The sequence below is a fragment of the Heteronotia binoei genome, chromosome 7, assembly GCF_032191835.1.
Source record: "Heteronotia binoei isolate CCM8104 ecotype False Entrance Well chromosome 7, APGP_CSIRO_Hbin_v1, whole genome shotgun sequence".
NCBI lineage: Eukaryota > Metazoa > Chordata > Lepidosauria > Squamata > Gekkonidae > Heteronotia > Heteronotia binoei.
This window is the reverse complement of record NC_083229.1, coordinates 5757623-5828920: the sequence shown is the minus strand read 5'-3', so window position 1 is coordinate 5828920 and position 71298 is coordinate 5757623. Positions and strand designations below refer to the sequence as shown.

General features: G+C 48.6%; 1 protein-coding gene and 1 non-coding gene across 2 annotated transcripts; both read right to left on the bottom strand.

The window, feature by feature from the left end:
- Positions 1-30578: 30578 nt before the first annotated feature.
- On the bottom strand, positions 30579-61319 carry LOC132574827 (lymphocyte antigen 6E-like). Its single transcript, XM_060243057.1, has 3 exons — positions 61211-61319; positions 36687-36797; positions 30579-30830 (listed from the first exon to the last, which is right to left on the bottom strand). Exons 1-3 carry the CDS (start codon positions 61263-61265, stop codon positions 30634-30636), a joined length of 363 nt encoding a protein of 120 aa, XP_060099040.1. The 5' UTR covers positions 61266-61319; the 3' UTR covers positions 30579-30633.
- TRNAR-GCG (transfer RNA arginine (anticodon GCG)) lies at positions 48547-48613 on the bottom strand. The gene has a single exon. It is a non-coding gene; the product is annotated as a tRNA-Arg (tRNA).
- Positions 61320-71298: the final 9979 nt, after the last annotated feature.

Sequence of the window (71298 nt, the reverse complement as noted above, 5' to 3'; positions counted from 1 at the left end):
TCCCTGTTCCTGCCTCCGTCTCTCCTCCTGCCTGTTCCAAATACGTAATAGCTTTGTCTTCATTCCTACCAGCACTCCAAGTGTACCCATAGGCTCCAAAAAGAGAGCCAGTTTGGTGTAGTGGTTAAGTGTGTAAACTCTTATCTGGGAGAACCGGGTTTGATTCCCCACTCTTCCACTTGCACCTGCTGGAATGGCCTTGGGTCAGCCATAGAGCTCTTATCTGGGAGAACCAGGTTTGATTCCCCACTCCTCCACTTGCAGCTGCTGGAATGGCCTTGGGTCAGCCAGAGCTCTCTTAGCTGGGAGAACCGGGGTTGATTCCCGCCTCCTCCACTTGCAGCTGCTGGAATGGTCTTGGGTGAGCCAGAGCTCTCTTAGCTGGGAGAACCGGTTTGATTCCCCACTCCTCCACTTGCAGCTGCTGGAATGGCCTTGGGCCAGCCATTGCTCTCGCAGGAGTTGTCCTTGAAAGGGCAGCTGCTGTGAGAGCTCTCTCAGCTCCACCCACCTCACAGGGTGTCTGTTGTGGGGGAAGAAGATAAAGGAGATTGTAAGCCACTCTGAGTCTCTGATTCAGAGAGAAGGATGGGGTATAAATCTGCGGTCTTCTTCTTTCTCTCCCTCTCCTTCCAGAGAGCCAGTTTGGTGTAGTGGTTAGGTGCGTGGACTCTTATCTGGAAGAACCGGGTTTGATTCCCCACTCCTCCACTTGCAGCTGCTGGAATGGCCTTGGGTCAGCCATTGCTCTCATAGGAGTTGTCCTTGAAAGGGCAGCTTCTGTCAGAGCCCTCTCAACCTCACCCACCTCACAGGGTATCTGTTGTTGGGGGAGAAGACATAGGAGATTGTAAGCCGCTTTGAGTCTCTGATTCAGAGAGAAGGGCGGGGTATGAATCTGCAATTCTTCTCCTTCATGCACCAAACTGTCTCCTTTCGGCTGGGAGGGGTCACCTGCCCTCCTTCAAGAAGGAAGCTATCTGGAGAACATCTAGAAATTTGTTCCTATTGAGAGAGGTTGGCATTCCTTTCGCAACTGTCCGGGCTGCAACCAAGTGCATTACCATAGGCCAAACGCCTTCTGCAGGACTCAGAGCAGCAGTTTCTCAAGCATTTTATTTGCTCTTAGTCAGAGCAGGAGAAAAAAAAAATTAGCACAAGATGGTTTTATGCAAAGCTGAAGCCAGAGTTTCTGGGGGAAAGAATATTCCCATTGTCTGCCTACACGACCTTGTCAGCGTTGACTTCGGATGTAGGGTTGCCAAGTCCAATTCAAGAAATATCTGGGGACTTTGGGGGTGGAGCCAGGAGACTTTGGGGGTGGAGCCAAGATCAAGGCTGTGACAAGCATAATTGAACTCCAAAGGGAGTTTTGGTCATCACATTTAAAGGGACGGCACATCTTTTCAATGCCTTCCTTCCGTAGGAAATAATGAAAGATAGGGGCACCTTCTTTGGGGGCTCATAGAATTGGACCCCATGGTCCAATCTTTTTGAAACTTAGGGAGTATTTTGAGGAGAGCCACTGGATACTATACTGAAAATCTGGTGCCTTTACCTCAAAAAACAGGGCCCCCAGAGCCCCAGATACCCATGGATAAATTCTCCATTATTTTCTATGGGAATAAGTCTCCATAGGCAATCATGAGTACCCAGCAGACATTTCCCTCCCCTCCCCCGCTTTCTGATGACCCTGAAGCAGGGGGAGGGCCTCCAAACCGGGGGATCCCCTGCCCCCACCTGGGGATTGGCAACCCTTTTTGGATGGGAATAAAGGATGCTAAAGAGGGCATGCACGGGGCAAAGGCCTTGAGACTGGATTGTTCTTCCTACCGATGATCAGGGGGGTTTTTGGTAGGAAAAGCCCAGAAGGAACTCATTTAGCCTATTAGGCCGCACCTCATGATATCACCGTTGTCTCACATCAGGCTTTTTGTCGAAAAAGCTGAGCAGGAACTCATTTGCATATTAAACCACACCCCTTGACGCCAAGCCAGTCGGAACTGCATTCCTTTATGCTCCTGCTCGTAAGAGCCCCGTGGCACAGAGTGGTAAAGCTGCAATACTGCAGTCCTAAGCTCTGCTCACGACCTGGGAGAGGCAGTTTGGTGCAGTGGTGAAGTGTGCGGACTCTTATCTGGGAGAACCGGTTTGATTCCCCACGCCTCCACTTGCAGCTGCTAGCACGGCCTTGGGTCAGCCAGAGCTCTGGCAGAGGTTGTCCTTGGAAGGGCAGCTTTTGTCAGAGCTCTCTCAGCCCCACCCGCCTCACAGGGTGTCTGTTGTGGGGGAGGAAGGGAAAGGAGATTGTGAGCCTCTCTGAGACTCTTCGGAGTGGAGGGCGGGATATAAATCCAATATCTTCATCTACCTCACAGGGTGTCTGTAGTGGGGGAGGAAGGTAAAGGAGATTGTGAGCCGCTCTGAGACTCTTCAGAGTGGAAGGCGGGATATAAATCCAATATCTTCTTCTTCTTCTTCTGAGTTCGATCCCCGGTGGAAGCTGGGTTCAGGTAGCCAGCTCGAGGTTGAATCAGCCTTCCATCCTTCCGAATCAGAGACTCAGAGCGGCCTACAATCTCCTATATCTTCTCCCCCCCACAACAGACACCTTGTGAGGTGGGTGGGGCTGAGAGAGGTCTCCCAGAAGCTGCCCTTTCAAGGACAGAGACTCAGAGCGGCTTACAATCTCCTCTCAGTCAAAGCGATGGTATTCCCAGTAGTAATGTATGGCTATGAGAGCTGGACCATAAGGAAGGCCAAGCGCAGAAGAATAGATGCTTCTGAGCTGTGGTGCTGGAGAAGACTCTTGAGAGTTCCTTGAATTGCAAGAAGATCCAATCAGTCAGTCCTAAGGGAAATCAACCCAGACTGTTCCCTGGAAGGTCAGATGTTGAAGCTGAAGCTCAAAGACTTTGGCCACCCAATGAGAAGGGAGCACTCCCTGGAGAAGACCCTGATGCCGGGAAAGACAGAAGGCAAAAGAAGAAAGGGACGGTAAAAGATGCGATGGCTGGACAGTGTTACTGATGTAACTAGGGTTGCCAATCCCCAGGTGGGGGCAGGGGATCCGCCAGTTTGGAGGCCCTCCCCCCCACTTTAGGGTCATCAGAAAGCAGGGAGAGGGGAGGGAAATGTCTGCTGGGAACTCTATTATTCCCTATGTAGACTTATTCCCATAGGAAATAATGGAGAATTGATCCATGGGTATCTGGGGCTCTGGGGTGGCTGTTTTTTTTTTTAGATAGAGACACCAAAGTTTCAGTATAGCATTCTGTGCCTCTCCCCAAAATAACCCCCAAGTTTCAAAAAGTTTGGACGAGGGAGTCCAAGTCTCTCAGTTGGATGGTTCAAGACTGAACAGATGAAAGAATGAATACTGAAGTCTGCCACGTCTGAGGAAAAACTGAAAACAGTGTTTACCAGAATGTCTCAAAAGAAGGTGCTCCTATCCTCCATTATTTCCTATGGAAGGAAGGCATTTAACAGGCGTGCGATCCCTTTAAATGCGATGGCCAGCACTCCCTTTGGAGTTCAATTATGCTTGTTGCACCCCCAAAGTCTCCTGGCTCCGCCCCCAATGTCCCCAGATATTTCTTGAATTGGACTCGGCAACCCTAGATGTAACTAACCCGAGTTTGAGCAGATTTTGGAGGACAGTGGAAGACAGGAGGGCCTGGCGTGACTTGGCCCGTGGGGTTGCAGAGAGTCAGACTCGACTGTGCGACTGAACAACAAAAAATGAATAAAATAAATTTTAAAGGTGCATGAACTAGTTCAGAAAACCATGAAGACACAGATTCAATTCAAACCAGATTTGTTTTTATCGAATATATTTCCTGGTGAATATTCCAAAGAAATGAAACATTTATTGGCGCCTTTCAATACAGCAGCCAGGATGCTTCTGGCGCAGAGATGGAAATCTCAGGAAACGCCCACGAGAAGGGACTTGGTGGGGAAAATTCTGGAAACAGCAGAGCTGGATTTTTTGTCTAAGGAAGAAGCAAAAAAGAAATCTAAGGAAGAAGCAAAAAAATACTGGATGAAATTTTATCCCTGGCTAGACGCTCAAGACTTTTAAGATTCTCTGGTGTGAACTTATATCTCCTTTTTCCATACATGCTGTACTATATGATTGCCCATATTAGACCTGTCAAAATTAACAGACATTATAGCTAAAAGATTTATAACATAAAATATTATAGTGTTGATGAGGCTTAGTTTAAATGTAATGTTAGAATGTTTCGTTTAAACATAATCATAATGGACAATTTATGTATTTTAAGAAAATATTGTCGATGCAGGCTTGTATTCTTTGAAAGTATTTTCTATATAGAAAAAGATTAATATTAATAAAGATTAATAAAGGGGAGGGATGGTGGCTCAGTGGTAGGGCATCTGCTTGGGAAGCAGAAGGTCCCAGGTTCAATCCCCGGCATCTCCAACTAAAAAGGGTCCAGGCAAGTAGGCGTGAAAAACCTCAGCTTGAGACCCTGGAGAGCCGCTGCCAGCCTGAGTAGACAAGACTGACTTTGATGGACCCAGGGTCTGATTCAGTATAAGGCAGCTTCATATGTTCATAATATGTACTTTTATTTTCTATCCCCCTTTATTCCCAATCTCTTGAAACTAATAAAACTTTTGAAACCAGTCAAATCAATTTTAAAATAAAACATTTGTGTTCTTCGGAAGACTGAGCCTTGCCTAACTGACCTCCTTAGGAAGGGCTGCCGTATCTCATACTGGGAGGTGGGGTTCCATTATAACCCACGGAAATAATCTAAGCCCGGCAGCGAACCCCAAGCGTTCATTAAGTTTTGGCGTCTGTGAATTGCTAGCGTCAGAAACGAGTCAGAGGTTATTTTTTAAGTTCAGAAGGTTTTGCCAGGACATAATGAACACCTTCCCTGAACGTTTCCCTCCTGATCCCCTTTCTTCCTTTTGAGCCAAGCCCTCCTGCAGTACAGCCCGGGGGCTTGTTTCTGTTACTTAAAATGTTTACAGGCCCAAAAGAGGTTAAGGAAACACCAGGAAATGGTTATTAAGCTTCTCGTCAGTAAATAAAATCCACCCACCGCCAAGGGAAGTATCTGCACGATCACATCAAGTATGATAAAGGTGAGAACCATCTTGAGAAAAATGCCGCTCAGCTGGGAGGAATCTTGCATGGGCCAAAACTGCAGAGGCGGGGGGGGGTGTTGCCAACCTCCAGGGGGACAGAAAAAACCAGGGACCGCAAAAGCCAAAGGACGCAATCATTGCCTCAATAACACAACACTCCATTTGGTATAACAAATGGTGTGTTTGAGATTATTAATAAATATATAAAGTATACCATAAGGTGTGAGGTTCTTTCTGTTAATGGAAAAATTAGGGGTGCCAATCAGTTTGGAGGCCCTCCCCCCATTTCAGGGTCATCGGAAAGAGGGGGGAGGGAAATGTCTGCCGGGCACTCCATTATTCCCTATGGAGACCAATTCCCATAGGGTATAATGGAGAATTGATCCATGGGTATCTGGGGGGGGGGTTGTTTTGAGGTAGAGGCACCAAATTTTCAGCATAGCATCCCGTGGCTCTCCTCAAAACGCCCTCCAAGTTTCAAAAAGATTGAACCAGGGGGTCCAATTCTACGAGCCCCAAAAGAAGGTACCCCTATCCTTCATTATTTCCAATGGAGGGAAGGCATTTAAAAGGTGTGCCGTCCCTTTATATCTGATGTATCCCAAAGTCCCCAGATATTTCTTGAATTGGACTTGGCAACCCTAACAAAAATATATAGCAAGTCAAAAACGCCAGTTCATAAATATCATAACCATGCTGGGAGAACCATCACAGAAAGGACTGGTAACTGCAAGATCAGTCCAAAGTCAAGTAAAACCAAAGAACCAGAAACACAATTGCAGATGACATAATAGACATTCTGGCAAACGCTGTTTCCAGTTCTTCCTCAGACGTGGCGGACTTAAGTATTCATTCTTTCATCTGTTCAGTCTTGAACCATCTAACTGAGAGACTTAAACTACACTGCAAATTCTTCTGCAGCGTATATGGTTGCCAAGTCCAAGTCAAGAAATACCTGGGGACTTTGGGGGTGGAGCCAGGATTCTTTGGGGGTGGAGCCAGGAGACATTGGGGGTGGAGCCAGGAGCAAGGTTGCTGAACTCCGTCACATTTAAAGGGACCACACACCTTATACATGCCTCCCCTCCATTGGAAATAATGAAAGATAGGGGCACCTTCTTTTGGGGCTCTCAGAAATGGACCCCCTGGTCTAATCTTTTTGAAATTTGGAGGGTATTTTGAGGAGAGGCACTGAATGTGATGCTGAAAATTTGACACCTCTATCTCAAAAAAAAAAAAACAACCCAGAGCTCCAGATACCCACAGATCAATTCTCCATTATACCCTATGGCAATTGGTCACCATAGGGAATAATAGTGTGGCCAGCATAAGAACATAAGAGAAGCCATGCTGGATCAGGCCAATGGCCCACCCAGTCCAACACTTCGTGTCACACAGTGCCCCAAAAAAACAGGTGCCATCAGGAGGTCCACCAGTGGGGCCAGGACACTAGAAGCCCTCCCACTGTGCCCCCCGCAAGCACCAAGGATACAGAGCAGCACTACCCCAGACAGAGAAGAAGAAGATGTTGATGATATTGGATTTATATCTCACCCTCCACTCCAAATCTCAAAGTCTCAGAGCAGCTTACAATCTCTTTTACCTTCCTCCCCCACAACAGGCACCCTGTGAGGTGGGTGGGGCTGAGAGAGTTCTGACAGAAACTGCCCTTTCAAGGACAGCTCTGCAAGAACTATGGCTGACCCAAGACCATTCCAGCAGCTGCAAGTGGAGAAGTGGGGAATCAAACCCGGTTCTCCCAGATAAGAGTCCGTGCACTTAACCACTCCACCAAACTGGCTCTCACAACAATTCCAACAATACGCTGTGGCTGATGGACCTCTGCTCCATATGTTGACCCCATCCTCTCTTGAAGCTGTCTACGCTGGCAGCTGTCATTTCCCTTCCCACCCACCCCCGCTTTCTAATGACCCTGAAGCGGGGGGAGGGCCTCCAAATGGGGGGATTCCCCGCCCACCCCACCCTCCCGTGATATGCCCTGTGAAGGTTACTGCTTGTGCGTGTATGAATTGCTGTATATTTATGTGATGCAAAAAGGTTTGGAAGATCTTCAAATACTCCCTCTTTGACAAAGAGCACCGGCACCAAGCTGTGTCAGAAGTGGTTTGGGTGGAATCTTCTGTCATAAGAACAACTGGATGAACTTTTAACATGGAAACCTTTTGGGATACAAGCCCTTTCTGGCACTTTGCACTTTATTGGAAGTAAAATTCTTACGAGTCTTTTTGTGTGTGCTTAGATGCATAGGTTAAGTCGGTACAAATATTTCTTACCCACTGTTGAAGTGATGTAAGAACATAAGAGAAGCCATGTTAGATCAGGCCAATGGCCCATCCAGTCCAACACTCTGTGTCACAGAAGAACATAAGAGAAGCCATGTTGGATCAGGCCAATGGCACATCCAGTCCAACACTCTGGGTCACACATAAGAACCTAAGAGAAGCCCTGTTGGATCAGGCCAATGGCCCAACCAGTCCAACACTCTGTGTCACACAGTGGTGAAAAAAAATTATATATATATATATATATATATACACACACACACACACTGTGGCTTATAGCCACTGATGGACCTCTGCCCCATATTTTTATCTAAACCCCTCTTGATAAGAACATAAGAGAAGAAATTGTACAAATGTACAAATTGTTTGTTGATTTCACTTTATTTAAAATGATATATTTAGTATAATTTGGTGTTAGTATTTTTGTTATTGCATCACGGTATTTTCCTGCTCTCAGCCTCCTCATGATTCTCCCTTCTGAGAGGCAGTTCGGTATAGTGGTGAAGTGTGGGGACTCTTATCTGGGAGAACCGGGTTTGATTCCCCACTCCTCCACTTGCACCTGCTGGAATGGCCTTGGGTCAGCCAGAGCTCTGGCAGAGGTTGTCCTTGAAGGGAAGGGAAAAGAGATTGTAGGCCGCTCTGAGCTCTGAGCCTCTGTCCTTGAAAGGGCAGCTGCTGTGAGAGCCCTCTCAGCCCCACCTACCTCACAGAGGGTGTCTGTTGTGGGGGGAGAAGATAGAGGAGATTGTAAGCCACTCTGAATCTCTGATCCAGAGAGATGGGCGGGGTATAAATCTGCAATTCTTCTTCTTCTTCTTCTTCTTCTTCTTCTTCTTCTTCTTCTTCTTCTTCTTCTTCTTCTTCTTCTTCTTCTTCTTCCCTTCTAGCTTCTTCTTACCACTTCCAAGTAAATGAAACCCTTGAGATGAGTAGACTGGTTTGTTTTTTTTCCAACAGGCAAAAAAAACCCCAAAGTGGACTGTGATTGTGCCACATATCAGGAAGCCAGAAAATTACCTAAAGGCAAAGCAGGTAAGCCAAGGACTAGGCTTCCCAAACCCCAGGTCCCAAAGGGGGATCCCCCGGTTTTACAGGCTTCCCCCCCTCCCCCAGCCAGCTGGCCAGCGGGGGAAGCCCCTCCCCCAGAGCCATTATGCCCCTCCATGAACAATTCCCATAGGGAATGATGGGGAATTGATCTGCGGGTATCGGGGGCTCTGGGGGGGGCTGTTTTCTGAGATAGAGGCACCAAATTTTCAGTATAGCATCTAGTGCCTCTCCCCAAAATACCTCCCAAGTTTCAAAAAGATTGGACCAGGGGGTCCAATTCTATGAGCCCCAAAAGAAGGTGCCCCTATCCTTCATTATTTCCTATGGAAGGAAGGCATTTAAAAATTTGTGCAGTCCCCTTAAATGTGATGGCCAGAACTCCCCTTGGAGTTCAATTATGCTTGTCACACCCTTGCTCTTGGCTCCACCCCCAATGTCTCCTGGCTCCACCCCCAAAGTCCCCAGATATTTCTTAAATTGGACTTGGCAACCCTACCAAGGACACAGCTGTATTTGCATGGAAGAAGAAAGGAAGGGGCTCGCCAGCGTAGGGTTTCCCAAAAGATGCATAACATTAGACCGCTCCTAGAGATCCCGCGGCAGAGAATTCAATACCCATGCGGAGCAGATTGCTCAAGAAGAAGATATTGAAGAAGATATTGGATTTATATCCCGCCCTCCACTCCGAAGAGTCTCAGAGCGGCTCACAATCTCCTTTCCCTTCCTCCCCCACAACAGACACCCTGTGAGGTAGATGAAAATATTGGATTTATATCCCGCCCTCCACTCCGAAGAGTCTCAGAGCGGCTCACAATCTCCTTTACCTTCCTCCCCCACAACAGACACCCTGTGAGGTAGATGAAGATATTGGATTTATATCCCGCCCTCCACTCCGAAGAGTCTCAGAGCAGCTCACAATCTCCTTTACCTTCCTCCCCCACAACAGACACCCTGTGAGGTGGGTGGGGCTGAGAGAGTGCTCCCAGAAGCTGCCCTTTCAAGGACAACCTCTGCCAGAGCTGTGGCGGACCCAAGGCCATTCCAGCAGGTGCAAGTGGAGGAGTGGGGAATCAGACTTGGTTCTCCCAGATAAGAGTCCGCACACTTAACCACTACACCAAACTGGCTCTCCAAGAACATGAGCCAGGCTCAGGGCCGTAGCCAGGATTTTAAAAGTCAGGGGGCACCCTTTCCCATTCACTTGCTGCTTCTCAGACATTTTCTGGGGTTGCGGCAAAAGCTGGAGGCTCTGAAAGTGGCTACATTGAGGCAGCCAACCCTGAAACTTTGGAGTCAGAAAGGGATGCACCTTCTGTGCAAGTGGGGGGGGGGTGTCCTTTCACCTCCCTCGCCCCCACCCCAGCACTTTGCAGCCAAAAGCTCCACCCTTCCCCCCTCCCATTCCACACAGCTTCCTCAGCCTCTGTCTCCTCCACTTCCCTCCTCTTCCTCTCTCTTATGTTCTTATGTGACACAGAGTGTTGGACTGGATGGGCCATTGGCCTGATCCAACATGGCTTCTCTTATGTTCTTATGTGACTCAGAGTGTTGGACTGGATGGGCCATTGGCCTGATCCAACATGGCTTCTCTTATGTTCTTATGTGACTCAGAGTGTTGGAGTGGATGGGCCATTGTCCTGATCCAGCATGGCTTCTCTTATGTTCTTATGTGACACAGAGTGTTGGACTGGAGGGGCCATTGGCCTGATCCAACATGGCTTCTCTTATGTTCTTATGTGACACAGAGTGTTGGACTGGATGGGCCATTGGCGTGATCCAACATGGCTTCTCTTATGTTCTTCTGTGCCATCACATCTGGGAAGCTAAGCAGGGTCAGCTACACAGAGGCCGGCAAGGGCAAACCACCTCTGAACATCTCTTGCTTTGAAAGGCTTCTGGGGTCACCCTAAATCAGCAGACACTTGAGGACACTTTCGAGGTGCACACCCTTCTGCTTCCCCAGGGCCATTTTATGTCTTCCCGCTTTATAGTTTGTTTAAATATTATATTATTTTAATATTATATATGGTGATGACAATGCAATAGTTATTGTTTGACCTTGTTAGTAACGTTGAGCAAGTCTCTAGAGGAGAGACATGTTGTCTGAACAAACAAAGCTCCACCAGGGAAGACAAGCTGATCATCTGCAATAATAATAATAATAATAATAAATTTTATTTATATCCCGCCCTCCCCGCCTAGGCGGCTCAGGGCGGCTAACAACAATCCTTACATTAACATAAATGGATAAAACTTTAAATTTAACAATTAAAAAAATTAAACATATAAAAACCAGTTAGTTAAGTTAAAATACATAATTCAAATCACATTAAATGTGTCTGGCAGCAATAACTGTTCTGGCGCTGGTTCTGCCAGTTTAAATAGTTCCATGATCGTATTATAGATGGCGTATTATAGATCTGCAATGTATTGAAGAAAAGCAGAGAGGTCCCTGAAAAACAGGAAGCAGCTAATGAGGCTAATGAACAACAACCACATAAGAGTAATAGGAAGCAGAGAGTGAGTATAAATGGGCAGTCTTCGCAGTGGAGGACGGTAAGCAGTGGGGTGCCGCAGGGCTCGGTACTGGGTCCCATGCTCTTTAACTTGTTCATAAATGATTTAGAGTTGGGAAGTGAGCAGTGAAGTGGCCAAGTTTGCGGATGACACTAAATTGTTCAGGGTGGTGAGAACCAGAGAGGATTGTGAGGAACTCCAAAGGGATCTGTTGAGGCTGGGTGAGTGGGCGTCAACGTGGCAGATGCGGTTCAATGTGGCCAAGTGCAAAGTAATGCACATTGGGGCTAAGAATCCCAGCTACAAATACAAGTTGATGGGGTGTGAACTGGCAGAGACTGATCAAGAGAGAGATCTTGGGGTCATGATAGATAACTCACTGAAAGTGTCAAGACAGTGTGCGTTTGCAATAAAAAAGGCCAATGCCATGCTGGGAATTATTAGGAAGGGAATTGAAAACAAATCAGCCAGTATCATAATGCCCCTGTATAAATCGATGGTGCGGTCTCAGTTGGAGTACTGTGTGCAGTTCTGGTCGCCGCACCTCAAAAAGGATATTATAGCTTTAGAGAAGGTGCAGAGAAGGGCAACTAGAATGATTAAAGGGCTGGAGCACTTTCCCTATGAAGAAAGGTTGAAACGCTTGGGACTCTTTAGCTTGGAGAAACGTCGACTGCGGGGTGACATGATAGAGGTTTACAAGATAATGCATGGAATGGAGAAAGTAGAGAAAGAAGTACTTTTCTCCCTTTCTCACAATACAAGAACTCGTGGGCATTCGATGAAATTGCTGAGCAGACAGGTTAAGACGGATAAAAGGAAGTACTTCTTCACCCAAAGGGTGATTAACATGTGGAATTCACTGCCACAGGAGGTGGTGGCGGCCACAAGTATAGCCACCTTCAAGAGGGGTTTAGATAAAAATATGGAGCACAGGTCCATCAGTGGCTATTAGCCACAGTGTATGTGTGTATATAACATTTTTTGCCACTGTGTGACACAGAGTGTTGGACTTGATGGGCCGTTGGCCTGATCCAACATGGCTTCTCTTATGTTCTTATGTTCTTAAGAGAAGCCATGTTGGATCAGGCCAGTGGCCCATCCAGTCCAACACTCTGTGTCACACATAAGAACATAAGAGAAGCCATGTTGGATCAGGCCAATGGTCCATACAGTCCAACACTCTGTGTCACACATAAGAACCTAAGAGAAGCCTTGTTGGATCAAGCCAGTGGCCCCTCCAGTCCAACACTCTGTGTCACATAAGAACAGAAGAGAAGCCATGTTGGATCAGGTCAATGGCCCCACCAGTCCAACACTCTGTGTCACACAGAAGAACATAAGAGAAGCCCTGTTGGTTCAAGCCATCCAGTCCAACACTCTGTGTCACACATAAGAACATAAGAGAAGCCATGTTGGATCAGGCCAATGGTCCATACAGTCCAACACTCTGTGTCACACATAAGAACCTAAGAGAAGCCTTGTTGGATCAAGCCAGTGGCCCCTCCAGTCCAACACTCTGTGTCACATAAGAACAGAAGAGAAGCCATGTTGGATCAGGTCAATGGCCCCTCCAATCCAACATTCTGTGTCACATAAGAACATAAGAGAAGCCATGTTGGATCAGGCCAGTGGCCCCTCCAGTCCAACATTCTGTGTCACATAAGAACATAAGAGAAGCCCTGTTGGATCAGGCCAATGGCCCCTCCAGTCCAACACTCTGTGTCACACAGAAGAACATAAGAGAAGCCATGTTGTGTCAGGCCAGTCTTATGTGACACTCTGTGTCACACGTAAGAACCTAAGAGAAGCCATGTTGGATCAGGCCAATGGCCCCTCCAGTCCAACACTCTGTGTCATACAGTGGTCAAATACCCAGTTGCCATCAGGAGGTCCCGCAATGCTGCCAGGACACAAGGGTGCCAGGACACTAGGGGTGCCAATCCCCAGGTGGGGGGAGGGAATCCCCGAATTGGAGGCTCTCCCCCCCACTTTAGGGTCATCAGAAAGCGGGGGAGGGGGAAGGGAAATGTCTGCTGGACACTCCACTGTTCCTTATAGAGACTTATTCCCATAGGAAATAATGGGGAATTGATCTGCGAGTTTCTGGAGCTCTGGGGGGGGGGGGGCTGTTTTTTCAGGTATTTATTTATTTATTTATTTACTTTAAATTTCTATCCCGCCCTCTCCGCAAGCGGACTCAGGGCAGCTAACAACATACATTTTTACAATTTAACCAATAAAAACTACATTTTAAAATTATTTAAAACACTTAAACATTAAAACATTCCATTGCATTTTTGGTGCTGTATCACTGTGATATAATTTAACATAAATATAAATGTAAATGGTGATCATGGTACTCTGTAATGGTGTAGAGCGGCAGCGCTCTCCCAAATTAGGTTAGATCTCAAAGGCCTGTCGAAACAGTTCGGTCTTACAGGCCCTGCGGAAGGTGGAAAGATCCCGCAGGGCCCTTATGGCCTCTGGGAGAGGTAGAGGCACCAACCTTTCAGCATAGCATCCAGTGCCTCTTCCCAAATTACCCCCCAAGTTTCAAAAAGATTGGACCAGGGGGTCCAATTCTGTGACCCCCAAAAGAAGGTGCCCCTATCCATTATTTCCTATGGGAGGAAGTCATTTAAAAGGTGTGCGGTCCCATTTATATGTGATAGCCAGAACTCCCTTTGGAGTTCAGTTATGCTTGTCACACCCTTGCTCCTGGCTCCACCCCAATGTCTCCTGGCTCCACCCCCAAATGCCCCAGATATTTCTTGAATTGTATTTGGCAACACTACCTCCTACTGCACCCCCCAAGCACCAGATATACAGAGCATCACTTGCCCCAGACAGAGAGTTCCATCTATACCCTGTGGCTTATAGCCCCTGATGGACCTCTGCTCCATACGTTGATCCAATCCCCTCTTGAAGCTGTCTATACTTGCAGCTGCTGCCACCTCCTGTGGCAGTGAATCCCATGTGTTAATTATCCAAGAAGCAATTCTCTTTATCCGTTCTAACCCGACTGCTCAGCAATTTCATGGAGTGCTCACAAGTTCTCGTATCGTGCGAAAGGGAGAAAAGGACTTCTTTCTCCACCTTCTCTATCCCATGCATCATCTTGTAAACGTCTATCACGTCATCCCTCAGTCGACGTTTCTCCAAGCTAAAGAGCCCCAAGCGTTGTAACCTTTCTTCATAGGGAAAGTTCTAACCCTTGAATCATTCCAGTTGCCCTTTTCTGCACTTTTCCTGGTGCTATGATATCTTTTTTGAGGTGTGATTACCTGAATTGTACACAGTATTCCAAACGAGGCCGCACCGTCGATTTATACAAGGGCATTATGATACTGCATAACATACAAATCGCACAATGTCCTATTCCCGCTGTACAATGCATTGGTCAGATTGGTAGCTATTGTCATGTTCCCTACTATTTTCTGTATCTCTTTGACTACTTTTTGTAACTCTTTGATGTAGCCGGTGGAATGTATGGTTAGAATGCTTAGACTACTGCGGAAACAAAAGGTAACTCTCTTGCCTCCTAGGATTTGGGAATCTACTTGGTACCAAGGTCATATAACTCCCTTCCTGGAATGTTTTGTAGAAAGCTGGTGGAATGTATGGCTAGAATGCTTAGACTACTGCGGAAACTCTTGCCTCCTAGGATTTGGGAATCTACTTGCTAACAAGGTCATATAACTCCCTTCCTGGAATGTTTTGAAGAAAGTTGGTGGAATGTATGGCTAGAATGCTTAGACTACTGTGGAAACTCTGCCTCCTAGGATTTGGGAATCTACTTGGTACCAAGGTCATATAACTCCCTTCCTGGAATGTTTTGTAGAAAGCCGGTGGGATGTATGGCTAGAATGCTTAGACTACTGCGGAAACTCTTGCCTCCTAGGATTTGGGAATCTACTTGGTACCAAGGTCTTATAACTCCCTTCCTGGAATGTTTTGTAGAAAGCCGGTGGGATGTATGGCTAGAATGCTTAGACTACTGCGGAAACTCTTGCCTCCTAGGATTTGGGAGTCTACTTGGTACCAAGGTCATATAACTCCCTTCCTGGAATGTTTTGAAGAAAGTTGGTGGAATGTATGGCTAGAATGCTTAGACTACTGTGGAAACTCTGCCTCCTAGGATTTGGGAATCTACTTGGTACCAAGGTCATATAACTCCCTTCCTGGAATGTTTTGTAGAAAGCTGGTGGAATGTATGGCTAGAATGCTTAGACTACTCCGGAAACTCTGCCTCCTAGGAGTTGGGAATCTACTTGGTACCAAGGTCATATAACTCCCTTCCTGGAATGTTTTGTAGAAAGCCGGTGGGATGTATGGCTAGAATGCTTAGACTACTGCGGAAACTCTTGCCTCCTAGGATTTGGGAATCTACTTGGTACCAAGGTCATATAACTCCCTTCCTGGAATGTTTTGAAGAAAGTTGGTGGAAAGTATGGCTAGAATGCTTAGACTACTGTGGAAACTCTTGCCTCCTAGGATTTGGGAATCTACTTGGTACCAAGGTCATATAACTCCCTTCCTGGAATGTTTTGAAGAAAGTTGGTGGAATGTATGGCTAGAATTCTTAGACTACTGTGGAAACTCTTGCCTCCTAGGATTTGGGAATCTACTTGGTACCAAGGTCATATAACTCCCTTCCTGGAATGTTTTGAAGAAAGCTGGTGGAATGTATGGCTAGAATGCTTAGACTACTCCGGAAACTTTTGCCTCCTAGGATTTGGGAATCTACTTGGTACCAAGGGCATATAACTCCCTTCCTGGAATGTTTTGTAGAAAGCTTGGTAGTGTGTATGACTGGTAGCCACTAAATTTGAACTGTCTGTGAGCACTAAATTAAGGTGTGCTTCTACTTTACTTTCCTTTATTTGATTTATATCCCGCCCTCCCCGAAGCAGGCTCAGGGTGGCTCACAACCACAACACCGCAACGAACAATTAAAATCCACAACAATCTTATAAAATTTAATATTGCCTAATTAAAACAATCAAAACAACGTGCTGCTAGCATCCTCGATGTTATATCATTTCAGCGGCAACCGTATTTCTTAAATTTTCCCAACCGTACAATACAAGGCTCAGCGTCAATTAAAGGCCAACCAGAAGAGAAGAAGATGAAGATGTTGGATTTATATCCCGCCCTCCACTCTGAAGAGTCTCAGAGCGGCTCACAATCTCCTTTACCTTCCTCCCCCTCAACACACACCCTTTGAGGTAAATGAAGATATTGGATTTATATCCCGCCCTCCACTCCGAAGAGTCTCAGAGGGGCTCACAATCTCCTTTGCCTTCCTCCCCCACAACAGACACCCTGTGAGGTAGATGAAGATATTGGATTTATATCCCGCCCTCCACTCCGAAGAGTCTCAGAGCGGCTCACAATCTCCTTTACCTTCCTCCCCCACAACAGACACCCTGTGAGGTAGATGAAGATATTGGATTTATATCCCACCCTCCACTCCGAAGAGTCTCAGAGCGGCTCACAATCTCCTTTACCTTCCTCCCCCACAACAGACACCCTGTGAGGTAGATGAAGATATTGGATTTATATCCCACCCTCCACTCCGAAGAGTCTCAGAGCGGCTCACAATCTCCTTTACCTTCCTCCCCCACAACAGACACCCTGTGAGGTAGATGAAGATATTGGATTTATATCCCACCCTCCACTCCAAAGAGTCCCAGAGCGGCTCACAATCTCCTTTACCTTCCTCCCCCACAACAGACACCCTGTGAGGTAGATGAAGATATTGGATTTATATCCCGCCCTCCACTCCAAAGAGTCTCAGAGCGGCTCACAATCTCCTTTACCTTCCTCCCCCACAACAGACACCCTGTGAGGTAGATGAAGATATTGGATTTATATCCCGCCCTCCACTCTGAAGATTCTCAGAGCGGCTCACAATCTCCTTTCGCTTCCTCCCCCACAACAGACACCCTGTGAGGTAGATGAAGATATTGGATTTATATCCCGCCCTCCACTCCGAAGAGTCTCAGAGCGGCTCACAAGAAGAGAGTGATCTTACAGGCCTTGTGGGATTGGGCGGGATCCCACAAGGCCCTCACTTCCTCCAGCAGTTGGTTCCGCCAGTAGGGGGCCGCTATCGAGAAGGCTCTCTCTCTGGTGGTCTTTAGTTTGGCTCTCTCTCTGGTGGTCCGCCCCCTCTTAAAAAAACCAACACTGGATCCGGCCGAATTGGCACACTATCGGCCGGTCTCGAATTTACCCTTTTTGGGTAAACTCATTGAGAGGGCAGTGGCGTTGCAACTACAGAGTTTCCTGGAGGATGCTTCTGTCCTTGACTCCCATCAGTCGGGCTTCCGCCTGGGTCATGGGACGGAGACAGTGCTGGTCGCCCTGGTGGATGATCTCCAGCGGCATCTGGACCGAGGCGGCTCGGCGGTACTGATGCTGTTAGACCTGTCGGCAGCGTTTGACACGGTCGACCATCGGTTGCTGACTTGCCGTCTTGCCGACGTGGGGATTCAGGGGTTGGCTTTACAATGGCTTACCTCTTTCCTCAAAGGTCGGGGACAAAGAGTGGCGATTGGGGGTGAATTGTCCCAGAGATACCCGCTGGATTGCGGGGTCCCTCAGGGAGCAGTTCTATCCCCGATGTTGTTTAACATCTATATGCGCCCTCTTACCCAGATTGCCCGGAGATATGGGCTGGGCTGCCACCAGTACACTGATGACACCCAGCTCTATCTACTTATGGACGGACGGCCTGCCTGTGTCCCAGAAAACCTGGACCTGGCATTGCAGGCCGTGTCTAGATGGCTCAGGCTGAGCAGGCTGAAGCTAAATCCGACGAAGACAGAGGTCCTTTGCCTGGGTCGCCGTGGTCCGGGGAGGGAGATTCCCTTACCGGCCCTCGACGGTGTGCCTCTGTCAGCAGCGCACAGGGTTAGGAGCCTGGGGGTGCTACTGGAGCCTACCCTAACTATGGAGGCCCAGATAGCAGCCACTGCCAAGTCCGCATTTTTTCATCTTAGGCGGGCAAGGCAGTTGGCCCCTTTCCTGGAGGGCGACGACCTGGCAACAGTGATCCATGCAACGGTCACCTCGAGGCTGGATTACTGCAATGCCCTCTACATGGGGCTGCCCTTGTGCCGAACCCGGAAGTTGCAGCTAGTGCAGAATGCCGCTGCCCGCCTGTTGTTAGGGCTCCCTAGACGGGAGCACATCCAGCCGGGGCTTCGGGGACTGCACTGGCTGCCGATAACATACCGAGTTCGGTACAAGGTGCTGGTTATGACCTTTAAAGCCCTTTATGGTCTGGGACCTGCCTACCTTAGGGACCGTCTCTCCCCACATGTCCCCCAGAGAGTGCTGAGATCGGGGTCTCAGAACCTCCTTACAATCCCTGGGCCAAAGGAGGCCCGTCTGAAAGCGACCAGGGACAGGGCCTTCTCGATTGCAGCTCCCTGTTGGTGGAATCAGCTCCCGGAGGAGGTGAGGGCCCTGCGGAACCTTGAACAGTTCCGCAGGGCCTGTAAAACAACCCTCTTCCGGTTGGCATATAATTAACTGTGAGCAGAATGCCTGAATATTAAATCTTAAACATCAGATTACTGAATATTGGAAATTTGAAGGACTGATTAAAGGAATAGTAGCATAGTGTATATCGATGTGAGTTTTATGTATTTTTAGGTTTTTATGTATTTTATTGTATAATTTTAATCGTATTTAAATCGACCTCTGTTAGCTTTTATTGTTGTGAGCCGCCCTGAGCCCACCTCGGTGGGGTAGGGCGGGATATAAATCGAATAAAGTAAGTAAGTAGTTTGGCCTCCCTCGGCCGGGGGATTGCTAATAGGTTTTGGAATCCTGATCTAAGTACCCTCTGGGGAACGTGTGGGGAGAAACGGTCCCTAAGGTAGGCAGGTCCTAGACCATATAGGGTTGATATGACCATAACGACCCTGATAAAAGCATATCGCCTGAGACTGTGTTGCTGTGTACCACTTCCGACGCTGAGTATCGGTGTCAAGGTATCCTGCCTTACAATAAATGCTTCCCCCCGCATACGGAGAGCCGTCTTTATTGAAGGGAAATTGGGAATTTGACAGCCATGTTGATATGAAGCAATAAAACAAAGTCGCAGCTCAGTGGCTCCTTTGAGACCAAAGTTTAATTCCTGGTATAGAAGAAGAAGATGATGAAGAAGAAGAAGATGAAGAAGAAGATGAAGAAGATATAGAAGAAGAAGAAGATGATGAAGAAGAAGAAGATGATGATGAAGAAGATGATGATGATGAAGAAGAAGAAGATGAAGAAGAAGATGATGAAGAAGAAGATGATGATGAAGAAGAAGATGATGAAGAAGAAGTTATAGAAGAAGAAGATATAGAAGAAGATGAAGAAAAAGAAGATGAAGACGAAGATGAAGAAGATGAAGATGAAGAAGAATTGTAGATTTATACCCTGCCCTCCCTGAATCAGAGATTCAAAGCAGCTTACAATCTTCTTTACCTTATTCCCCCACAACAGACACCCTGTGAGGTGGGTGGGGCTGAGAGGGCTCTCACAGCAGCTGCCCTTTCAAGGACAACTCCTACGAGAGCTACGGCTGACCCAAGGCCATTCCAGCAGCTGCAGATGGAGGAGTGGGGAATCAAACCCGGTTCTCCCAGATAAGAGGCCGCGCACTTAACCACTACACCAAACTGGCTCTCCTAAGCTTTTGTTGCACACGCGCACTTCTTCAGAAGAAGCGTATCTGACGAAGTGTGCAAGCATACGAAAGCTTATACCAGGAATTAAAATTCGTTGGTCTCAAAGGGGCCACTGGGTGCACAAGGGAATTATTCAGGAGAGAATTCTTGCAAAGTGAATAGGACTTCATTTTATAAGGGAATGACTCAGGAAAAAATGCTATAACAAAGCGGAAGAGGCTGGACTACGGAATACAGAATGTGCTGCCTGCCGTAATATCCTACTATGTAATCTCTGCATCACTGAATAGGCTGTGCTAATAACTATGCTTTGTTTCAGCTCTGTTCCTTCCAGATTGTGACTTGGTTTTCATTTCCGCATCCTAATCCTAATACATTGCTTACTGGGCACCCCATTTTATTGACTGCATAATTCGTCAGTCTCAGCAAGGAAGGTAAAGTAATGTCAAGTAATGTCAATCAACCTGAGGGACTGCCTTTCCTCATATACGCCCCAGAGGTCCTTGCGATCGGCTACGCAACACCTCCTGACAACCTCTGGCCCTAAGGACGTCCGACTTGCCTCAACCAGAGCAGGGCTTTTTCAGCCCTGGCCCCTGCCTGGTGGAATCAGCTCCCTGTGGAGATCCGGGCCCTACCTGAATTACTGCCATTCCGTAGGGCCTGCAAAACGGAGCTGTTCCACCGGGCCTATGGTTGAAGCAGTGGGTGCCCTGTTATTAGGGTTGCCAAGTCCAATTCAAGAAATATCTGGAGACTTTGGGGGGTGGGGCCAGGAGACTTTGGGGGTGGAGCCAGGAGACATTGGGGGCGGAGCCAGGAGCACAGGTGTGCGCGCACACCCCTACCTTCCCCCCCAAAAAAGGTGTCCCTGGCTGGCCTTCAGACATTATGGCCACCCTAGTTTCAACCTTTCTTCATAGGGAAAGTGTTCCAGCCCTTTAATCATTCTAGTTGCCCTTTTCTGGACTTTCTCCAATGCTATAATATCCTTTTTGAGGTGCGGCGACCAGAACTGCGCACAGTATTCCAAATGAGACTGCACCATCGATTTATACAGGGGCATTATGATACTGGCTGGTTTGTTTTCAATTCCCTTCCTAATAATTCCCAGCATGACATGTTCCGGCATGCAAGCACGAATGCTCTACAGTAATGAGGAACTGTTTAATATTTGACATAGGCTGAGATGGTTTGATAGGCTGTTTAATATTTGACATAGGCTGAGATAAGCTCCCAAAAACCTGGGTAGAGCATACTCTCCATATTCATATAACTACCTCCAGAAGCCCTCCCACTGTTGCCCCAGACAGAGAGTTCCATCCAGACCTTGTGGCTAATAGCCACTGATGGACCTCTGCTCCAGATGTAGATCCATTCGCCTCTTGAAGCTGTCGATGTTTATAGCCATGAGAACACAATCGGGTTGCCAAGTCCAATTTAAGAACTATCTGGGGACTTTGGGGGTGGAGCTAGGAAACTTTGGGGGTGGAGCCAGGAGACATTAGGGGTGGAGCCAAGATCAAGGCTGGGACAAACATCATTGAACTCCAAAGGGAGTTCTGGCCACCACATTTAAAAGGGACGGCACACCTTTTCAATGCCTTCCTTCCATAGGAAATAACGAAGGATAGGGGCACCTTCTTTGGGGGCTCATAGAATTGGACCCCCTGGTCCAATCTTTTTGAAACTTGGGGGGTATTTTGGGGAGAGGCACTAGATGCTGTACTGAATATGTGGTGCCTCTACCTCAAAAAACAGCCCCCCCCCAGAGCCCCAGATACCCACGGATCAATTCTCCATTATTTCCTATGGGAATAAATCTCCACAGGGAATAACAGAGTTCCCAGCAGACATTCCCCTCCCCTCCCCCCGCTTTCTGACGACCCTGAAGCGGGGGGAGGGCCTCCAAACCGGGGGATCCCCTGCCCCCACCTGGGGATTGGCAACCGTAGAACACAACAAACAACTTTTAAGGGGGGGGGGAGAGAACTTTGGGGTTTGCTATTTTATGTTTGGTTTTAGCTGGGGATATTTTAACTATCTGCCCTGAACCATGAGAAAAGGCCGGATAGAAATGTTATTGCTGGTTTCATCGCCTCATCTCAGCCGATGCTGGGACTTTCTTTCACTCTTTTCTCCCCATCTTTTCGCTACCATTCTTTCTCGCTCTCTTTCTTTCAGCCTGTTTGTCTATCTTCCTTCCTTTCTGCCACCTACGCATTCATCACCCCCCTCCCGAATATTTTTTTTCCTAGGGCCCATTGTATTTCTTCCTACAACGGGCTTTACTGCTACCAATCAATAAAACCAAGTTACTAAAATAGGGTTGCCAATCCCCAGGTGAAGGCAGGGGATCCCCTGGTTTAGAGGCACTCCCCCCGCTTCAGAGTCATTAGAAAGCGGGGGGAGGGGAGGGAAATGTCTGCTGGGAACTCTATTATTCCCTATAGAGATTTATTCCCATAGAAAATCATGGAGAATTGGTATCTGGGGCTCAGGGTGGGGCTGTTTTTTAGGGTAGAGGCACCAAATTTTCAGTATAGTATCTAGTGCCTCTCCCCAAAATACCCCCCAAGTTTCAAAAAGATTGGACCAGGGGGTCCAATTCTATGAGCCCCAAAAGAAGGTGCCCCTATCCTTCATTATTTCCTATGGAAGGAAGGCATTGAAAAGGTGTGCCGTCCCTTTAAATGTGATGGCTAGCACTCCCTTTGGAGTTCAATGATGCTTGTCACAGCCTTGATCTTGGCTCCACCCCAATGTCTCCTGGCTCCACCCCCAAAGTCTCCTGGCTCCACCCCCAACGTCCCCAGATATTTCTTGAATTGGACTCGGCAACCCTACACTAAAAGCAGATTGCAAACCCAATGGCATCTGTTATGAAGTGCTACAATTTTCTGCTTTCTAGACACTGCTTCGGGGGAGTGGGAGAAGGGGCCCGGCAACCATCCCTGTCCTCAAGCAAAAGCCTGGTGGAACATCTCTGCTTTACAGGCCTCCCAGATTGTAAAAGATCCTGCAGGGCCCTGTGTCTTCCAGGAGAGCATTCCACCAAGTTGGGCCCAGGACTGAAAAGGGCCTGACCCTCGTTAAGGACAGCCAGACCTCTTTCGGGCCGGGGATCCCCAGCAGATTTCAACCTGTGGACTGTAACACTCTTCCAGGGACATAGTGGAGGTGGTAGGGTTGCCAAGACCAATTCAAGAAATATCTGGGGACTTTGGGGGTGGAGCCAGGAGACTTTGGGGGTGGACCAGGAGACATTGGGGCGGAGCCAGGAACAAGAGTGTGACAAGCATAACTGAACTCCAAGAGAGTTCTGGCCATCACATTTAAAGGGACAGCACACCTTTTTAAATGTCTTCCTTCCATAGGAAATAATGAAGGATAAGGGCACCTTCTTTTGGGGCTCATAGAATTGGACCCCCTGGTCCAATCGTTTTGAAATTTGGGGGATACTTTGGGGAGAGGCACTAGATACTATATTGAAAATTTGGTGCCTCTACCTCAAAAAACAGCTCCCCCAGAGCCCCCGAAACCTCCAGATCAATTCCCCATTATACCCTATGAGAAGACATTTCCCTCTCCACCCCCTCCCCCCCCCCCCCCGTTTCTGGGAAATCTGATGCAGGAGACAGAACTCACTCACCTCCGGAGGTGCAAAGGCACATGGTCCTTTGGGGGCGTGGCTGGGCTCCCCTCCCTTCACCGGCCAGCTGACTGGGGGCGGGAAGCAGCCTGAGAACACGGAAGAGCTCTGGCTGCCGTTCTCCTCCCTCCCCCCCCCCCGCTTTCCCTTTTATGGCCAGCGGGGGGAGGAGGCTCCAAATCTGGAGTCTCCAGGCCTAGCGGGGGATTTGGGAACCCTAGGAGGTGGTAATGCAGAGGTATGTCAGTCCCAGACCACTCAAGAAGAAGAAGATGACTGCAGATTTAGACCCCGCCCTTCTCTCTGAATCAGAGACTCAGAGCGGCTTACAATCGCCTATATCTTCTCCCCCCCCCCCCACAACAGACACCCTGTGAGGTGGATGGGGCTGAGACGGCTCTCGCAGCAGCTCCTGAGATAGATATGGCTGACCCAAGGCCATTCCAGCAGCTGCAAGTGGAGAAGTGGGGAATCAAACCCGGTTCTCCCAGATAAGAGAGCTCTGGCTGACCCAAGGGCATTCCAGCAGCTGCAAGTGGAGGAGTGGGGAATCAAACCCGGTTCTCCCAGATAAGAGAGCTCTGGCTGACCCAAGGCCATTCCAGCAGCTGCAAGTGGAGGAGTGGGGAATCAAACCCGGTTCTCCCAGATAAGAGAGCTATGGCTCACCCCAGGCCATTCCAGCAGCTGCAAGTGGAGGAGTGGGGAAGCAAACCCAGTTCTCCCAGATAAGAGAGCTCTGGCTGACCCAAGGGCATTCCAGCAGGTGCAAGTGGAGGAGTGGGGAATCAAACCTTGTTCTCCCAGATAAGAGAGCTATGGCTGTCCCAAGGCCATTCCAGCAAATGCAAGTGGAGGAGTGGGGAAGCAAACCCAGTTCTCCCAGATAAGAGAGCTCTGGCTGACCCAAGGGCATTCCAGCAGGTGCAAGTGGAGGAGTGGGGAATCAAACCTTGTTCTCCCAGGTAAGAGAGCTCTGGCTGACCCAAGGCCATTCCAGCAAATGCAAGTGGAGGAGTGGGGAATCAAACCCAGTTCTCCCAGATAAGAGAGCTATGGCTGACCCAAGGCCATTCCAGCAAATGCAAGTGGAGGAGTGGGGAATCAAACCCAGTTCTCCCAGATAAGAGAGCTATGGCTGACCCAAGGCCATTCCAGCAAATGCAAGTGGAGGAGTGGGGAATCAAACCCAGTTCTCCCAGATAAGAGAGCTATGGCTGACCCAAGGCCATTCTAGCAGGTGCAAGTGTAGAAGTGGGGAATCAAACCCGGTTCTCCCAGATAAGAGAGCTCTGGCTGACCCAAACTCATTCCAGCAGGTACAAGTGGAGGAGTGGGGAATCAAACTCAGTTCTCCCAGATAAGAGTCTGCGCACTTAACCGCTACACCAAACATACGGCCTAATAATCAAAACCTTGAATTTGACTCGATACTCAACTGGAAGCCAGTGTAGCTGGCGCAGCACAGGTAGAATGTGTGCTGTTCATGGCGTTTTCGTCAGGAATCACGCTGCCACATTCTGGACCCACTGGAGTTTCCGGGTCAAAGTCAATGGCAGGCCCAGCAAAGAGTGAGTTACAGTAGTCTAGCCTGGAGGTAGCCATCGCATGGATTACTGTGGCTGGATCGGAACGATTCATAATCAATCAGTCAATCAGTCAATCAATTGGGCAGGCCATTTGCTTCTTTGTAAAACAAAATGACATTTTAATGGGGTTCAGCATACATAATACAAACAACATCCAAGGAGTCAAGTAGCTTGGGACAGGTCTAACGGAAGTGAGGGCCAGGGAAAGGAACAGGAGGTAAAGTTACAGCAGATTGAAATGGTCTAACATGGTGCATTCTGGGTCAAAACCATATAGGTTGGCTTGCACAGGAGCTGCAGAAGTTGCAGAAGGGCTGAGTCAGAAGAACTGTCCAAGACCAGAGCAAACAAAGAAGTGGGGGCAGCCCCAAGGCACGGGAATGGCCAGTTTTAATAGAGCATAGAGTATAAACGGCACCATGATGAATGCCCAGGTACCAGTTTCAGGAGGTTAGCCATGCTGGTCTGCAATGGAACAGACTTTTTTTTTTGTAGCAGGACCTCCTCTGCATATTAGGCCACATACCCTTGATGTAGCCAATCCTCCAAGAGCTTACAGCAGGCCCATTACTAAGAGCCCTGTAAGCTCTCAGGGGATGGGCTACATCAAGGTTATGTGGCCTGATATGCAAAGGAGTTCCTGCTACAAAAAAAAGAGCCTTGGAATTTCTAGATTCAAGTCCAGTAGCTCAGAGCTTAGAGACCAACAAGATTTGGGGGGGTGGGGTATGAGCTTTTGAGAGTCAAAGGGTGTTTTTACACTGACAGTTTGTGACTCTCTGTCACCACATCAGAAACTCACCTTTTACACTACCTAACGTTCTCACAACTGTTTTGCATTGTTGCTGCCCGAAGCATCTACATTTGTTTCGGTGAGATGGGTTTTGGCACTGCCACTACAACGTTTTTCTGGAAACTAGTTTTGATCCGGTCATTTCTCTACAGGCTTTTCAAACTTGTATTGTAGACATTTTCATACATTTTAAAAGACTCCTCCAAAAGCCACTCCAAGGTGCAGTAATTTGCATGAGAACCGACAGCTCTTGAAATTTTTACGTATCATTGCTTGCCTCATCTTGTCATTTAAATTTGTATTGTTTTTTTGCAGTGTTGACACGATTTCCAAGCCATCGTATACATTTAACTAAGCACTGGTATTCCGGCTGCCCTCTGATCAGAGACACACACACACACACCCCAAATTGAAACACTTTCAGCAGGCAATATAGAACTTTGACTATGCAAAATGAGCAGCGTAGATTCACAAATGTAAAAGGGAAATAATTAAAGCGGAACGGTGGCAGGCGATTTGAAGACTCTAAAACTCTGGATCAAACTGAATGCGAAAAGACGCAAAGTTCCTCAGACGCGGGGAACTTTCTTTGACTCCAAAGCTCAAACACACCCAAATTCCCTTGGTCTGTAAGGTGCTTCTGGGACTCCGATCTACCTCTGGGCACTGGAGAACCCGCATTCCTAGCTGGAAAACATTCCGCGCAATGCCAAATCATACAGGCACGGTAGCTCTAATGGGCCTTAGAATGGCTCAGAGCAAGAGAAGCTGGAACGTCAAACCCCGGCAAGATCCCATGGCAACGAAAGCTTGTTATTCCCGATTGGTCCTTGAACCTGTTAAGCATCTTCATCGTGTTGTATGCCAGGGGTGGCCAAACTTGCTTAATGTAAGAGCCATGTAGAATAAATGTCAGACGTTTGAGAGGTGCAAAACATGAATGTCAGATGTTTGAGAGCAGGGAGGGAGGGAGGGAAGACAGGCAGGAAGGAAGGAAAGCAAATAGATAGGAGGAGGGAGGAAGAAGTGGGGGGGAAGCAACTTTAAATGCATTCTCCAAACCCTTCGTATTGGCTGGCTTGACCCGGTGAAGCGATTTAAAGAGACAAATGCCTTCTCCAAGCTGGCCGATGGGGCGGTGGGGGCTTCGAGAGCCACACAATATGTGTGAAAGAGCCACATGTGGCTCCCGATCCACAGTTTAGCCACCTCTGTTGTATACTAATTTGCTGCTCACCCTCTGCTTGTATGTGTGGACTGCTGACTTCCATTGCATTGTATCTGAAGAAGCGTGCATGCATCCAAAGACTTATACCTTGCATACAACTTTGTTGGTCTTAAAGGTGCCCCCTGGATTGGAACTTTGTTTCTCTGATTCAGGCCACAGCTAACTAAAGCTCTGGCGTGCCAAATACTTGAAACTGCACTGTTGTGTTTTGTCCATGAGGGGGCGGTGTTTTTCGGCGAAGCGTTTCAGGACGGTCCAAGTCGTGACTCACCCAGAGGATAGATTGTTCCCCGAGACAGGCTCTTCTGAAGTTCTTGCCAGACAGCTCTCATTCTTTCCATGGTCCCCTTCAGAGAGGGAGGCAGGGATGAAAAGCCCTGCAGGCTGTTGGCACACCGGAGAGGTTTTTGTTGGCATTGGGCCTCTCTCTCTCTTGCTAGCGATGCTCGTGGAGGAAGAGAAGAGGCCTTTGTGATGCCAATACGTATTCGAATGTGAAACTAGAGAGCTCACGGGTATGAGTAAAGTATATGACTTTAACTGGAGAGCCAGTTTGGTGTAGTGGTTAAGTGTGCGGACTCTTATCTGGGAGAACCGGGTTTGATTCCCCACTCCTCCACTTGCACCTGCTGGCATGGCCTTGGGTCAGCCAGAGCTCTGGCAGAGGTTGTCCTTGAAAGGGCAGCTGCTGGGAGAGCCCTCTCAGCCCCACCCACCTCACAGGGTGTCTGTTGTGGAGGAGGAAGGTAAAGGAGATTGTGAGCTGCTCTGAGACTCTTCGGAGTGGAGGGCGGGTTATAAATCCAATATCTTCATCTACCTCACAGGGTGTCTGTTGTGGGCGGGGGGAAGGTAAGGAGATTGTGAGCCGCTCTGAGACTCTTCGGAGTGGAGGGCGGGATAGAAATCCAATATTTTCGTCTACCTCACAGGGTGTCTGTTGTGGGGGAGGAAAGGAAAGGAGATTGTGAGCCGCTCTGAGACTCTTCGGAGTGGAGGGCGGGTTATAAATCCAATATCTTCATCTACCTCACAGGGTGTCTGTTGTGGGCAGGGGGAAGGTAAGGAGATTGTGAGCCACTCTGAGACTCTTCGGAGTGGAGGGCGGGATAGAAATCCAATATCTTCATCTACCTCACAGGGTGTCTGTTGTGGGGGAGGAAGGGAAAGGAGATTGTGAGCCGCTCTGAGACTCTTCGGAGCGGAGGGCGGGATATAAATCCAATATCATCTTCTTCTTCTACATATATTGAAAACAAAGTTTTAAACCACAGTATTTTTTCACGTATTAATTTAGAATTATTTTACAGTCCATTGTACAACGTTTTTTCTTCGTTTGTAGGACTTCCTGAAGTCCAGTGCAGGTGCGATTGCTATTCCCAAACCGGTGCGGCTGCAACTGGATTGCTGCTTCCGTCCACTTTCAGAATGAATCCTTCCTCAGACAGCTCAACCGAGGGATACAATTTCAATTTGGCACTGCTCTGTCTCTCTCCAAAGGATCAAGCGCGGCTCCACACTTCTAATTGTCCTCGGCTTCTCTTGAAAGAAGAGAAAGAGAAGCCGAGGACAAATAGAAGTGTGGGGCCGCGCTTGATCCTTTGGAGAGAGACAGAGCAGTGCCAAATTGAAATTGTATGCCTCGGTTGACCTGCCTGAAGAAGGATTCATTCTGAAAGTGGATGGAAGCAGCAATCCAGTTGTAGCCGCACCAGTTTGGGAACTTCTTCACCCAAAGGGTGATTAACATGTGGAATTCACTGCCACAGGAGGTAGTGGCGGCCACAAGTATAGCCACCTTCAAGAGGGGTTTAGATAAAAATATGGAACACAGGTCCATCAGTGGCTATTAGCCACAGTGTGTGTATATATATAAAATTTTTGGCCACTGTGTGACACAGAGTGTTGGACTGGATGGGCTGTTGGCCTGATCCAACATGGCTTCTCTTATGTTCTTAACTGCAATCGTACCTGGACTGGACTTCAGGAAGTCCTACAAACGAAGAAAAAACATTGTGTATTGTAAAATGGTCTGTAAAAGAAGTCTAAATTAATATGTGAAAAATAAAAAGGTAACAAGAAAGGTCCCCTGTGCAAGCACCAGTCGTTCTCGACTCTGGGGTGACATTGCTTTCACAATGGCCATTTTCCCACTGACCTTACTCCGGAGCGACGTCCCTCGTCACCGGGCAGTGTCTGCGCGGATTTCCCACCAACTGCTGCGCACAACCAGGAAGAGCCGCGGCTTTTGCGTCGCAGATGTAAACTGGTTTTTAGCGGTTTCCATTTGCGACGCAAAAGGTCGGGAACTTTCTGGTTCCTCGGAGCAGCCTCGGAGCAGTTGGTGGGAAATCCGCGCAGACGCTGCGCGGTGAAGAGGGACGTTGCTCCGAGGTAAGCTCAGTGGGAAAACGGCCAATGTTTTCACGGCAGACTTTTGACGGGGTGGTTTGCCATTGCCTTCCCCAGTCATCTACACTTTCCTCCCAGCAAGCTGGGGACTCATTTGACCGACCTCGGAAGGATGGAAGGCTGAGTCAACCTGGAGGCAGCTACCTGAACCAGCTTCCGCTGGGATTGAACTCAGGTCGTGAGCAGAGGGCTCTGACTGCGGTTTTACCACTCTGAGCCACAGGGCTCTTAGGTGAAAAATACTGTGGTTTAAAACTTTGTTTTCAATATATGTATTTGTTAAAGCTCTCAGGACCGCATCTACATGTTTTTTGAGGGGGGGGGCAAAGTTAAAAAAATGCTGCCCCCTTATGGGCCATTCTATCTTATGATCCCATACCCAATTTGCCCTCCCTCCGTCGGCGCCCAGGGCAAGCACCTCTCTCTGCGCCCACCCCCACCCCCCCACCCCCCAGATCCAGCCCCGAAAGCTCTCACAGAGCGTTCTAAGTCCTATACAATACACATCCCGCTCTGAGACTCTTCGGAGTGGAGGGCGGGATATAAATCCAATATCTTCTTCTTCTTCTTCAAGCTGGAGACAAGAGCCAATTTCACCCAGTTGCCAACACTGGAGTGGGAAAATCCTGGAGATTTCGGGGGTGGAACCTGGAGAAGGAGGGGTTTGGGAAGGGAAATCAATGGAGTCTGATGCCTGGTGATCCACCTTCCAAAGCCGTCGTTTCCCCCAAGGGAACGGATCTCTGGAAATCTGTTAGGATTCCAGGAGATCTCCAGGTCCCGACTGGAGACTGGCAACCTTAAGAAAACAGGGAAATGAAGGAAAGCGAGAAGCAGAAGAAGAGGGCCGGCAGGGCAAGAGAGAGGGAGAGAGAGGACAGTTTGAGGACAATTCAAGAAACAATCTACATGTTATACGGAATAAGGCAGCAGAATTCTTGTCTATATTGTAACTTTGGTATCAGGGCTGTTGTATCAAGAGTTATGGATATGTCCACCCGCACCACACCCAGACCGTAACATTTCTCCGTAGACTGGCTACACAAACCCTTTTCTCCCTGAAGCGCTAGTTCAGTTCATGCAGGGATTTTTTGCACGGGGACGTATTCAAAAGCGGCATCCTACGTTGTGCCCAGGAAAGGCGGGGAAGAGGACATTCTGCGTCACGACATCTCGAGCGCCAGGGAAGGGCCACGGAGAGAGAGAGAGGGGTCAGCATCTCCGATGAGTTTCCAAGAGGCTCCCTCACACCGTCTTCCGGCCTGGCCTCCGTCACAGCCCAGTTCGGAGGATGCAGAAGCAACTGGCAAGCAGAGCCGCGCCCAGGAGGGCGTAGCTGCCTCTGGCGCTGCCGGCACCGCTGTTGCAGTAGTCGGTCTCGCAGCAGGCCACAGTCCTCTTGACCCCCCTGATTTCACTGGCCTTTGGGCATGTTGGCGAACACCACTTGGAGACAAAGACAGTCTGATCTGAAAAGTCAAGAATGCGAAAGAGGGAGAGAAACGGCGAGAAGTCATTAAAGCAGTGGTGTCCAACAGGCAGCCTGGGGGCCGAATCAGGCCCCCGGAGGGCTTCTGGCACGACCCCAAGCAGCAGGCTGTTATCTGCTTCCTTCTCCCTCTTGCTTCCTTTCGCAGCTCAATCGCACAGGAGCTACAGAGCAAAGCTTCTGTTTTCTCCATTGGCTGAGGCTCCTCCCTTGGGGAGGGAGGGGAGGGATAGATTGCTTTGCCAGGCCCTTTCGACCACTCCTGAGCCAAGCCTCTCTTCCTTCTATTGGCTGAGGCTCCTCCCCCTCCTGCTCCCCTGGGGAAGGAAGGAAAGAACCAGAGCTTCCTTTGCCCAGTTCGCTGGTTCGCACAGGAAAGATACAAAGAGAGCACCTTCAAGATCAATGAGTGCTAGCGTATTAAGGATGTTTTCTTTCGGCAGAGGTGGAACATAGATTAAAAACCAGTTTTCCCTTTAAATGGGTTACGTCATCTCTGAGGCATTTAGGTAGGGTTGCCAAGTCCAACTCAAGAAATATCTGGGGACTTTGGGGGTGGAGCCAGGAGACTTTGGGGGTGGAGCCAGGAGACATTAGGGATGGAGCCAAGATCAAGGCTATGACAAGCATCATTGAACTCCAAAGGGAGTTCTGGCCATCACATTTAAAGGGACCTTTTTCAATTCCTTCCTTCCATAGGAAATAATGAAGGATAGGGGCACCTTCTTTTGGGGCTCATAGAATTGGATCCCCTGGTCTTATCTTTTTGAAACTTGGGAGGTATTTTGGGGAAAGGCACTAGATGCTATACTGAAAATTTGGTGCCTCTAACCCAAAAAGCAGCCCCCCCCCCCAGAGCCCCAGATACCCACGGATCAATTCTCCATGATTTCCTATGGGAATAAATCTCCCTAGGGAATAATAGAGTTCCCAGCAGACATTTCCCTCCCCTCCCCCCGGTTTCTGACAACCCTGAAGCAGGGGAAGGGCCTCCAAACCGGGGGATCCCCTGCCCCCACCTGGGGATTGGCAACCCTACATTTAGGTATTATGATCCCTCTCAATTTGCAAGACTTATACAAGGCAAATTTTGATCCCTTTACTCCACTTGTTAAATTCTAACATTAAAGAATGGGGGAAGTTATCACTAAGTTTATTAGAAAAAAATTGAACCACTTAAAGTATTTACATTACCGAAATTCATATTTTTATTCCAAAACCTTCCAATGCTAATAAAAGCTGATGTTTTTTTAAAAAAATGGAAAACTTTGATGTTAGACTATATATGGACAGGTAAGAAACACATTTGAATAAGCTACGACTGCTTCAGAACCTAAACTCAAAGGGAAGACAGCAATAATATATAAAGCTCTTAGTCAAAGCAAGAAGCTCAAAGAAACATCCCAACAAAAAGCATGAAACAACGATTGTGGTCAGCAAATTACACTTGAAAATTGGTCACATATTTTGGTCATCAAAACTATACCATACTCCTTTTGCTGAACTTAAGATTACAAAACTTTAAAATATCCTCAAGGTGGTATCTGACCCCCCCCCCCCAAGCAATTATTCCATGCTAAGGGACTGATGAATGCAAAATGTTGACGAGAATGTGATAATATCGGATCTTTTATCCACGGCTGGTGGGAATGCCCATTGATATTGAAATTTTGGAAACTAATTTTACCAACAATAGAGCAAGTTATTAATCAGAAGATTCCTTTTGTCTCCTGAATCTTTGTTAAATCTATGGACGCCTGATGAGGTTCCGAAACATAAATCTGAATTAACAATGATGCTTTTATTGGCTGCAAAAATGTTAATTGCCCAGTACTGGAAATCTACATCTTTGCCATCTAAAAGGCAATGGTTCTTAAAGATCTGGGATATAATTACTATGGATAAAATTGTGTATAACTTGCAACAGTCGAATGCTAACGGCTTTATGGGAAAATGGTTCCCTTTCTTGGACTTTGTTCAAAACCATCAAAATACTTTGCGTAAACTTCCAGAGAAATATGTGAACTTTGTATATTCCTAATGATATAGATTTGTGAACATAGCAGGTTTGTTTAAGTTAATGTTTATGTTTATGTTTGTGAGGTATGATTGAAGTACATTTTACAATAAAAAAATTTAAATTTTAAATTTTTTTAAATTTTAAATTTAAAAAAAGCATCTTTTATTTTAAGCTTTTTTAAAAAAAATTGTGGTGTTTGCCTGTGTCCTTTGAGGAAAGGTACCCCAAGAGCAAATTGTATGAAGAACAGCTTAACAGATAAGCTTGCCAACTCTGGGTCAGAAAATTCCTGGAGATTCCTGGGTCGGAAAATTCCTGGAGATTTCATAGACCAAGTCCTATGAGGAAAGGTTGAAGGAGCTGGGGATGTTTAGCCTGGAGAGGAGGCAGCTGAGAGGTGATAGGATCACCATCTTCAGAAACTTGAAGGGCTGTCATCTGGAGGATGGTGTGGAATTGTTTTCTGTGGCCCCAGAAGGTCGGACCAGAACCAATGGGTTGAAATTAAATCAAGAGTTTCCGGCTCAACATTAGGAAGAACTTCCTGACTGTTAGAGTGGAACGGGCTTCCTTGGGAGGTGGTGGGTTCTCTTTCCTTGGAGGTTTTTCAGCATAGCTGTGCTTCTGTGAGCTCCCACTGAATCTGAGGCCTGGATATAGACAAACTGGAACGGGTCCATAGGAGGGCAACAAAGATGGTGAGGGGTCTGGAGACCAAGTCCTATGAAGAAAGGTTGAAGGAGCTGGGAATGTTTAGCCTGGAAAGGAGGTGGCTGAGAGGTGATAGGATCACCATCTTCAAGTACTTGAAGGGCTGTCATAGAGAGGATGGTGTGGAATTGTTTTCTGTGGCCCCAGAAGGTCGGACCAGAACCAATGGGTTGAAATTAAATCAAAAGAGTTTCCGGCTCAACATCAGGAAGAATTTCCTGACTGTTAGAGCGATTCCTCAGTGGAACAGGCTTCCTGGGGAGCTGGTGGGCTCTCCTTCCTTGCAGGTCTTTCAACAGAGGCTAGATGGCCATCTGACAGCAATGAAGTTCCTGTCAATTTAGGGTCTTTATGAGTTTCCTGCATTGTACAGGGGGATGGACTAGATGACCCCGGAGGAACCTTCCAACTCTATGATTCTATGATTCTATTCCATGTGGCTTCCTTTGCCGCCTTTCTCTCCGCCTGCTGTTTTTGCTGATGCAGTGCACTGTGATGCTGATGATATTGGATTTATATCCCGCCCTCCACTCCGAAGAGTCTCAGAGCGGCTCACAATCTCCTTTACCTTCCTCCCCCACAACAGACACCCTGTGAGGTGGGTGGGGCTGAGAGGGCTCTCACAGCAGCTGCCCTTTCAAGGACAACCTCTGCCAGAGCTATGGCTGACCCAAGGCCATTCCAGCAGCTGCAAGTGGAGGAGCGGGAAATCAAACCCAGGAGCCAGGAGCAAGGGTGTGACAAGCATAATTGAACTCCAAGGGAGTTCTGGCCATCACATTTAAAGGGACAGCACACCTTTTTAAATGCCTTTCTTCCATAGGAAATAATGAAGGATAGGGGCACCTTCTTTTGTGGCTCATAGAATTGGACCCCCTGGTCCAATCCTTTTGAAACTTTGGGGGTACTTTGGGGAGAGGCACTAGATGCTATACAGAAAATGTGGTGCCTCTACCTCAAAAAACAGCTCCCCCAGAGCCCCCGAAACCTCCAGATCAATTCCTCATTATACCCTATGAGAATCGATCTCCACATAGGGAATAACGAAGTGCTCAGCAGACGTCCCCCCCCCCGCTCCGTTTCTGGCGAGTCTGAAGCAGGGGATTGGCCTCTCTACTCACGAGTTGCTGCCAGCTTCTTCACAGCAACACAGACACCCCATACCAAGAGGAAGCCTTTCAATCGGAGACTGAAGCCTCCGGAGGTGCAAACGCACATGGTCCTTTGGGGGCGGGGCTTCCCCCCACCGGCCAGCTGACTGGGGGTGGGAAGGAGCCTGGGAAAGCAGAAGAACTCCCGCTGGGACCTGGGGTTTGGCAAGCCTAGATAAGAGTCCGCACATTTCACCACTGCACCAAACTGGCTCTCTGCTGTCCCTTGTGCCCTGCTCATCTCTCTTGGCTCCAGCTGCTGCTGATGACTTTTCACTGGTTCATGACGGGGGGGGGGAGGGAGGCGATGGTTTTGGAATGATACAATTGTACACTTTATTTTTGTGTGGTGGTGAAGTGTGCGGACTCTTATCTGGGAGAACCGGGTTTGATTCTCCACTCCTCCACTTGCACCTGCTGGAATGGCCTTGGGTCAGCCAGAGCTCTCTTATCTGGGAGAACCGTGTTTGATTCCCCACTCCTCCACTTGCACCTGCTGGAATGGCCTTGGGTCAGCCATAGCTCTCTTATCTGGGAGAACTGGGTTTGATTCCCCCACTCCTCCACTTGCACCTGCTGGAATGGCCTTGGGTCACCCAGAGCTCTCTTATCTGGGAGAACCGGGTTTGATTCCCCACTCCTCCACTTCCACCTGCTGGAATGGTCTTGGGTCAGCCAGAGCTCTCTTATCTGGGAGAACCGGGTTTGATTCCCCCACTCCTCCACTTGCAGCTGCTGGAATGGCCTTGGGTCAGCCAGAGCTCTCTTATCTGGGAGAACAGGGTTTGATTCGCCACTCCTCCACTTCCACCTGCTGGAATGGTCTTTGGTCAGCCAGAGCTCTCTTATCTGGGAGAACCGGGTTCGATTCCCCACTTCTCCACTTGCAGCTGCTGGAATGGCTTGGGTCAGCCAGAGCTCTCTTATCTGGGAGAACCGGGTTTGATTCCCCCACTCCTCCACTTGCACCTGCTGGAATGGCCTTGGGTCAGCCAGAGCTCTCTCATCTGGGAGAACAGGGTTTGATTCCCCACTTTTCCACTTCCACATGCTGGAATGGTCTTGGGTCAGCCAGAGCTCTCTTATCTGGAAGAACCGGGTTTGATTCCCCACTCCTACACTTGCACCTGCTGGAATGGCCTTGGGTCAGCCAGAGCTCTCTTATCTGGGAGAACCGGGTTTGATTCCCCCACTCCTCCACTTGCACCTACTGGAATGGCCTTGGGTCAGCCAGAGCTCTCTTATCTGGGAGAACCGGGTTCGATTCCCCACTCCTCCACTTGCAGCTGCTGGAATGGCTTGGGTCAGCCAGAGCTCTCTTATCTGGGAGAACCGGGTTTGATTCCCCGCTCCTCCACTTGCAGCTGCTGGAATGTCCGAGAGCTCTCTCAGCCCCTCACAGCCACTTCACAGGGTGTCTGTTGTGGGGAAGGAAGATATAGGAGATTGTGAGCCACTCTGACATTCAGAGTGGAGGGCAGGATATAAATCCAATGTCTTCTTCTTCTTCCATTGTAATATATAATGAAATAATTATAGATCTCATGACCCAGTTGCTAACGGACCACGGACCGGGACTGGTCCACGGACCAGGGGTTGGCGACCGCTGCTGTAAAGGACAGCCCTTCAAGTCCTTGAAGACGGTGATCCTATCACCTCTCAGCCACCGCCTCTTCAGGCTAAACAGCCCCAGCTCCTTCAACCTTTCCTCATAGGACTTGGTCTATGAAATCTCCAGGAATTTTCTGACCCAGAGTTGGCAAGCTTATCTATTAAGCTGTTCTTCATACAATTTGCTCTTGGGGTACCCCTCTGTGGCTTCTTTGATGTCGCCATCCTTCCTTCATTGGGGTGCTTCCAATTGAACCCAGCACGCCAGGCAAATGGAGTTCCGCTGGATCGGATCTCGAACCCACCACCCTGTTAACAGGTCACACATCCCTTGGGAACTTACTGGAAGGGTTCGTTGCTAACACGCAGAAGACGTCCATATCCGAACACCTCACCTCTTTACAGTCCTTGTGATACTGGACATTCTCGCACTTGTAACAATACAGAGACGATGCTGCAAAAAAGAAACAGAGAAAAGGGTAAAGTTGCCAGGTCCAATTCAAGAAATTTCTGGGGACTTTGGGGATGGAGCCAGGAGAAAGGGTGTGACAAGCATGACTGAATTCCTAAAGGAGTTCTGGCCATCAAATTTAAGGGACTGCAGACCTTTTAAAAGCCTTCCCTCTATTGGAAATAATGGAGGATAGGGGCGCCATCTTTGGAGGCTCGTAGAATTGGACCCCAATTGGTCCAATCTTTTTGAAACTTGGGGGGCATTTTGAGGAGAGGCATAGGATGCTATGCTGCATAGTTTGTGCCTCTATCTCAAAACACAGCCCCTCCAGAGCCCCAGATACCCATGGATCAATTCTCCATGGATCATTATACCCTGGGAATTGGTCTCCATAGGGAATAATGGAGTGCCCAGCAGACATTTCCCACTCCCCTTCCGCTTTCTGATAACCCTGAAGTGGGGAGAGGGCCTCCAAACCGGGGAATCCCCTGCCCCCACCTGGGGATTGGCAACCCTATCGACAACAAAATACTACACACTGAGAACAACGTTTGGAAAAAAAATTAAGTTATCAGATAGCTAATAAAAACAAGTAAACGACAAGCAGTCAGAAATATGCCATTAAAAGCCATGCAAACTAAACAGCACAACAATCATCTGCAAAGTAGTTTTTAGTTGCCGTCTGAAACTCTTCTACACATATAGGAAGTAAAAAAGGCGGCATCCCTAATCACCGCAAAAAACCTCAAAGGTTCACGGCTGCAAATTACTGGCAACAAATTTATAATCAATTTAAAGGGTATAATTGTGGAAAATTTCACAAAAGTGCCATGTAAACATTAAAACAATTTCATATGTGTTGCGTTCATCCAAATTTCACTTTGACCCGATAAACTCCCGGTGCAACCGGGAGACAACAAACCAGCAGATCCAAAAATGAAAGTAACTATTAAATTAACTGGGTTTACAAATTGTGACTCCAAGGGCGTTATTTATGCCTTGGTCTGGGTGAATGTTCAAAAACCTATGTAGGATGTTCTCAGAGGGCTGTCAAGACTCACGTCTTAGAACACATCTCAAGGGTTCGTCACCAAATTCCTGGCGTTCCTCTTTGGAAACTGGCCATGACTTAGAATCCTTGAAATTCTTTGTATTGCAGAAGGTAGAAGTTTCTAATTGTAAGGGTGGTGATATACAAAAAATCCTGTTGCAGAAGGAGGCGAGGTGGATACATCGCTTAAACCCAATTGAGCCCTTCGGTCTTAACCAATGTAATGATCTCTCATGTTTTGTTTAGGTTCTTTGGAGTTTGTGTTTGTGAATATATATGAGGTCCCCTTTAAGTGCTTAATCCATACCAGCTGTGACTTGTCCTTTTAGGATGCTGATTCTCTAATATGATCAAGCCGTCAACAGAAATAATATGGGCGTTTGAGAGAAGCCGGTCTGAGGACCTTGCCAGGTTGCGTTATGTGTTATACTTTTACATTTTATTGTTTAATTTGGATTACATTGTTCATTGTATTATTGCTTTCACACTTGGTCTTGTTACACAGTTGGCTAGTGAAGAAGCTGCAAATGCGGCGGAAGACGATTTAAGCCGGTGATTGCGTGAAGGCAAGATTTTCTCCTTCGGGAGCCGACATCAATGGAAGGACTCGGTTTGGCATTTACTTCTGAGTAGTAGTACGCCTTCTAGACTTTTTGGAATTTTCCGGAGTCATCCTTGGGAACTGTGTTTTTGTTTGGAACTTTATGTTCTCTCTGCGACTTCTATCTTTGGAATGAATTTTGGATGCTTTTGCACAATATAATATAGATTTTTGCAAATTTGTCATAAGTGCTATGTGTTTCTGACACAGTTGTTTTTTAGACTTCTGTTTATACTGTGTTGCCGTTGTTTACTCTGTTTGTCCCACCTGGGGATCGGCAGCCCGATCGACAGCAAAATACTACACACTGAGAACAAGGTTTGAAAAAAAAAAATTAAGTTATCAGATAGCTAATAACAACAAGTAAACGACAAGCAGACAGAAATAGGCCATTAAAAGCCATGCAAACTAAACAGCACAACAATCATCTGCAAAGAAGTTTTTAGTTGCCATCTGAAACTCTTCTACGCATATAAGAAGTAAAAAAGTGATAAAGTTAACGGCCAAAACAGTTAAGGAAAAACAACTATCATACAACCAACTACTAAAAATACAAAGTGGGAAAATAGAACTGAAAACTGCAGAAGAATTGAATTATAAATATGATTGGTTTCAAATGCAACAAATAAAAAGCTTGATGGAGAATGATATTAAAGCTGAAGGAATAAGGAAAGAGCAAACAGAAATGGAAAGAGTTCTGCTTGGAGATAATGAGAAATTAATTTCAAAAGTGTACAAATTACTTTTACAATGGACTACAGAAGATGAAGTAGTGAAATCTCAAATGATAAAATGGGCAATTAATGTAAATAAAGAAATAAAGATGGAATCTTGGGAATATCTGTGGAAAAACTCTATGAAACTCGCAACATGTCATAGTATTAAAGAGAACTGTTTTAAGATGATGTATAGATGGTATATGACTCCAAAAAAATTAGCAAAGATGAACAATAAGATGCCAGATAGGTGCTGGAAATGTAAAAAGCATGAAGGTTCTTTCTACCATATGTGGTGGACTTGTGAAAGAGCTAAAATGTTTTGGCAGATGATTCAACAAGAGATATCTAAGATCCTGGGATATGAATTTAACAAAGAAGCAGAGACTTTTCTGCTGGGATTACAAATGGAAAAATTTCCAAAAGAAGATAGAACTTTAATATGGTACTTGCTCTCAGCTGCTAGGACATTGTATGCGCAGTTGTGGAAGCAAGAAAAAATACCAGAAAAATGGGATTGGACTATAAAAGTTATGTCATGGAGTGAAATGGACAAATTAACAAGAAAACTAAGAGACTGCGATTTAGAACTTTTTAATCGGGAGTGGAAGAAATTCAGAAGATATGTAGAAAAAGAGTGGGAAATAAAAGGACATTGGACAATTTTTGATGATTAAGACATTTAAGACAAGAATATAACTTTTGAAGGGGGGATCTTTTTCTTTATCAATTTTTGTTTTTTCTTGATAGTTAAAGGTACCTTTAATATCTGTTTTTTTCCAGTTTTCCAGTGGAGAGCCAGTTTGGTGTAGTGGTTAAGTGTGCGGACTCTTATCTGGGAGAACCGGGTTTGATTCCCCACTCCTCCACTTGCACCTGCTGGAATGGCCTTGGGTCAGCCATAGCTCTGGCAGAGGTTGTCCTTGAAAGGGCAGCTGCTGTGAGAGCCCTCTCCAGCCCCACCCACCTCACAGGGTGTCTGTTGTGGGGGAGGAAGATAAAAAAGATTGTGAGCCTCTCTGAGACTCTTCGGAGTGGAGGGCGGGATATAAATCCAATATATTCTTCTTCTTCTTCTTCTTCTTCTTCTTCTTCTTCCAAAAAAAATAACACTGGCGGGGGTCAAGTATTGGGGGGAGGGGTGGGAGAAAAGTAAGATGTGGGGTAGAATGATGTTTTGTTTTTTTATCTTAAGCCTTTTATAAGTTGTAGATATAGTTCTACTACCATATGTTGCTAATAAAATTGTTTATGCATGCGAAAAAATTAAAAAAAACTACATACAAAGAAGTAAAAAGGCAGCCTCCCTAATCACCACAAAAAACCTCAAAGGTTCACGGCTGCAAATTGCTGGCAACAGATTTATTTTTATTTATTTATGATTTATATCCCGCCCTTCCCACAAAGTGGCTCAGGGCGGCTCACAACAGATAATAAGACATAAAATTAGATTAGCGTTTAAATATATAAGCAGTTAAAACAATCAAAACATTTAAAACCTTAAAACATCAAACCTTATAACAATATAAATAGCAAGAATCTGATAAAGCTATATTAGTTCCGGTATCAGTTAGGTGTAAGCTAACCGGAAGAGGGTTGTCTTACAGGCCCTGCGGAACTGAGTAAGGTCCCGAAGGGCCCTCACCTCCTCCGGTAGCTGGTTCCACCATGTAGGGGCCATAACAGAGAAGGCCCTGTCCCTAGTAGACTTAAGGCGGGCTTCTTTTGGCCCAGGGAAAGCGAGAAGGTTTTGGGTTCCCGACCTCGGTACTCTCTGGGGAACATGTGGGGAGAGACGGTCCTTCAAATAGGCAGGTCCCAGGCCATATAGGGCTTGATTTATTGATTTATAAATTGATTTATAATCAATTTAAAGGGTATAATTGTGGAAAATTTCCAAAAAGTGCCATGGAAACATTAAAACAATTTCATATATGTTGCGTTCATCCAAATATCACTTTGACCCGATAAACTCCCGGTGCAACTGGGAGACGACAAACCAACAGTTCAAAATTGCACTTATATGCACTGCAATCATTCCATGGATTCAAAGGCAGAAACCACTGCCGTTCTTCAGAGACTGTCAGTGGCAAAGAAGGTGAACCCCAATTCCATAAATTGATCATGGGGCCGCAAGTGAAGCCGGCTGTCTCACACGGAGGCCTCTTCAGATGTTCACGTTGGGGTGATTAACATGTGGAATTCACTGCCACAGGAGGTGGTGGCGGCTACAAGCACAGCCAGCTTTAAGAGGGGATTGGATAAAAATATGGAGCAGAGGTCCATCAGCGGCTATTATCCACAGTGTATATATATATATTGGCCACTGTGTGACCCAGAGTGTTGGACTGGATGGGCCATTGGCCTGATCCAACATGGCTTCTCTTATGTTCTTATATGACATAGAGTGTTGGACTGGATGGGCCATTGGCCTGATCCAACATGGCTTCTCTTATGTTCTTATGTGTGACACAGAGTGTTGGACTGGATGAGCCATTGGCCTGATCCAACATGGCTTCTCTTATGTTCTTATGTGTGACACAGAGTGTTGGACTGGATGGGCCATTGGCCCGATCAAACAGGGCTTCTCTTATGTGACACAGAATGTTGGACTGGAGGGGCCATTGGCCTGATCCAACATGGCTTCTCTTATGTTCTTATGTGTGACTCAGAGTGTTGGACTGGATGGGCCATTGGCCTGATCCAGCATGGCTTCTCCTATGTTCTTATGTGTGACACAGAGTGTTGGACTGGATGGGCCATTGGCCTGATCCAACATGGCTTCTCTTATGTTCTTATGTGTGACACAGTGTTGGACTGGATGCGCCATTGGCCTGATCCAACAGGGCTTTTCTTATGTGACACAGAGTGTTGGACTGGAGGAGCCATTGGCCTGATCCAACATGGCTTCTCTTATGTTCTTATGTGACACAGAGTGTTGGACTGGATGGGCCATTGGCCTGATCCAGCATGGCTTCTCTTATGTTCTTATGTGTGACACAGAGTGTTGGACTGGATGGGCCATTGGCCTGATCCAACATGGCTTCTCTTATGTTCTTATGTGTGACACAGAGTGTTGGACTGGATGGGCCATTGGCCTGATCCAGCATGGCTTCTCTTATGTTCTTATGTGTGACACAGAGTGTTGGACTGGATGGGCCATTGGCCTGATCCAGCATGGCTTCTCTTATGTTCTTCTGTGTGACACAGAGTGTTGGACTGGATGGGCCATTGGCCTGATCCAGCATGGCTTCTCTTATGTTCTTCTGTGTGACACAGAGTGTTGGACTGGATGGGCCATTGGCCTGATCCAGCATGGCTTCTCTTATGTTCTTCTGTGTGACACAGAGTGTTGGACTGGATGGGCCATTGGCCTGATCCAGCATGGCTTCTCTTATGTTCTTCTGTGTGACACAGAGTGTTGGACTGGATGGGCCATTGGCCTGATCCAGCATGGCTTCTCTTATGTTCTTCTGTGTGGCACAGAGTGTTGGACTGGACGGGCCATTGGCCTGATCCAACACGGCTTCTCTTATGTTCTTATACATATCTTCATATATTCATGCTCAATTCAAAAACATCTTGAGTCAAAGGTGCTGGCTCCTCCAAGGACGTCCAGCATCCCTAATCACAGCAATACCACCTACGTCCACACACGCCACGCTCAGGAGCCAGGAAGCCTAGATGGGTGGGGTGAGACCAGCATGCTTGTACCAGCTCCACCCCCCATACGCGTTGATTTCTTTGTGCATAATGTTTAGACAGCGGCTTTTTTTCTTTGTTTAAGTTTCAAAAGTTTATTGAAATGTCAAAGATTTACAACAAACTGAATAAAATCAACGTTTGGAGTGTAGATGGAGAGTGTATCAGTCAGGGGTGGCCGAACTCTGGCTCGGGAGCCACATGTGGCTCTTTTGCACACATCGTGTGGCTCTTGAAGACCCCACAGAGAAGGTATTTGTCCCTTGAAACCACTTACATAAGAACATAAGAGAAACCATGTTCGATCAGGCCAATGACCCAGCAGTCCAACATTCTGTTTCACACAGTGGCCAAAATACATATATACACACACTGTGGCTAATAGCCACTGATGGACCTCTGCTCCATATTTTTATCCAATCCCCTTTTGAAGCTTGCTATGCTTATAGCTGCCACCACCTCCTGTGGCAGTGAATTCCACATATTAATCACCCTTTGGATGAAGAAGTACTTCCTTTTATCTGTTTTAACCTGACTGCTCAGCAATTTCATTTCTTGAAGCCAAGCCAGCCAGTGGCTTGGAGAATGCATTTAAAGTTCAAGTTGCTTTCTTTCCAGCTTTCTCTCTTCCTCCCCACCTATTTTCCTTCCTTTCTTCCTTCCTTCTCTCAGACATCTGACGTTTGTGTCTTGTGGCTCTCACACATCTGACATTTATTCTATGTGGCTCTTACGTTAAACAAGTTTGCCCACCTCTGGTATAAGTAACGAAACAGATCTCAATAAATAAATAAGTTAATTATCTCACACGCATACAAAAAAAAAAAGAATGATCTAATACTGTGATATACAATTAGCAGACCTATTGAAAGGAATCACGTAAGAAATAAAACGGAGACCCATTACAATCTTGAAGCGCTGTAAATCAATTAGAAATAACAGGAAGCCAGAAATGGAAATAAGAAAGTCTAATAAGAATTTAAGAAAATAGAAGATACAGGGCTTTTTTTGAGCAGAAACTCACAGGAACGGCGTTCTGGTTGGCTTGGTGTTGGAGGTGTAGCCTAACATGCAAATAAATTCCTGCTGGGCTTTTCTACCGGAAAAGTTCTGTGCAAAACAGTGGTGATATCAGGGGGTGTGGCTTCATATGCACATGAGTTCTTGCTGGACTTTTTGTACCACAAAAACAATGTGCAACACAATGGTGCTCTCAGGGGGTGTGGCCTCATATGCAAATGAGTTCCTGCCAGGCTTTTTTCTATCCCAAAAAGCCCTGTGTGTAGAGATGTACAGACAACCACCACCTATGCTAACCGTGAGCACTTTGAAGGATGGAGAGATGAAAAAGATGAGAGACAGTGATGCTTGCGGGGAGCAGAATTCCTCAGTGGTAAGCCACAATTGCATCTCTGTCAGAAGCTAGTTAACAGCCCCGTGGCACAGAGTGGTAAAGCTGCAGTACTGCAGTCGGAGCCCTCTGCTCATGACCTGAGTTCGATCCCAGCGGAAGCTGGTTCAGGTAGCCGGCCGGCTCGAGGCTGGCTCAGCCTTCCATCCTTCCGAGGTCGGTCAAACGAGCACCCAGCTTGCTGGGGGGAAAGCGTAGATGACCGGGGAAGGCAATGACAAACCACCCCGTAAAAAAGTCTGCCCTGAAAACCTTGTGAAAGCAACGTCACCCCGGAGTCCGAAACGACTGGTCCTTGCACAGGGGACCTTTCCTTTCCAGAAGCTAGTTAACACTTTGGTAACTTTGGCTTCTGCATTCCAAGGCGGTGTAGTATTTAGAGTGTTGGTCTAGGATCTGGAAGACCCAGGTTCGAATCTCCCACCTGCCCTGGAGGCTCACTGGGTGACCTTGGGCCAATCATGCACTCTCAGCCTATCCTGCCTCACAGGGTGGTCGTGAGGAAAAAATGGAGGAGAGGATAAGGCTGTCAGCCATTTGGGGTTCCCCATGGGAAAAAAGGTGGGCGTTTTAAAACGTTTTTAAAAATTAAAATACGAAGTAATGTTTGTTCCCCTCAACCAGCTCTGGATTAGGAAATACCTAGGGGTTTAGGGGTGGAGCCTGAAGAGGGCAGGCTTGGAAAGGGGAGGGGCCTCTGCAGGGTCCAATGCCATCGTGTCCACCCTCCGAAGCAGCCATCTTCTCTCTGTCATCTGGAGAGCTCTTCTAATAGCAGGAGATCTCCAGGCTCTGTCTGGAGGTTGGCAACCCTAATTCCAGACAGACCGCTCGGTGTCGTGGTTAAGAGCAGAGGGCTCTAATCTGAAGACCCCCAGGTTCGATTCCCCACTCCTTCACATGCAGCCAGATGGATGACCTTGCATCAGTCACAGCTCTCTCAGAGGACTCTCAGCCCCATATGAACATATGAAGCTGCCTTCTACTGAATCAGACCCTTGGTCCATCAAAGTCAGTATTGTCTTCTCAGACTGGCAGCGGCTCTCCAGGGTCTCAAGCTGAGGTTTTTCACACCTATTTGCCTGGACCTTTTTTTGGAGATGCCAGGGATTAAACCTAGGACCTTCTGCTTCCCAAGCAGATGCTCTACCACTGAGCCACCGTCCCTCCCCTGAATATGTCTGTTCAGGAATCACAAAACTGAGAAACCCACAGGAGAACATTTTAACCTTCCAGAGCATTCAGTGGGTGACCTCAAAGTTGCTGTTTTGAGGCAAAGGAACGCAAGAACGGAATGGAGAGGGAAACTGCTGAATTGCAAATTATTACAAAACTTGGAACAAATACCTCCCCAGGACTGAACAGGGATATTGGGTTTTTTTAATCTCATTACATATACTAAATTCACCTTCACCAAGTATAGCCATACATTCACAGTATTCCAATGTATTTCTCTTTTAGAATAGTGTACCAGAATAATGTTTTTTTTGTATTGACATACTCAAATAGGGATACTGTACTGGCTGTTTTATCTCATTACATATACTAAGCCCATCTTCCACTATATTTTAATGTGTTCCTTTTTCTAATGGCAAACCAGAATTAAGTTCATGGGTGTGTTACATGTTTAAATTAAACCTCTGAGAAACCGACGCCCTCATTTTAACCCAGAGCTAACATTACAACAGGCTCTCATTTCTTGCACTTCACACCCAGGATACTTAATGGGTTTAGTACATGGACATCAATCTGCTATTCTGACTTTTATTGCCTTTGTTGTTGTTTCAGCCCAGTCAACACAAACTAACCAACACCAGACCCCAACTTGTGACTCTTTTAATCTGCTACAAAAAAAAAAACATTTCCATGACTCTGCATACTAACTCGCTGCCTGCTTTCTCTCTATTTAGGACGGCTTGCCATTCCATCCTATTGTCTGATGATGTGCTTCTAGCACATGAAAACTCACATTCTGAATAAAACTTTGTTGGTCTTAATAAAGGTGAGACTTGACTCTTCCTTTGTTCTACTGTTTCAGACCAACACGGCTGCCCACCTGAATCTGTCTGTTGTGGGGAGAGGAAGAGAAGGAGATCATAAGTCACTCTGAGTCTCCTTTGGGTAGTGAAGGGCAGGGTATAAAACCAATGCTCCTTCTTCCCCTCCATCCCAGGAACCCCCAAGCAAAGCAGGTGACTCTCTATAAGGACATAAGAGAAGCCATGTTGGATCAGGACAATGGTCCATCCAGTCCAACACTCTGTGTCACCAAGGGACCAAAAGAACCCAGGTGCCATCAGGAGGTCCATCAGTGGGGCCAGACACTAGAAGCCATTCCACTGTGCGCCCCCCCCCCCCCCCCAAGCACCAAGAATACAGAGCATCACTGCCCCAGACAGAATGTAAGAACATAAGAGAAGCCATATTGGATCAGGCCAATGGCCCATCCAGTCCAACACTCTGTGTCACATAAGAACATAAGAGAAGCCATGTTGGATCAGGCCAGTGGCCCATCCAGTCCAACACTCTGTGTCACAGAAGAACATAAGAGAAGCCTTGTTGGATCAGGCCAATGGCCCCTCCTGTCCAACACTCTGAGTCACATAAGAACATAAGAGAAGCCATGTTGGATCAGGCCAATGGCCCATTCAGTCCAACACTCTGAGTCACATAAGAGAAGCCATGTTGGATCAGGCCAATGGCCCATTCAGTCCAACACTCTGAGTCACATAAGAACATGAGAAGCCATGTTGGATCAGGCCAATAGCCCATCCAGTCCAACACTCTGGTCACACAGTGGCCAAAATACCCAGGTGCCATCAGGAGGTCCATCAGTGGGGCCAAAACACTAGAAGTCCCTACATTGTTGCCCCCCCCCGCAAGCACCAAGAATACAGAGCATCACTGTATTCCAACAATACGCTGTGGCTAATAGCCACTGATGGACCTCTGCTCCAGATGTTTATCCAGTCCCTTCTTGAAGCTGTCTATGCTTGCAGCTGCCACCACCTCCTGTGGCAGTGAATTCCACGTGTTGATCACCCTCTGGGTGAAGAAGTACTTCCTTTTATCCGGTCTAACCCAACCATCAAACCAAATGACTGACTGTTGCAACAGAGAGCACACCTGGCCAATCCTTTCTGTTCCCCAGGGATGTTTCCATGCCCGGCAATTGTTCCACAAGGGTGCCACCCATTTCAATCAGCTTGGGCAAGACTCACACTTTATAACAATGAGGCCCAGGCTGGTGACGCTGGAGAATCATCCGACAAGCGCGTGTTTGTGTCCCATTTGTTGGATGGGCTCTCCCAGTCTCTGGCAGAAAAGAGATCGTGGCTGAGTGCCAGGCGGGCAGGGCAGAAACAGTGGTGCCAGGTGGACCGAGGGGAGAGCCCAATGGAGGCAGAAGGAGCTGTAAAACAGGCGCGCACCACCGCAGTGGCATGAACAGCTGCAGTGCTCACATGTCGACACAGGCGGTCTATGAAAGGCCACCCGGGGTGGGAATGCAAGGTGCTTTGCCAGCAACACCCGGATTGTGCCATCTCGTGTTCTTGTGCAAGCTTCCAGTAAGGATAGGGCTGCCAAGTTCTTGGGCCGGGCGGGGGTTCTCCCACCCTGGAGGTTCCCAACCCACCAGCCTGCATTGGGCCAGCGGGAGTGTAGTATAGTGGGTTCTTAGGCATTGATATGAACATCTGAAGCTGCCTTCTACTGAGTCAGACCCTCGGTCCATCAAAGTCAGTATTGTCTACTCAGACTGGCAGTGGCTCTCCAGGGTCTCCAGCTGAGGTTTTTCACGCCTACTTGCCTGGACCCTTTTTAAGTGGAGATGGCAAGGATTGAACCTGGGACCTTCTGCTTCCCAAGCAGATGCTCTGCCACTGAGCCACCGTCCCTCCCCTAACTGGCAGCGGCTCTCCAGGGTCTCCAGCTGAGGTTTTTCACGCCTACTTGCCTGGACCCTTTTTAAGTGGAGATGGCAAGGATTGAACCTGGGACCTTCTGCTTTCCAAGCAGATGCTCTGCCACTGAGCCACCGTCCCTCCCCTAACTGGCAGCGGCTCTCCAGGGTCTCCAGCTGAGGTTTTTCACGCCTACTTGCCTGGACCCTTTTTAAGTGGAGATGGCAAGGATTGAACCTGGGACCTTCTGCTTTCCAAGCAGATGCTCTGCCACTGAGCCACCATCCCTCCCCTAACTGGCAGCGGCTCTCCAGGGTCTCCAGCTGAGGTTTTTCACGCCTACTTGCCTGGACCCTTTTTAAGTGGAGATGCCAGGGACTGAACCTGGGACCTTCTGCTTCGCAAGCAGATGCTCTGCCACTGAGCCACCGTCCCTCCCCTAACTGGCAGCGGCTCTCCAGGGTCTCCAGCTGAGGTTTTTCACGCCTACTTGCCTGGACCCTTTTTAAGTGGAGATGCCAGGGACTGAACCTGGGACCTTCTGCTTTCCAAGCAGATGCTCTGCCACTGAGCCACCGTCCCTCCCCTAACTGGCAGCGGCTCTCCAGGGTCTCCAGCTGAGGTTTTCCACGCCTCTTTGCCTGGACACTTTTTTAGTGGAGATGCCAGGGACTGAACCTGGTACCTTCTGCTTCGCAAGCAGATGCTCTGCCACTGAGCCACCGTCCCTCCCCAGGCGAGGTGGAAGTGAAAACAAGCTCTTAAGTACAACATGATAGATGGCTGCACTAACGCGACCGAGAACTGGGCCAACGGGGCCAAACTTATATACATCTTTGGGTTCCCTCGCAAGCACGTTATTGGGTCATCCAAAGTGTCAGGGACTTGTGATTGGTCCAGGGCAGCAGAGATTTGTATCCTACTGTCCACTGTTCCCAAGTCCCCAAGCTCAGTCAGTATGGCTCCCATGAGCCGGGCAGGAACACCCAAAGTCTTCATTGGAGTCCACATACACAACAGGGAGATCCTCCCTCGATGTCACGGCATGATGATGTCACTCAGAAGTGATGTCATCACGCCAGCAACATCGCACACCGACCGCTGTAGGAGCATCCAGGAAAACTCTATGGTTTTCCCGGAGACACTCTAGCAATTGGGGAGGGAAACTTTTCCCTCCCAAGTTGCCAGAGCATCTGGGAAAACTAGAGAGTTTTCCCGGACGCTCCTAGACGTTGCCGGCGCGATGATGTCACGTCTGAGTGACGTCACCAAGTCGGTGATGTCAGCGGAGGATCCTGACAGTCCCTTGGAGGCCACGGGGGGGCTTGGCAACCCTGTTAGGAATGAATTTGTGCTGCACACACCCCATTGGAATGAATGGGAGATGCGTTCCCATTCACTTCGATGGATCCTTTGCAGGAGAAATTCCCACTGGGATTGTTGTTCAGTCGCATAGTCGAGTCCGACTCTTTGCGACCCCCCCCTGGACCAAGTCACACCAGGGCCTCCTGTCTTCCACCATCCTCCGAAGTCTGCCCAAATTTGTGTTTGTTGCATCAGTAACGCTGTCCAGCCATCTCCTCTTTTGCCGCCCCCTTCTTCTTTGGCCAGCATCAGGGTCTTCTCCAGGGAGTGCTCCCTTCTCATTGGGTGGCCAAAGTATTGGAGCTTCAGCTTCAGTATCTGACCTTCCAGTGAACAGTCTGGGTTGGTTTCCCTTAGGACTGACTGACTGGATCTTCTTGCAGTCCAAGGGACTCTCAAGCGTCTTCTCCAGCACCACAGCTCGAAAGCACTGGGACGAGAGTTCCAGAAAAACTCGGCATGCGCCATGGTACGTGTGGGCAATGTTGTCTGTCTGTTGATCTGGGAGTCCCCCCCCGCCCATCCACCCAGCGCAGAACTTTAGCATGTTCCCTCCCAAATGTTTCAACTTTTGAGTCCGGGGGGGGGGCACCTCTAAGACCCACAAAGTGATAAGCTTTCATGGCACACAAAAATGTACACCCAGAATTAAACCTGGTTGGTCTTAAAAGGCGCCCTGGACTCAAACCTTGTTCTGCTGCTTCAGACCAAGATGGCTGCCCAACTGGATCTATCCCAGAAGAAGAAGACCGCAGATTTATACCCTGCTCTTCTTTCTGAGAAAGTGGCCCCGTGGCGCAGAGTGGTAAAGCAGCAGTACTGCAGTACTGTGGTCTGAACTCTCTGCTCACGACCTGAGTTCAATCCCCGGTGGAAGCTGGTTCAGGTAGCCGGCTCATGGTTGACTCAGCCTTCCATCCTTCCGAGGTCGGTAAAATGAGCATCCAGCTTGTTGGGGGGCGGGGCGGGGAGTGTAGATGACTGGGGAAGGCAATGGCAAACCACCCTGTAAAAAGTCTGCGGTGAAAACGTTGTGAAAGCAAGGTCACCCCAGAGTCGGACCTTTCCTTTTCCATCTTTCTGAATCAGTCTCAGAGCAGCTTACAATCTCCTTTATTTTCTCCCCCACAACAGACACCCTGCAAGGTAGGTGGGGCTGAGAGAGCTCTCCCAGAAGGTGATCTTTCAAGGACGGCTCTGCCAGAGCTCTGGCTGACCCAAGGCCATTCCAGCAGGTGCAAGTGGAGGAGTGGGGAAGCAAACCCGGTTCTCCCAAATAAGAGAGCTCTGGCTGACCCAAGGCCATTCCAGCAGGTGCAAGTGGAGGAGTGGGGAATCAAACCCGGTTCTCCTAGATAAGAGAGCTCTGGCTGACCCAAGGCCATTCCAGCAGGTGCAAGTGGAGGAGTGGGGAAGCAAACCCGGTTCTCCCATATAAGAGAGCTCTGGCTGACCCAAGGCCATTCCAGCAGCTGCAAGTGGAGGAGTGGGGAATCAAACCCGGTTCTCCCAAATAAGAGAGCTCTGGCTGACCCAAGGCCATTCCAGCAGGTGCAAGTGGAGGAGTGGGGAATCAAACCCGGTTCTCCCAGATAAGAGAGCTCTGGCTGACCCAAGGCCATTCCAGCAGGTGCAAGTGGAGGAGTGGGGAAGCAAACCCGGTTCTCCCAAATAAGAGAGCTCTGGCTGACCCAAGGCCATTCCAGCAGGTGCAAGTGGAGGAGTGGGGAATCAAACCCGGTTCTCCCAGATAAGAGTCCACACACTTAACCACTACACCAAACTGGCTCTCATTATAGTCACACATTAGATGTGACTCTAACAAGAGGCCCCTAAGAGGGCAGGTTTTGCAGTCCAAGGTTAAAACCGGCAGCAGGCAGGCCCCATCAAAGCAGCCTAAATGCTTCTGTTCCCCTTTGAGGGACGTCTTCTTGCTGCATGTTGTGGCAGCTGATTCGAGAAGCAGATTGTGGCCCAGGCAAGGAGGGCTTTCTCTCTTGGACAGTCCTTTGAATCCTCTCGCCAGATCATTCCCAGTGGCACGGATTGGGGCCCAAGGGTTGCCAGTCCTCAGTTGGGTCCAAGGAAACCAAAAAGAGGAAGCCGCAGACCACTGTGAAAACCAAGACCAATAAGCAACATAGCTACAATTACTGGGGTAATAACACACCTAAAGAGCCACTGATAAATTAATAAATCCCATTCATTAGATATGAGCCTCCTGCATTTCGAACGGGCGAGGCTGCCCTCTTGCAGAAATAATGGACTCGGCGGAAAGCTGCCAAAGGCGGAAGCACGGGGGGGGGGCTTTCAGCATTCAAGCATGCACTTTAGCTTCCGCCTTTGGCTGCTTTCCGAGGAGTCCATTATTTCTGCAAGAGGGCAGCCTTCCACGTTTGAAAGGCAGGAGGCTCGTATCTAATGAATTGGATTTATTAATTTATAGATTGCTCTTTATATGTGTTGTTATTACGCCAGTAATAGTAGCTGTGCTGGGTTTTGGTGTCGGTTTTAATCCTCAGTTGGGGGCAGGGAGTTTGGAGGCCCTCTCCCCACTTCAGGGTCATCACAAAGCAGGGAATGAGTAGTGCCCACTCGGCGCTCCGCATTACCCTGTGATCCCCATAGTGAATAATGGAGAGTCTCTGTGGATATCTGGGGCTCTGGGCGGGCCTGTTTTTTGAGGCAGAGGCACCACCTTTTCAGCATAACATCCGGTGCCTCGCTTAAAAAAACCCACCAAGTTTCAAAAAGATTGCACCAGGGCACAGGCGGCCAAACTTGCTTAAGAGTCACATAGAATAAACATCAGATGTCTGAGAGCTGCAAGACAGGGAGGGAGGGAGGGAGGAAGGAAGGAGAGGAAGGAAGGATGGATGGAAGGATAGGGAGGGAGAAAAGAAGGATGGAAGGAGAGGGAGGGAGAAAAGAAGGAGGGAAGGAGAGGGAGGGAAGAAGGAAGGAAGGAAGGAAGGAAGGAAGGAAGGAAGGAAGGAAGGAAGGAAGGAAGGAAGGAAGGAAGGAAGGAAGGAAGGAAGGAAGGAAGGAAGGAAGGGAGGGAGGGAGGGAGGGAGGGAGGGAAGATGGAGGGAGGGAGGGAAGAAGGAAGGAAGGCGAGAGGGAGGGAGGGAGGGAAGCCGCTCTGAGCCCGCTTCGGTGGGGTAGGGCGGGATATAAATCGAATGAAATAAATAAATAAATAAATAAGGAGGGAGGGAGGGAAGATGGAAGGAAGGAGGGAGGGAGGGAAGAAGGAAGGAAGGAGGGAGGGAGAGAAGATGGAAGGAAGGAAGGAGGGAGGGTGGGAAGAAGGGAGGGAGGGAGGAAGGAAGGAAGGAAGGAAGGAAGGAAGGAAGGAAGGAAGGAAGGAAGGAAGGAAGGAAGGAAGGAAGGAAGGAAGGAAGATGGGGAGAGATGGAAACAAAGCAACTTTGACTCTAAATGCATTCTCCAAACTGCCATCTGGCTTGGTTTGGAGAAGTGATTTAAAGAGACAAATGCTTTCTCCAAGCTGGCTGACGGTGGTGGTGGGGCCTTCAATACAAGTGAAAGAGCCACATGTGGCTCCCGAGCCACCAGAAGTTCCAATTCTACGAGCCCCGAAACAGGTGCCTCCATCATTCATTACTTCCAAGGGAGGGAAGGAGAGGCACGGGACGCTGTGCTGCAAAGTTGGTGCCTCTCCCTCAAACAACAGCCCCTCCAGAGCCCCAGATACCCACGGTTCAATTCTCCATTATAAGCTATGGGAATCAGTCTCCATAGGGAATAATGGAGTGCCCAGCAGACATCCCCCCCCCCATGCTTTCTGATGACCCTGAAGTGGGGGGAGGGCCTCCAAACCGTGGGATCCCCTGCCCCCACCTGGGGATTGGCAAGCCTACTCACCACATGCATCGTTTGGGTTGGGTTTATCCTGGAGCGCTTTCCACAGCTCTGGAACGCCTGCCTTCGAGTCTTAGCACGCACAGACCGCCTCTCTCCGCAGCTCACACCAACGTATTTGGCAGCCTTTCAGTATGTTTCCAACCCTTCTTTACATTTTCACACGCATCGAAAGCACACATTTGGCTCTGCATCTGCAGAAGTGGGAACGCAGCTTTCACACAGCAGGCTCAAAGCGTCGGTGTGCTCGGCGTGCACATTATAGCCTGCAAGTGTGCATCATGTTCTTATTCCGTTGCACAGATAACAGCACACGGTCCCTGTCACCTCCCACGTCCACCATTGGTGTCACGTTCTCCGGGTGCAGGCAGGCAGGAGTCCAAAGCCAGCCCAAGGTTAAAGTCTAGGAAGTCAAGCAGGGGCTAAGTCACCAAAGTCACCAAAAGTAAGTCACCAAAGCAAAATCACAAACCAGAATCAGAAGTCAGTGTCCAAAAGCCAAAGGGTCAGGGTGCCAAGGAAATCAAGCAGGTCAGGATCAGGAAGGAGCATGGATGCAAGCCAGAGAATAGACTTGTTGCTTCCACAAGTTTACCAGGTCCTGGGTGGGAGCTATATGAGAGTCTCAATCAGCTTGCTCCCTGGGTGGCAGTGACTCTGCTCGAACTCAGGGCTGAGAGATCTGAAGCATCGGCGTGTCTCGTTTCTTCGCTCTGAAAGTTCTTTCCGGAGCCTGCTTCGAACTCTTGAGATGGGAGGAGGAGAGCTTGGAGGAGATTGATCGTCAGTAGCTGACACTGGTGCCTGGAGAGTGATTGATGGGCCAGCTGCTGTTTGTTCAGCTGAGGAACTGGCTGGCACCTCTTCCAGGGCTGTTAACCCTTCCAGCGCCTCCTCGTCAGGGCTCACGACAATTGGCTGAGTGGTCTATCGATCCATTTATTTCCCCCCCCTTCATCCATAGACTTGGAATGGCCCAGGCTAACTCAATCGCATCAGATCTTGGAAGCTGAGCAGGGTCGGATCTGGTTAGTATATGGATGAGAGACCACCAAGGAAGCCCCGGGTTGCTACGCAGAGGCAGGCAATGAGGAACCACCTCTGTTCATCTCTTGCCTTGACCTGGATGGCCCAAATTAGCCCTATCAAGTTCCCACTGGGGGCGGGGGATCCCCCAATTTGGCAGGCTCCAACCCGGTCGCTGTGTGCCGCAATGACATCACCCAGAAGAAGAAGAAGATGAAGATATTGGATTTATATCCCGCCCTCCACTCCGAAGAGTCTCAGAGCGGCTCACAATCTCCTTTACCTTCCTCCCCCACAACAGACACCCTGTGAGGTAGATGAAGACATTGGATTTATATCCCGCCCTCCACTCCGAAGAGTCTCAGAGCGGCTCACAATCTCCTTTCCCTTCCTCCCCCACAACAGACACCCTGTGAGGTGGGTGGGGCTGAGAGGACTCTCCCAGCAGCTGCCCTTTCAAGGACAACCTCTGCCAGAGCTATGGCTGACCCAAGGCCATCTCAGCAGGTGCAAGTGGAGGAGTGGGGAATCAAACCTGGTTCTCCCAGATAAGAGTCTGCACACTTAACCACTACACTAAACTGAAGTGATGTATAGCACTGGGCACCTCTCACGGGACTCTCTAGGGAGTCACTTGAAACGCTATGGTTATGCACGGGGACGCTCCAGCAATTGGCGGGGGGTGGACTCTATGGCACCATAGAGTTCTCCCCCAAATTGCTAGAGCGTCCCCGTGCGAAACCATAGAGTTTAAAGCGAATTCCTAGAGCGCCCCATGCGGCAGCCGCAGGGGACTTGGCAACCCCAGCCCAATCTCATGAGATCTTGGAAGCTAAGCAGGGTTGAGACCGCCAAGGAAGTCCACGGTTGCTGCACAGAGGGCCAAAGCACCTCTGAATGTCACTTGACTTGAAAACTCTACATACATCATAGAATCCTAGAGTTGGAAGGAACCTCCAGGGACATCTAGTCCAGCCCCCTGCACAATGCAGGAAACTCACAAACACCTCCCCCTAAATCCACAGGATCTGCATTGCTGTCAGATGGCCCTCTAGTCTCTGCTGAAAAACCTCCAAGGAAGGAGAGCCCACCACTTCCCGAGGAAGCCTGTTCCACTCTAACTGTCAGGAAGTTCTTTCTAATGTTGAGCCAGAAACTCTTGATTTAATTTCAACCCATTGGTTCTGGTCCGACCTTCTGGGGCCACAGAAAACAATTCCACCCCATCCTCTCTATGACAGCCCTTCAAGTACTCGAAGATGGTGATCCTATCACCTCTCAGCTGCCTCCTCTCCAGGCTAAACATCCCCAGCTCCTTCAACCTTTCCTCATAGGACTTGGTCTCCAGACCCCTCACCATCGTTGTCGCCCTCCTCTGGACCCCTTCCAGCTTGTCTATATCCAGGCCTCAGATTCAGTGGGTGCTCACAGAAGCGCAGCTCCTGAACCTTTCTGAGAGTTCCGCCTCCTCCTTCTGAGAGTTCCACCTCCTTGTCCATTAGGTGCAGCTGCATAACAATCCCTGGATGAGCTCCACCACCTACGTATTTTTCTACAAAACGACCCCTGTCTATATCCTTGTTAAAATGTGATGCCCAAAACTGAACACACTACTCCAAGTGAGGTCTTACCGGAGCAGAGTAAAGCGATACCATCACATGGCGTGATCTGGACACTATACTTCTTTTGGTACAGCCCAAAATTGCATTTTGCCTTTTTAGCCACCACATCGCACTGTTGACACATGTTCAACGTATGATCCACTAAGACCCCTAGATCCTTTTCGCACAGACTATTGCTAAGACAAGTCTCCCCTATCCTATAACCATGCATTGGAATTTTCCTACCTAAATGCAGAATTTCACATTTATTCCTGTTAAAATTCATTTTATTGAACTTATGAACATATGAATGAACTTATGAACATATGAAGCTGCCTTCTACTGAATCAGACCCTCGATCCATCAAAGTCAGTATTGTCTACTCAGACTGGCAGCGGCTCTCCAGGGTCTCCAGCTGAGGTTTTTCACGCCTATTTGCCTGGACCCTTTTTTAGTGGAGATGCCGGGGATTGAACCTGGGACCTTCTGCTTCCCAAACAGATGCTCTGCCATTGAAACCATCCCTCCCTGGTTTCAGCCCAGTTTTTTCAGCTTGCCAAGATCATCCTGGATCCTGTCTCTGCCGTCTTCTGTATTTGCAACCCCTCCCAATGTAATATCATATGCAAATCTAATAAGCATTCCCACTATTCCTTCATTCAAATCATCTACAAAGACGTTAAACAAAACAGGCCCCAGGACAGATCCTTGAGGCATTCCACTTAGATAGCTGACTTCATTGGATTTTAGGAGGGTGTAACCATGCTTAGAGCTGCACCGTTGGTGAGATTCGTGGCATTTGAACACATGGGGATTTGAACACAGAGCTCTACAATCCTAGTCTGATACTCTAACCGCTCTGCCTGAATCATGTTTCCCTCCCCATAAAAGCCCACACGGTGGCAGAAGAAAAGGTGGGAAATGAAGCGGTAGGTCTGAGCAGCGTTGGGATCATAGAATCATAGACTTGGAAGGGACCTTCAGGGACATCTAGTCCAACCCCCTGCACAATGCAGGAAACTCACAAACACCTCCCCCTAAATTCACAGGATCTTCATTGCTGTCAGATGGCCATCTAGCCTCTGTTTCAAAACCTCCAAGGAAGGAGAGCCCACTGCCTCTCGAGGAAGCCTGTGAGAACTTAGAATCATAGAGTTGGAAGGGACCTCTAGGGTCATCTAGTCCAACCCCCTGCACAATGCAGGAAACTCACAAACACTCCCCCCCACAAACATACATCTCCAGTGCCCCCTGCCCAGAAGATGGCAAAAAACTCATAAGAACATAAGAGAAGCCATGTTGGATCAGGCCAGTGGCCCCTCCAGTCCAACACTCTGTGTCACACATAAGAGAAGCCATGTTAGATCAGGCCGATGGCCCATCCAGTCCAACACTCTGTGTCACACAGTGGCCAAAAAACCCAAGCGCCGTCAGGAGGTCCACCAGTGGGGCCAGGATACTAGAAGCCCTCCCACTGTGCCCCCCCCAAGTGTTGGACTGGAGGGGCCATTGGCCTGATCCAACAGGGCTTCTCTTATGTTCTTATGTGACTCGGAGTGTTGGACTGGAGGGGCCAATGGCCTGATCCAACACGGCTTCTCTTATGTTCTTCTGTGACACAGAGTGTTGGACTGGAGGGGCCATTGGCTTGATCCAAAATGGCTTCTCTTATGTTCTTATGTGACACGGAGTGTTGGACTGGAGGGGCCATTGGCTTGATCCAAAATGGCTTCTCTTATGTTCTTATGTGACACAGAGTGTTGGACTGGAGGGGCCATTGGCTTGATCCAAAATGGCTTCTCTTATGTTCTTATGTGACACGGAGTGTTGGAGTGGATAGGCCATTGGCCTGATCCAACAGGGCTTCTCTTATGTTCTTATGTGACACAAAGTGTTGGACTGGATGGGCCATTGGCCTGATCCAACATGGCTTCTCTTATGTTCTTATCACGATGGAAAAATAAGAACATAAGAGAAGCCATGTTGGATCAGGCCAATGGCCCATCCAGTCCAACACTCTGTGTCACACAGTGGCCAAAATATATATATTCATACAATATATGCATATATATATATATATATATATATATATATATATATATATATATATATATATATATATATATATATACACACACACACACACACACATACACACACACACACTGTGGCTAATAGCCATTGATGGACCTCTGCTCCATATTTTTATCCAATCCCCTCTTGAAGCTGGCTATGCTTGTAGCCGCCGCCACCTCCTGTGGCAGTGAATTCCACATGTTAATCATCCTTTAAAACAAATCACCCTTTAAAATAAGTCACTCTCCGTCTCTCTCATTATGGTTTGATAATGTTTGGAGATTTTTATGTCATGGGGAAAACATTGTCCCATGACCAATGCAATGAAAAAGTAGATTGCGAGTCAGATTTCCCTTCAATATGATTACCATTGCTGAACTATACGGCAATGTTAGATAAAGTTCCAAGTCTTGTTTCCCCTGTAGACTTGTTGCGATTGTGAAGCTGCCATTTCTTTTTTTTTTTCTTCTTTCTCTCTCAGGTGCTTTGCAAGCGTAATATTTCTAGCAAGTCTGTTCCTTTGGAATTCGTACCCTTTGTGTCTCGCTTCAATAAAAAATTATCATTTACAAAAAAAACAAAACAAAACTCCACAACAACATGCACAATGCACTCTCTCACACCCCCCCTACCCCATAACCTTCCTCACGACCCACCTGGGGCACGATTCCTCTTCCCTACTGATGCTAAGCTGAAGCAAGAGATGAATACAGATTTGCCCCCCTTAACCCTTTCCTCCATTTTCCTTATGTCAAAAGTTCAGACTCCTTAGGCCTCCTTGTCCTCCACACAAGGCTGGGGAAAGAGCCACGCCCCATACCAGGGAAAGAGCCATGCCCCATATTATGTGACTCTCAATACCACCACCACCCCATCAGCGGGCTTGGAGAACAGGGCTGGATTAATAATTAGGCCAACTAGGTACTTGCCTATGCGCCCCCACACCTTTAGGAGCCCTGGGCTGGCTTCCCCCCCCCACCCCGTTTCCCCCCCTGCTTGCAACCTTCCCAGCCTGCGGGCACAACCAGAAACAGAGCCATTTTGGGCCAACTCGCCTGGCGCAGCTGCTGCTGGAGTCGTTGCCAAGTTTGCCCCTCTCTGCCTTTCTCCCACAGCTTTGTCAAAGGGGGTTCTGAGAAGGAGGCTGCAGCGGGGGCACAGGTGGCGGGGGGACGCTCCAACACTGAGGTAATTTGCAAGGGCCCCTCCCAAGACTTTGACTACCTTGGGGATTCCACAGGGTTTAATCCGGCACTGTTGGAGAAGGCATTTCTCTCTTTAAATCACTTCTCCAAGTCAAGCCAACTGGCAGCTTGGAGAACGCATTTAAAGTTAAAGTTGCTTTTTCTCTATCTCTCCCTCCCCCAATTCCTTCCTTCCCTCCTTCCAGCTCTCAAACGTCTGACCTTCACGTCTTGTGGCTAGGGTTGCCAATCCCCAGGTGGGGGCAGGGGATCCCCCGGTTTGGAGGCCGTCCCCCCGCTTCAGGGTCATCAGACAGCGGGGGGAGGGGAAGGAAATGTCTGCTGGGAACTCTGTTATTCCCTATGGAGATATATTCCCATAGAAAATCAAGGAGAATTGATCTGCGGGTATCTGGGGCTCTGGGGGGGCTGTTTTTTGGGGTAGAGGCACCATATTTTCAGTATAGCATCTAGTGCCTCTCCCCAAAATACCCACCAAGTTTCAAAAAGATTGGACCAGGGGGTCCAATTCTATGAGCTCCAAAAGAAGGTGCCCCTATCCTTCATTATTTCCTATGGAAGGAAGGCATTGAAAAGGTGTGCCGTCCCTTTAAATGTGATGGCCAGAACTCCCTTTGGAGTTCAATTATGCTTGTCACAGCTTTGATCTTGGCTCCACCCCTAATGTCTCCTGGCTCCACCCCCAAAGTCTCCTGGCTCCACCCCCAAAGTCCCCAGATATTTCTTGAATTGGACTTGGCAACCCTACTTGCGGCTCTCAAACATCTGACGTTTATTCTACGCGACTCTTGTGTGAAGCAAGTTTGGCTGCCCCTGCCCCAGATCATGGAGATCCACTGTGACACACAGTTCATGACTAAAAGAGACCCCAAGGTCTCACATTATAATCCTACCACTCTGAGAGCCTCTAAAGGGTTAATCAGTGCCAGGAGATCAATAAACTGTTGAAGGAATCGAAAAATAGTAACTGTTGCGGTGGGACTATGCCTAGGGTTGGGCAGGGCCGGATGAACAATTAGGCCAAGGAGGCACTGGCCTGTGGGACCCCATGCCTTTAGGGGGGCCCAGGCTGGCTTCCCCCCCTGCTTGCAGCCCTCCCAGCCTGCACACGCAGCCAGCAACTGAGCCGCTCTTTGCCTGATTTGCCTGGTGCGGCTGCTGCTGGCGTTGTCGCCAAGTTTGCCTCTCTCTGCCTCTCCCCCGCAGTTTAGTCAAAGGGGCTTTGAAGAAGGTGCTTGCAGGCTGCAGTAGGGGTCATGGGCAATGGGACGGGTGCTCTGAGATAATTTGCAAGGCACCCCCACCCCTCTGAGATTTTGACTGCCTAGGGGCCTCCACAGGGTTTAATCTGGCACTGCCGGTGGGGGGAGTTTGGGGTGGTAGAGAGGTCAAAGACCTCAGTGGGGTACAGTGCCCTCCAAAGCAGCCATTTTCTCCAGGGAAACTGACCTCAGTGGTCTGCAGTTGAGCTCTAATCCCAGGGGGATCCCCAGGTCAAACCTGGAGGTTGGCATCTCTAACTGAGCCAGCTTCTCGCCCCATCTCGTTTGGTTTCCCTCCTTATGATAATCCCTCTTGCAAATGCCTTTCAGCCACGCAGGTCCCAAGATCCTCAGGTTAGCCTTTGGGGGGGGGTGTTTGAAGAAGCCCCTTCCATCCATTCACCCCGGCAGAAAAATCCAACCCTTGATGTTGGGAAATTTGAGACTCTCCGAGCTCCGAAACTGGTTTTCTGCAAGGCGAGGTGATCTCTATCGCACCATCTCAGCCGTTCAAGTCGAGCGGCTTCGTGTTTGCGCTCCGTCTGCCAGATTCCTTCTCAGGGCCACCCTCCAGCTCCGTTTCTTACAAGGGAATCCCGGGGCTTACCTCTCTGCACGCACAGGGCTACTGCCACCGCCAGCACGACCGGGAAAGGTTTCATCCTGGCGAGGTCTTCCTGGAGAATAAAGGAGAGTCAGCTCTTCTGGCAGTAGATATCTCTTGGCTACCAAAGAGCCAGTCGTGATACCAGTTTGGGGTGTGCCGTTAGGGAGGGACCAAAGGGAATTGTGCGCATCACAACAGAGGAGGATTCATGCAAAGCGTATTGCGGCCGGCGTGACATTCCAGAGGGGGTTGCCCAAGAAACACCAGTCGTTCGTTATAGCAATATTTGTTATTGAGAAAGGCCACGGATGACTTGACCCTTCGCTATCTCTGTTGCTCCAGGTTGACAGCCTTCAAGGCAGGCCTGAGGTGAAGGAGGAAGGTGAAACGTACGGGGGCGGTGGTGCTGGAAAGGGCCATCGCATCAGACCTGACTTGTGGCGACCCCCGTGAGGTTTCTAAGGGACGCACGCGGAGGAGGTTGCCCATTGCCTTCCTCTTCCTCCCATCCGAGTCTTATGGTGACCCCAGCAAGGGGCTTTCAAGGTAATAGAAAAGCAGAAGAAGAAGCAAAAGCAGCAGCAGAAGAAGACAAAGAAGCAAGCAGTAGAAGCAGAAGAAGCGAAAAGCAAAAGAAGAAGAAGCTGAAGAAGCAGCAGAAGCAGCAGAAGAAGAAGCTGAAGAAGCAGAAGAAGAAACAGAAGAAGCATCAGCAGCAGAAGAAGAAGCAAAAGCAGCAGCAGAAGAAGACAAAGAAGCAAGCAGTAGAAGCAGAAGAAGCGAAAAGCAAAAGAAGAAGAAGCTGAAGAAGCAGCAGAAGCAGCAGAAGAAGAAGCTGAAGAAGCAGAAGAAGAAACAGAAGAAGCATCAGCAGCAGAAGAAGAAGCAAAAGCAGCAGCAGAAGAAGACAAAGAAGCAAGCAGTAGAAGCAGAAGAAGCAAAAAAGCAAAAGAAGAAGAAGAAGCAGCAGAAGCAGCAGCAGAAGAAGAAGAAGATGAAGCTGACGAAGCAGAAGAAGAAGCATCAGCAGCAGAAGAAGAAGCAAAAGCAGCAGCAGAAGAAGACAAAGAAGCAAGCAGTAGAAGCAGAAGAAGCAAAAGAAGAAGAAGAAGAAGCTGAAGAAGCAGCAGAAGCAGCAGCAGAAGAAGAAGAAGATGAAGCTGACGAAGCAGAAGAAGAAACAGAAGAAGAAGCATCAGCAGCAGAAGAAGAAGCAAAAGCAGCAGCAGCAGAAGACAAAGAAGCAAGCAGTAGAAGCAGAAGAAGCAAAAGAAGAAGAAGCTGAAGAAGCAGCAGAAGAAGAAGAAGATGAAGCTGACGAAGCAGAAGAAGCAAAAGAAGAAGAAGCATCAGCAGCAGAAGAAGAAGCAAAAGCAGAAGCAGAAGCAAAAGAAGCAGAAGATGAAGCTGACGAAGCAGAAGAAGAAACAGAAGAAGAAGCAAAAGAAGAAGAAGCATCATCAGCAGCAGAAGAAGCAAAAGTAGCAGCAGAAGCAAAAGAAGCAGAAGAAGAAGCTGAAGAAGCAGAAGAAGAAACAGAAGAAGAAGCAAAAGAAGAAGAAGCATCATCAGCAGAAGAAGAAGCAAAAGTAGCAGCAGAAGCAAAAGAAGCAGAAGAAGCAGCTGAAGAAGCAGAAGAAGAAACAGAAGAAGAAGCAAAAGAAGAAGAAGAAGAAGCTGAAGAAGCAGAAGCAGCAGAAGCACAAGGAAGAAGAAGGAGAAGGAGAAGAAGCAGAAGGAAAAAGAAGAAGTTTTTCAATTAACTGCCAGTTAGTTTCTGGGTCTGATCCAAGGAGCTTACAGTAGGCCCTGTACTAAGAGCCCTGTAAGCTCTTGGGGGATTGGCTACATCAGGGGGTGTGGCCTAATAGGCAAAGGAGCTCCTGCTCCATAAAAAAGCTCTGAACCATTATAATTCAAGAAGCACTTTAAGGTAGATGCTGAGCTGATATCATTTAATACACCTTCTGGTGATGTCAGGGGGGTGTGGCATATGCAAATGAGTTGTGCTAATGAGCTCTGGCTCCTCTTTTGCTATGAAATGACCCCTGTCAAGATCCAAACAGGAACAACGAGCTTTCGTTGTCGTGGGATCTTGCCGGGGTTTGACGTTCCAGCTTCTCTTGTTCAGAGCCATTCTAAGCCCCATTTCAGCTACCGTGCCTGTACGATTTGGCATTGCACGGAATGTTTTCCAGCTAGGAATGCGGGTTCTCTGGTGCCCAGAGGTAGATCTGAGTCCCAGAAGCACCGTACAGACCAAGGGAATTTGGATGTGTTTGAGCTTTGGAGTCAAAGAAAGTTCCCTACGTGTGATGAAATATGACTCTCAAAAACTTATACCCCCACAATCTTGTCAGCCTCTAAGCTCTGAGCTACTGGACTCGAATCTAGCTCTTTTTTTGTAGCAGGAGCTCCTTTGCATATTAGGCCACACACCCCTGATGTAGCCAATCCTCCAATACAGGGGTGTCAAACATGCAGCTTGGGAGCCGAATCAGGCCCCCGAGCAACTGGCTGTCATCTGCTTCCTTCTCCCTCTCTCTTGTTTCCTTCTGCATCACAGCTTGCTTTGCCAGGCTTGCTCAACTGCACAGGAGAGCCAGTTTGGTGTAATGGTTAAGTGTGTGGACTCTTATCTGGGAGAACCTGGTTTGATTCCCCACTTCTCCGCTTGCACCTGCTGGCATGGCCTTGGGTCAGCCATAGCTCTGGCAGAGGTTGTCCTTGAAAGGGCAGCTGCTGTGAGAGCCCTCTCCAGCCCCACCCACCTCACAGGGTGTCTGTTGTGGGGGAGCAAGGTAAAGGAGATTGTAAGCCGCTCTGAGACTCTTCAGAGTGGAGGGCGGGATATAAATCCAATATCTTCTTCTTCTGAAGAGTCTCAAAGTGGCTCACAATCTCCTTTCCCTTCCTCCCCCACAACAGACACCCTGTGAGATAGATGAAGATATTGGATTTATATCTCGCGCTCCACTATGAAGAGTCTCAGAGTGGCTCACAAACTCCTTTCCCTTCCTCCCCCACAACAGACACACTGTGAGGTAGATGAAGATATTGGATTTATATCCCGCCCTCTACTCCGAAGAGTCTCAGAGTGGCTCACAATCTCCTTTACCTTCCACCCCCCCCACACACACACACACACACAACAGACACCCTGTGAGGTAGATGAAGATACTGGATTTATATCCCACCCTCCACTCCGAAGAGTCTCAGAGCGGCTCACAATCTCCTTTACCTTCCTCCCACACAAGACACCCTATGAGGTAGATGAAGATATTGGATTTATATCCCGTCCTCCACTCCGAAGAGTCTCAGAGCGGCTCACAATCTCCTTTACTTTCCTCCTCCACAACAGACAGCCTGTGAGGTGGGTGGGGCTGAGAGAGCTCTCCCAGAAGCTGCCCTTTCAAGGACAGAGACTCAGAATGGCCTACAATCTCCAGTATCTTCTCCCCGCCACCACAACAGACACCCTGTGAGGTGGGTGGGGCGGAGAGGGCTCTCACAGCTGCTGCCCTTTCAAGGACAACCTCTGCCAGAGCTATGGCTGACCCAAGGCCATGCCAGCAGGTGCAAGTGGAGGAGTGGGGAATCAAACCCGGTTCTCCCAGATAAGCGAGCTCTGGCTGACCCGAGGCCATCCCAGCAGCTGCAAGTGGAGGAGTGGGAAATCAAACCCGGTTCTCCCAAATAAGAGAGCTACAGCTGACCGAAGGCCATGCCAGCAGGTGCAAGTGGAGGAGTGGGGAATCAAACCCGGTTCTCCCAGATAAGAGAGCTCTGGCTGACCCGAGGCCATCCCAGCAGCTGCAAGTGGAGGAGTGGGAAATCAAACCCGGTTCTCCCAGATAAGCGAGCTCTGGCTGCCCCAAGGCCATTCCAGCAGGTGCAAGTGGAGGAGTGGGGAATCAAACCCGGTTCTCCCAGATAAGAGAGCTCTGGCTGACCCAAGGCCATTCCAGCAGGTGCAAGTGGAGGAGTGGGGAATCAAACCCGGTTCTCCCAGATAAGAGAGCTCTGGCTGACCCAAGGCCATTCCAGCAGGTGCAAGTGGAGGAGTGGGGAATCAAACCCGGTTCTCCCAGATAAGAGAGCTCTGGCTGACCCAAGCCCATGCCAGCAGGTGCAAGTGGAGGAGTGGAGAATCAAATCCAGTTCTCCCAGATAAGAGAGCTCTGGCTGACCCAAGCCCATGCCAGCAGCTGCAAGTGGAGGAGTGGGGAATCAAACCCAATTCTCCCAGATAAGAGAGCTCTGGCTGACCCAAGGCCATTCCAGCAGGTGCAAGTGGAGGAGTGGGGAATCAAACCCGGTTCTCCCAGATAAGAGAGCTCTGGCTGACCCAAGGCCATGCCAGCAGGTGCAAGTGGAGGAGTGGGGAATCAAACCCGGTTCTCCCAGATAAGAGTCCACACACTTAACCACTACACCAAGCTGGCTCTCCAAAGAGGCCCCAGAAAGGACATGATCCGGCTGGTAAGCCTCCAGTAACAAGCTGCCCGGTTTCGTGCCAGCCTCAGTTTGTTAATCACCTTCAACAGCAGCCCCGTTTTTTTGCATATTACGGACAGGGCTGGCCTTAGACTGTCTGGCACCGTAGGCGAGGCCAACGTCTGGTGCCCCCCTCCCCCACACCGATAACATCGCCGAGTCACATGGAGACGCCCCATTCAGCGCCCCCAGAAGGACAGCGCCCTAGGCGACTGCCTGATTTGCCTATTCGTAGGGCCAGCCCTGATTACAGATGCAGGGAAGGAAGAGAAGACGAAACAGAGCAGAACAAGGAGGAGAAGTGTCGTAGAGAAGCCGCAGGATTTTGAGTCCAGCAGCCCTGCAAACCCGCAAGGTTCTTGGGGTAGCAGCTTGAGAAGATTTTGTTGGTCACTCAGATGTCCCTTGCTGTTCTGCTGACCATCAGCACAGCTATTAGGGTTGCCGGGTCCAATTCAAGAAATCTCCGGGAACTTCAGGGGTGGAGCCAGGAGATTTTGGGGGGTGGAGACAGGAGCAAGGTTGTGACGAGCGCAATTGAACTCCAAAGGGAGTTCTGGCCATGGCAAAAGGGACCACACACCTTTTAAATGCCTTCCCTCCGTTAGGAATACTGGAGGATAGGGGTACCTTCTTTGGGGGCTCATAATATTGGATCCCCTGGTCCAATCCTTTTGAAACTTGGTGTTTCGAGGAGAGCCATTGGATAAAAAAAAGGTAAAGGTAGTCCCCTGTGCAAGCACCAGTCGTTTCCGACTCTGGGGTGACGTCGCTATCACGTTTTCACGGCAGACTTTTTTACGGGGTGGTTTGCCATTGCCTTCTCCAGTCATCTCCGCTTTCCCCCCAGCAAGCTGGGGACTCCTTTGACCGACCTCAGAAGGATGGAAGGCTGAGTCAACCTGGAGCCGGCTACTTGAACCAGCTTCCGCCAGAATTGAGCTCAGGTTGTGAGCAGAGAGTTCAGACTGCAGTACTGCTGCTTTACCACTCTGCGCCACGGGGCTCTTCCTGTCACTGGATGCTATGCTGCAAATTTGGTGCCTCTAAGGGGGAAAAAAAGAGCTTCGTGGCGCAGAGTGGTGAAGTTGCAGTACTGCAGTCGGAACTCTCTGCTCATGACCTGAGTTCGATCCCGGCGGAAGCTGGGTTCAGGTGGCCGGCTCGAGATTGACTCAGCCTTCCATCCTTCCAAGGTCGGTAAAATGAGTCCCCAGCTTGCTGGGGGGGGGGGGGGAACAGAGATGACTGGGGAAGGCAATGGCAAACCACCCCGTCAAAAGTCTGCCTCGAAAACGTCATGATGCGACGTCACCCCAGAGTCAGAAATGACTGGTGCTTGCACAGGGGACTACCTTTTCCTTTTTACCTAAAAAAAACAGCCCCCTCTCTGAGCCCCAGATACCCCCCAGATCAATTCTCCATTATACCCTATGGTCTCCATAGGGAATGATGGAGTGCCCAGCAGACACTTCCCTCCCCTACCCCCGCTTTCTGATGACCCTGAAATGGGGGGAGGGCCTCCAAACCAGGGGATCCCCTGCCCCCACCTGGGGATTGGCAACCCTAATGGCGATGCTCTACAAACAAACCTGAAACTGCATTCTGTAAGGAGATGGGAGGCAGGAGTTCTGGGTGGGGATTAACAATTAGGCCAAGTATGTCAGGACCCCTACTCAACGAACAACTCAGGTCAACAGTTCAGTAGTTTATTCCAGGTATCATAAGGCAGTACACCAGATCCTCGCTAAGACTGACGTCTTAACCCAATGCCTCTCTATTTAACCCCTCGCCCTAACCGTTACAATTCAAGTGCAAAGCGCGGCAAAGCAACAGCGGCTTTTGGTGGTATCCACTCCCCCCACGTCTTAGAGTCCAGGTTGTTATCTGTACTTCCTTAGCAGCTGACCTTGGGCGGTAGAAACAGCTTCAGTAATAAGTTCCTCAGATAAGCAAGCAGAAAGCAAGGAATGCATTCAAGCCAAATAATACTGTTACAGCAAAACTATGGCAAGAGGGATACAGAGGGGATAACTCTTGACAAAGTAGGCACTGGCCTATAGGCCCCCATGCCTTTAGGAGCCCCCACCCCCCATTTTGCCCCTGCTTGCAGCCCTCAGAGCCTGTACGCACAGAAGAAGAAGAAGAAGAAGAAGAAGAAGAATTGCAGATTTATACCCTGCTCTTCTCCCTGAATCAGAGACTCAGAGCAGCTTACAATCTCCCATATCTTCTCCCCTCACAACAGACACCCTGTGAGGTGGGTGGGGCTGAAAGGACCCTCACAGCAGCTGCCCTTTCAATGACAGAGACTCAGAGCGGCTCACAATCTCCTTTCCCTTCCTCCCCCACAACAGACACCCTGTGAGGTGCGTGGGGCTGAGAGGGCTCTCACAGCAGCTGCCCTTTCAAGGACAGAGACTCAGAGCGGCTCACAATCTCCTTTACCTTCCCCCCCTCACAACAGACACCCTGTGAGGTAGATGAAGATATTGGATTTATATCCTGCCCTCCACTCCGAACAGTCTCAGAGTGGCTCACAATCCCCTTTACCTTCCTCCCCCACAACAGACACCCTGTGAGGTGGTTGGGGCTGAGAGAACTGTCACAGCAGCTGCCCTTTCAAGGACAACCTCTGCCAGATAGGCTTCCCAACCCCCCCGCCCTGCCGGAGGACCCCTGGATTAGCAGCCTAATCCCCCGCTCCTTAAAAATCTGATAGCGGGGGTGGGGGGTGGGGGGGTGGAACGGCGTCACGTCTCTTTCTCTGTCTGGCTTCAGGCTTCTCCCTTCCTCCGAGTAACAAAGACCCACCCACCACCAGCCTGCTATTCGCTCCAGTCCGGCCTCCCTTCGCGAGGTGCATGCTGGGACTTGTAGTCCTTGCATCCTCTCACGTCTGCTGAGCATTATTCTCTATGTGGAGATTGATTCTCATAGGGTATAATGGGGAATTGGAGGTTTCGGGGGCTCTGGGGGAGCTGTTTTTTGAGGTAGAGGCACCAAATTTTCAGTATAGTATCTAGTGACTCTCCCCAAAGTATCTCCCAAGTTTCAAAACGAATGGGTCCAGGGGGTCCCATTCTATGAGCCCCAAAAGAAGGTGCCCCTATCCTTCATTATTTCCTATGGAAGGAAGACATTTAAAAAGGTGTGCAGTTCCTTTAAATGTGATGGCCAGAACTCCCTTGGAGTTCAATTATGCTTGTCACACCCTTGCTCCTGGCTCTGCCCCAATGTCTCCTGGCTCCACCCCCAAAGTCTCCTGGCTCCACCCCCAAAGTCCCCAGATATTTCTTGAATTGGACTTGGCAACCCTACTGCCAGAGCTATGACTAACCCAAGGCCATTCCAGCAGGTGCAAGTGGAGGAGTGGGGAATCAAACCCGGTTCTCCCAGATAAGAGAGCTCTGGCTGACCCAAGGCCATTCCAGCAGGTGCAAGTGGAGGAGTGGGGAATCCAACCTGGTTCTCCCAGATAAGAGAGCTCTAACTGACCCAAGGCCATTCCAGCAGGTGCAAGTGGAGGCGTGGGGAATCAAACCCTGTTCTCCCAGATAAGAGAGCTTTGGCTGACCCAAGGCCATTCCAGCAGGTGCAAGTGGAGGAGTGGGGAATCAAACCTGGTTCTCCCAGATAAGAGTCAGCACACTTCACCACTACACCAAACAACCAGCAACTGAGTTGCTACTGCTAGCATTGTTGCCAAGTTTGCCTCTCTCTGCTTCTCCCCCACAGTTTCGTCAAAGGGGCTTTTGAAAAGGTACCGCAAATTGCAGTGGCAACGGGCGGCTGGGCAGGCGCTCAAACTCTGAGATAATTTGCAAGGCCCCCCACCCAAGCTTTTGACTGCCTACGGGCCTCCACAGGGCTTAATTCAGCCCTGGGAAAACGGAAGACGGTTTAGATAAAGAAGCATGACTGAGCAGTAATACCAATGCTGGTCTACAGTAGAACAGCTAAACTTAGAAACCATGGAGGATTTCAGAGACTCAAAAACAGCAGCAAAGGAAGAGCTCAGAAATTAAAGCTGAGAATCAGAAGGAAGGGAAGGGCTACAGCATATTGTGTGGGGGGTGGAAGGAGATAAGAAGAAGATCCTGAAGGATTCCAGTGGGGAAAAGGGAGAGACTTACCAGTCCTAGAGACAGAGAAAGAGTGCAGAGAAGGAGAAAGTAAGAGGCAAGGCAGAAAAGATGAGTCACAGCTTGGCAGAGGTGGCACTTCAGTTTAAACCAGACGCAGCAGCAGGCTAAACTCCTCCTGTCCCATTGCAACCAGAGCTGAGGACGAAGCTATATGAGACGTTTGTTTACCAGTGATCTTCCTGGCTTTGCTCAGAATCCCACATCTCTGTTGATAGATCCAAGTGGGCAGCCGTGTTGAAGCTGGCTATGCTTGTAGCCGCCACCACCTCCTGTGGCAGTGAATTCCACATGTTAATCACCCTTTGGGTGAAGAAATTTAATTTTTTTTATTTATTTATTTAAGTTTTTATTTATACCCCGCCCTCCCCGCCGAGGCAGGCTCAGGGCGGCTTCCTTCTATCCGTTTTCACCTGACTGCTCAGCAATTTCATCGAATGCCCACGAGAAAGGGAGAAAAGGACTTCTTTCTCTACTTTCTCCATCCCGTGCAGAATCTTGCAAACCTCTTATCATGTCACCCCGCAGTCGACGTTTCTCCAAGCTAAAGAGTCCCAAGCGTTTTAACCTTTCTTCATAGGGAAAGGGTTCCAAACCTTTAATCATTCCAGTTGCCCTTTTCTGGATTTTTTCCAATGCTCTAATATCCTTTTTGAGATGTGGTGACCAGAACTGCACACAGTACTCCAAATGAAACCGCACCATCGATTTATACAGGGGCATTATGATACTGGCTCATTTGTTTGCTTGCGACTTCTCAGAAGCTTTCTGAGAAGTCCAACACTCTGTGTCACACAGTGGCCGCTATATGTATGTGTGTGTGTGTGTATATATATATATATACACATACACACATGCACACACACATATATATACTGTGGCTAATAGCCAATGATGGACTTCTGCTCCATATTTTTATCTAACCCCTTCTTGAAGGTGGCTATGCTTGTGGCCGCCACCACCTCCTGTGGCAGTGAATTCCACATGTTAATCACCCTTTGGGTGAAGAAGTACCTCCTTTTATCCGTTCTAACCCGACTGCTCAGCAATTTCATTGAATGCCCACGAGTTCTTGTATTGTGAGAAAGGGAGAAAAGGACTTCTCTCTCTACTTTCTCCATCCCATGCATAATCTTGTAAACCTCTATCATGTCACCCTGCTGTCAATGTTTCTCCAAGCTAAAGAGCCCCAAGCGTTTTAACCTTTCTTCATAGGGAAAGTGTTCCAAACCTTTAATCATTCTAGTTGCCCTTTTCTGCACTTTTTCCAATGCTATAATATCCTTTTTGAGGTGCGGTGATCAGAATTGCACACAGAATTCCAAATGAGACCGCACCATCGATTTATACAGGGGCATTATGATACTGGCTGATTTGTTTTCAGTTCCCTTCCTAATAATTCCCAGCATGATGTTGGCCTTTTTTATTGCAATCGCACACTGTCTT

Coding starts and splice junctions, on each gene's coding strand:
- LOC132574827 (XM_060243057.1), bottom strand. CDS start 61,265: ATGAAACCTTTCCCGGTCGTGCTGGCGGTGGCAGTAGCCCTGTGCGTG. Junction 36,798..61,210: donor AGCCCTGTGCGTGCAGAGAG/GTAAGCCCCGGG, acceptor TCTTTTTTGCAG/CATCGTCTCTGTATTGTTAC. Junction 30,831..36,686: donor GTTAGCAACGAACCCTTCCA/GTAAGTTCCCAA, acceptor TTGACTTTTCAG/ATCAGACTGTCTTTGTCTCC.